A 72,089-nucleotide genomic window follows, 5' to 3' on the forward strand; every position below is an offset into this window, starting at 1 on the left:
GGGCAGGGTTTTTGCGGATTGCAGCCAGCATCTTTTCTGTCCTGTCCTATCTAGTTAGTTGGGCCCCATTGTTTGCTCAGCCTGTCTTTCTGTCTGTGTTTGTGCTTTCATCTGTTTTTCACCGTCGATACATGTTGGGGGCTGTCTATTGCTTTGGGGTCTGCTCTGGGGCAGTTTAGATTTCCCCTTTCTTTCTTTAGGCTTATTTAGCTCTCCGGCTGTGACGAGGGGTCTAGGAACACCGTAGGAACCCCCCACGGCTACTATTAGTTGTGGTGAATAGGATCAGGGGTCTGCAATCCGATAGCTACCAACCTCTCCGGTTTTTCTGGACTTAGCTTGTATTTTTGTTTTCTCCTCCTCCGGTGACTCATTCATAACAAATATCTCCTGCAGTATTGCTAATGCCGATTCCAGTGTCGGTAATGAGATGAGAATTAGCGTTATGGAAGATGAGTCTATGAGGAACGTGTTCTGCTGCCAACTCCGAGGAGGAAACTGCTTGTTGTCTGTGTCCTAAATATATAGGTTTTATTAGTAGATGTCAGGGAAGAAAACTAAACCCTGTAAGATAATAAATCTCCTCATATGTTTCCCTTATTATCCCCAGTAATTGTATTATTACACAGGATTCTTATGATGTTACATCGGCTCATCATCTTCTCATTCAGGTCTCTACAATATCGGATCCTCTCAGTGAAGATCTTCTACAAAAGAGAAATTTCCTGTTTTACCCATCAAGGATGGATATGGACAGAGACAAGATGGCGGAGAGGATGTTACACCTCACCCTAGAGATCCTCTTCCGTCTCACTGGAAAGGTGAGAGATTCTGATGATGTCACATTACATCATTCTTATCTATGGGAATAACAGATGGACAGAACTGGAGAGGTGAGGACTCTGGAAATGTCTGTAGTGAGATTTATTAATGTGTCTCTCCATAACCAGGATTACACAGTGGTGAAGAAGACCTCTAGTGATCGCTGTCAGGACCCTGTGTCTGAGGGATGGGGAAGACCCCTGAGCCCAATCACGGGGCCTCCACCTCACCCCCTGATCCATGAGGACATCAATGAGCAGAAGATCCTAGAACTCATCTACAAGATGATTGAGCTGCTGACTGGAGAGGTGACACTGCTGGGAATGCTGGGACATTATACAGTAACACTATGAAGGGATCTGGGGATGACGGTATGATTGTATGTGTCAGGTTCCTATAAGGTGTCAGGATGTCGCTGTCTATTTCTCCATGGAGGAGTGGGAGTATTTAGAAGGACAAAGAGATCTATACAAGAACGTCATAATGGAGGTTCCCCAGCCCCTCACATCTCCAGGTAATAGACAGGACTAAATACACACGGCCTATAATTATCTGTATGTAGAGAATGAATTCAATCCCTGTATGTGTTTCCTCCAGATCTATCCAGTAAGAGGACAACACCAGAGAGATGTCCCCGTCCTCTTCTTCCACAGGACTGTAACCAAGAAGATCCCAGTGCTCCTCAGGATCATCAGGTAGATGGAGAGAAGGTGTCAGGAGATCTCCCCTATGATGTGTAGACGGCTGTGAAGGTTTTGTGCTCAGTCTTGTTTTATCCACCAGTATTATATGTTTTATACTTGTGTAATGAGAACAGTGGAGATGGCAGGATTAGAGCTGATCATAGATGGGACTTCTCCATCTGTCTGTGACTTTTACAATATTTGTTTCAGGGTGAAGATCTGACCCATATTAATACTACAGAGACATATGTGAGGGATGATGAGTGGTGTAAAGAGGAGATTCCTACATATGACTACCCAGGTGAGTAGTAACCACTGAATGCAGAGAAGTCACAGATTCCTCTCAGTCACCGGCTGTGGCTGCTTTATCGGTGGTGTAGTCCGGCCGTATTACCATGATCACCATTTTGCCTCTAGACCACAACATTCTCCTCCACCCAAAACTGTTCAAATGACTTTGGGCATTGAAAGCCCTTTTCTATAGAACTTACAACCTGGTAGATCCACCTACTCCCTGGGATTAGGAGACGCTGACCGTTACCTGCCCAGATCTGTAAACTATAAAGCCAAATGACAGCGTACGTAGAATGTGCTGGCTAGTTAGAAAATCACTTGTTGAAAAATATTATACTGGGCCTGTAAGAGAAAGCGGAGTGTAATGATGCTGTTGGCTTCCTAGAATCCTGAGATCTAATTTCAGGGCTGAAATCTCATATCCTGAGATCTTGATACCGAGATCTCCATCTGCGTATGCGCCGCCCCCAGCAGCCATGTTCACTGAGTCCACCGCACAGGAGGAAACCACGGACATGCGAGGGGCTCTGGCCTATCACGAAAAGTTGGCAGAGTCCCCCCCGCAGCAGCGGACACTTCAGGCAGCAGCAGCGGTGGACACCCCGAGCTGCGGCAGCAGCAGCAGAGGCGGCCACCTTGGGCAGCAGCGGACACCCCGGGCAGCAGTGCCAGGCACCCTAGCAGCTCCAAACACTCGCAGCGGTGCACTGCACATCGGACACCCCCTCATCCCACCCTGCGGTCTGCAGCATCACCCCACTCCTGCCTCCTCCAGCAGCGACCCTGGGAACCCGCTTCACCACAGCAATAAGACGCATGGATTATAAGAAGCACCACCGTGTTGTTAAAAAAAAATTCCTATTTTTCTCCTCAAAATTTGGGGTGCGTCTTATAATCCTGAGCGTCTTATTATCCAAAAAATACGGTAACATGTTTTTTTATTCTAGTTCTTTTTGTACAGGTTCATTTTGTATGGTAGTCTGATGATGGTGGGATCGGCCTGCCTCACTTATGTGAGTCTGCAACTACCTGGTAGCCTTTAAAATAAGGTCTCCATTACCTCTGCCAAATGCCTGAGATCTAAATTTAAGACACATCAGCTCTGCACTATTATAAAAAGTTCTCTATGAATATCTAATATTTCTTCTTGAAACTCATTTGACAGAAAATATTGGCCCTTACAATAGTTTAGATTGCCAAGAACCACCGAGCCCCATACTCTAATTACCCAGAGAGTTTTCACCAGAATCATAGGAAACAAATGGACCTTACAAATTATTTCCCAATGTCTCTTGAGTCCAACAATCCCCTATATATGGTTGTACACTACTGTCTGGGCACATGGTAGAGTTAAGAAAGGAAGGAGCGCCATTTAGCTATTCATACACAGATCTTGATGGAATAGTTTGCAGACACGATGTACTGGGAGCACTGTTAGTGGTCACCTGGCAGATCAAAAGATGGCCACCACTATTTTCCAGATCCCAGTGATTGCCTTGCTCATCATCCTTTAACCCCTCTACATGGATCTGGACTTACACAGAGACCCCAAGGCTTGGGCCATGGTGTTACCCGCTATTCTGTGGAGTGAGATGGCAAGAAGAATAGTCAGGTAGTTGGTCATAACCAGGAGGGCAGAGAAAGTACAAAATCAGAAGACACAAGTGTAGTCAGTAAGCGGGCTGGGATTACACCAGGAAACAAATACACCAGCTGAGCACAGAGGACTGAACCAGAGGAGAACAAGGCTGTATCTAGCAGATTCCGGGAATAGGCTTCAAGCTTTAGGAGGGTTTGGTGCTTTCTAATTGGCTTAAGCAGGTAGCAGATTGCTACCAGATTGCTGGACAGCACATAAACCCATACTGCCAGGCTGGATGAAACTACTGGTCTCAGGCACCCTAATCTTAGTGGTTGGACAGAGCCAGCACCACCCAGAGCTTCTGGTTTCGACATCTCTTCTATTACCAGCAACGCCTGCACAATAAATAAGGCGCTGCTTGGTGATGGAATCAAACATCACAGGAGCAGATTCCAGTGGAGAGGGGACACACCATCTGCTGATGCCCTAATATAACAAAATTACAGGAAACTAAAGCAGTAGAAATCCCCATAAAGTGACTCCATTATGGAAATTATAACCCTCAGTGAATTATTCTATGGGAGTATTGACACTTTACGGAAATTTGCTCACATTGGATGTTGCAACATGAAAATTGCACATTTGGCATTTTATTACCCAACACATAATGCCCGGATTGTGCTCCAGGAAACACACACCGTAAATTAAGTGGGTTCTTCTCACTATAGTAATCCCAAATATATGGATGCTAAATATGGTTTGGGCGCACTACAAGGCTCAGAAGAGAGTGGCTATTTGACTTTGGGAGAGCGGATATTGCTGGATTGGTTTATGGAAGCCATGTTGCTTTTCAAGAGCTTTTGAGCCACAAATATTGTAGAAACCTTTTGGTTTTCCTCTAACAGATGATGGACCTTAGTGGTGTCTTGTGTTTCCGTGAGATGAGTAGAAGTTTTATTGGTATAATTTTCGCCTATATAACATTGTTTGGTGGCTTTTTATTCCATGTTTGGGAAGCAGAATGAACAAACCATTGAACACCATGATGCACTGGTTCATGCTATGAGGCTTTCGATTAGACTGTGAACTGTCATTGTCTTGGTGAATAATTTAATATTTTTAAAAAGCTTGTATTTTCTATGGACAACTTAAGTAGAAATGTCCAAAAGTATAAAATTTGAGGATATTTTATTCAAAAGAAGCTTCAAGAGAAGCCTTTTTCCTGTTCAGAATGTGGGAAATGTTTTAGCAATAAATCAGATTGTGTTAAGCACCAAAGAACTCACACAGGGGAGAAACGTTTTTCATGTTCAGAATGTGGGAAATGTTTTAACCAGAAATGTCATCTTGTTAATCACCAGAGAACTCACACAGGGGAGAAGCCTTTTCCCTGTTCAGAATGTGGGAAATGTTTTAATCAGAAATCAGATTTGGTTACTCACCATAGAACTCATACAGAGGAGAAGCCTTTGCCTGTTCAGAATGTGGGAAATGTTTTAATCAGAAATCAGGTTTAGTTCATCACCATAGAACTCACACAGGGGAGAAGCCTTTTTCCTGCTCAGAATGTGGGAAATGTTTTAACTGTAAATCATATTTGTTTAAGCACCAAAGAACTCACACAGGGGAGAAGCCTTTTTCCTGTTCAGAATGTGGGAAATGTTTTGTGAAGAAATCATCTCTTCTTAGTCACCAGAAAACTCACACAGGGGAGAAACCTGTATCATATTCTTAATGTGGGAAATGTTTTCTACCGAAATCAACTCCTAAAAAATATCAGGGAAGTCATACGGGGAGAAGCTTTTTTCATGTTCAAAATGTTGGAAATATTTTAACTCAAAATTGTATCTTCTTAAAGGTTTTGACCACTACTAGGACAACCCCTTGTCATTCCTCATGTTTGGCCATGTTACAATAAAAACACTCATTGTGCGAGAATGATCAGTAGTAAATATATTGAACAGCCATGTCGGGCTGAGCTGCCATCTTGGAAAAACATTCGCTAACTAACTTTGCAGCTAATAAGATGACCTTATGGGAGCTCTAGCCAGAATGGAGACATAAAATGACATCAGAGCCATTAGCAGGTATGGTTGGCATACACAAGGGTTAATAGGAGTAGCTGCAGGGCATTGTGAGAGTAAATAATGGTGTCATATGGTAGTAAGTAGTGTCTGTGATGAGGACAATACAGTAGTCAATATGTGAAGAGTTATGTGAGTAAGGACATTAGATAAAAGGGACATGGGGATTTGTTGATTGTAACGGAGTTTGGTGAAATACTCCAAAATATTGTCATTTTGTATTATCACTTTCTTTAGTATTCTAGAATACATGTCTTCCCTGCAGTATGAGGTTATCATGTATACACCTTTTACCACTATATGTAGCTCGTTTGTCTAACCATATATATATAAAAAGCCCAAATGAGGTCCTCCATATATTCAGAAGTAGAAATCAACAACATAGCCTACAAGCGTTACTCCCATAAACAGAATGTCAGTATGAAATAAATATTTATTTCAACAAAACACATAAAAAAATGTAAAAAGAAGAGATTATGCAGAGAGAAATCATCAGGTATGTATATAAAACGTATCTAATCTGTCCCAAAGTATAGTTTAGATAAATCCTTTACATATATATAATTGTAAGTGGAAAGACCATATGGAAGAAGTATAACAATTACAGTGTCTCGCGAAAGTATTCAGCTCCCTGGAACTTTTCAACCTTTTCCCACATATCATGCTTCAAACATAAAGATACCAAATGTAAATTTTTGGTGGAGAATCAACAACAAGTGGGACACAATTGTGAAGTTGACCGAAATTTATTGGTTATTTTAAATTTTTGTGGAAATTCAAAAACTGTAAAGTGGGACGTGCAATATTATTTGGCCCCTTTACTTTCAGTGCAGCAAACTCACTTCAGAAGTTCATTGTGGATCTCTGAATGATCCAATGTTGTCCTAAAAGACTAATGATGATAAATATAATCCACCTGTGTGTAATCAAGTCTCCGTATAAATGCACCTGCTCTGTGATAGTCTCACGATTCTGTTTGAAGCACAGAGAGCATCATGAAGACCATGGAACACAACAGGCAGGTCTGTGATACTGTTGTGGAGAAGTTCACAGCTGGATTTGGATACAAAATGATTTCCAAAACTTTAAACATCCCAAGGAGCACATATTGAAATGGAAGGAGTATCATACCACTGCAAATCTACCAAGACCCAGCGGTCCCTCTAAACTTTCATCTCAAACAAGGAGAAGACTGATCACAGATGCAGCCAAGAGGCCCATGATCACTCTGGATGAACTGCAGAGACCTACAGCTGAGGTGGGACAGTCTGTCCATAGGACAACAATCAGTCGTACACTGCACAAATCTGGCCTTTATGGAAGAGTGGCAAGAAGAAAGCCATTTCTCAAAGATATCCATAAAAAGTGTCATTTAAAGTTTGCAACAAGCCACCTGGGAGACACACCAAACATGTGGAAGAAGGTGCTCTGGTCAGATGAAACCAAAATCGAACTTTTTGGCAACAATGCCAAACGATATGTTTGGTGTAAAGGCAACACAGCTCATCACCCTGAACACACCATCCCCACTGTCAAACATGGTGGTGGCAGCATCATGGTTTTGGCCTGCTTTTCTTTAGCAGGGACAGGGAAGCTGGTTAAAATTGATGGGAACATGGATGGAGCCTAACTACAGGACCATTCTTGAAGAAAACCTGTTGGAGTCTCCAAAAGATCTGAGACTGGGACGGAGATTTGTCTTCCAACAAGACAATGATTGCAAACATAAAGCAAAATATACAATGGAATGGTTCACAAATAAACATATCCAGACAGGTGTTAGAATGGTCAAGTCAAAGTCCAGACGTGAATCCAATCGAGAATCTGTGGAAAGAGCTGAAAACTGCTTGCTGTTCACAAACGATCTCCATCCAACCTCATTGAGCTCGAGCTGTTTGCCAAGGAAGAATGGGCAAGAATTTCAGTCTCTCGATGTACAAAACTGATAGAGACATACCCCAAGCGACTTGCAGCTGTAATCACAGCAAAAGGTGGCGCAGCAAAGTATTAAGTTATAGGGGCCGAATAATATTGCATGCCCCACTTTTCAGTTTTTGTATTTCCACAAACATTTAAAATAACCAATAAATTTCATTCACAACAAAATGGGGTTTCTGAGGAAGCATTACAAGCGAAACGTGCTTAAAAGAGCGCCTCTGGGTAATGTAATCATCTTTATAGACCTGTCTTGACTGTGTATGCCTCTTTGGTATGTGGACATTGTGGGGTTTGCCACGTTCTCCTGCTTCTTGATTTATGCACTAGCAATGAAGACTCTATGTGAAGCAGTGACCGGGTCACAATACTATTTTGTCTTCACACACTCACTCCCTGTGATTGTGTGGATGTGTCTGGCCTAAGAGAGACAATCAGCAAGTGAGTTATAAATTAGTTATAAATATAATATATATGATCAAATATATTTTAGTTCCCCCTTCTTTCTCTCCAATAAGAAGATTCTTGCCAGTAGAATCAGTACGGATGAGCACCTACTGTGCTCTCTCCCTGGCCACAATTCCCCATCTTCCATACTCACCCTTTCCCCCTAGCCATCTTTTGCCATCTAGATATATACTGTATATCTACCATCCGACTATAGTGATAAACTATCTGCAGATTAATGATATACTGTGACGGACTCAGTTTCTGCTGAGCCCATTTTTTGAGTGGACCCTCTGGGTCATGGTACCCACCCACCGAGGGCGAGCTTACCTTATGAGAATCCACCATACAGGGAGTGTCAGGGGCAAGACCAAGGGGGTGAGCCACCACGACTGCTGGGACCAGACGGACGGCTCAGGGGGACACTATGGGAGTGTCTGACGACCAGGGACAAGCAGGAAACAAGACAAGACAAGAGGTAAGTGCAAGGTATCTTCATTAAGATCTTCAGGATCACATTCAGTGCAAATGTGAAAACAAGCAAAACGTGCAAGGTGCGCGCGTGGGCACGCCAAGGTCTATAGCATAGTACGTGCCAGGTGGCACGCCTAGGTACAGGTAAAGGCACAATGGCATTGGACTCCGGACCGCTGGCAACGATCGACATGATCAAGGCATCAGGCTGCGGACAACTGCTCCGGTCATCAGGCCGCAGTCATCCAGCTTATGATCTCTGGCAGCCATCGGCAGTTTCCGGGCATCCGGCAGGCAAACCAGGGTTCAGGCAAGGAGGCACGACAGATATTCAGGCATGGTGCATGTTAGGGAACACGCCAAGGTCCAAGGCAAGGTGCATGTGTAGGGGACACACCAGGGTTCAAGGCAAGGTGCGTGTGTAGGGGACACGCCAGGGTTCAAAGTGAGGTGCAAAGCAAGGTGCGTGTGTAGGGGACACGCCAGGGTTCACAAAACGAGACAGGGTGCGTGTGTAGAGACACGCCAAAGCACAAGGTACAAGACAGTGCATGTGTAGAGACACGCCAAAGCACAAGGTACAAGACAGAGTGCGTGTGTAGAGTCACGCCAAGGTCATGGTTCAAGGCAGAGTCCTGCGCGTTCAGAGGGCACGCCAGGGTTAGGGTTCAAGGCAGGGTGCGTGCTAGGAGCCACGCCAGAGTTCAGGGCAGGACACGTGCAAGGAGCCACGCAGGAGGCACGCCTCACTGGCCAGTGCACATGGCTGTACTCAAACACGAGGCACTTAGCACGGCACAGGAGACAGCCAAGGGGAACCCACGCCGGGGTTCAAAACAAGGACAAGGCAAGAAACAAGGCAAGACAAGGTACGGAACACGGAGCGGAACATAGGCACAGACAGAGCCAGGACAGAGCGAGCGGAGCGTAGGCCGAAGCCCAAGAGAGCACCATAGGACAGAGTACGGAAAACCAGGCAGAAAGAAGAAACATGAGAAGTACTACAAGGCTCAGAATAGCAAAGGCCAGACATAGCGAAACAGGCAAGGCAGAGAACAGAGGAAGGACTACAAGTCAAAGAATAGCTAAGGCGAGACATAGCAAAACAGACTAAGACAGAGAACAGCGGAAGTACTACAAAGCAAAGCAAGGCAAGGACAAACATGGCACGAGAGACAACACAAGACATGGCACGAGACAAGAGGCAGAGTACGAGCACGGAGCGTGTGCAGAGACGCACGACAGGGCAGAGTGCACGGGCACAGAATAGAGGGAGCGACCCAGCAGACCAAGCAGCCATGCAGGGAAGCAACACAATACTCAGGCCCTGAGCATAGGAAGGAGCGGTCTGATATAGGGCATAGCACCTCCACTTCCGGGTCAGGACCAGGGAAGTACTTCCAGTTCAGGTCCTCCAGGATCACAGGGAGCAGTCACATGATCAGGATTCCAGACAAGCAGGAATGATTGCAGAACCAGCGCTGAAACCTAGGCAGGTCACATGATCAGAATTCCAGACATGCAGAGATGATTGCAGATCCAGCCTCTGCTGGAACATAGGAAGGACACATGATCAGGGGTTCTAGACATGACGAGACGATCACATAAGGCAGAGCAGAAATGCAGGCATCCCGCAGCTCAACAGACATGAGGTGAGTGTGCACACTGCTCTAGAGAACATATAGGATAGCAGACATGAGATGCGCGTGCACACCGCTCCAGGGGTCATGAGGCAAAACAGACATGACGGACATGACAGACATGGCGGACATGACATATACTATATTGGTCTGTTGTTCCTGGAGGATAGCTTCTGCTCCACTAGATACCATTGATAAGATACATGGTGCTTCACGTCCAGTATTTATGGTGAATAGCATATATTATTATCGGCAGTTGTTCCTTGAGATCAGTAGATTTAACATATGTCAAACTAAAAAGCGGGTCTGTAATATCCCGAAATTTCCCAGGTTCTGGTTACAATCGATATATTTCTACCTAATTAAAACCAAGTCAGATATATATTGAGCTCCTCACGCAGGGAAGTTTGAGCTTAGAATTATTTTCATTTAAACAATTAGAATAAAATATACATAAAATTAACATGGTTAAAAATATTCATACATTTAAATAGCTACAAAAATACACATCAGTACATAAGAAATTATTCAAACATTTATTCTGGACCTCATAATTTTGAGCCTGGTATCTTACCTCTCTGGTTATCTGTCCATGACCCTGGTCTATCCCAAGGAATCCATATGAAGAAATAAATGCATGTATGCGTCCCCATGAGCCAATGAGGACCCCTAAGCCCCATGAGCCAATCTACATCACCTGTCCCGCCATGGAATAAACCATACAAAAAACCAAGACCCCACGTGTATAATGTAAGCCAACAAGGGCCTGTGAACCATAGACAGGAACAATAGCTGATGACAATATAGAAAAGGCATCGCCAATGATATCCCTTCATCAATACCAAAAAGTGCAGAAGCTGTCCCCATATGAGTTCCACCAGGGATTTTTTCACTAATCTGGTTGATGGTACAAGACACAAGCTTAAATCATACATCAACTGTCAAACTGCTTGTGTGATATACGTCTTAATTTGCCCCTGTCAACATCTTTATGTTGGCCAGACATCTCAAGAGTTGCGATGTAGGGTGCAAAAACATTTTTCAACTATCAATCTGGCTTCTAAGAAAAATATTCAGAATTGAGAGTCCTCAGTGGTTGATACCTTTTAATGGCTAAGATATACATCTTTCCTGTATCAATCTGGCTTCTAGTGATTTGAGCAAAGGCCACTTTTTGGCCCACCCTTCTGGCCAAAATAATAACATACAAGTTATTGGACTGGAGAGAGTTTTCAGATCCAATAGAGGTGTGATATGATTGGGTCACCGAGGAGGAGAGCAGGCCCAAGCTAAGCTACAGAAAACCAGAGAGGTTGGTAACTAAGCAGATTGTAGACCCCTGATCCCATCTACACAACTAGCAGTAGCCGTGCAGCGTACCTACGATGATCCTAGATGCCTCGGCACAGCCGGAGAGATAACTAAGCCTAACGCAAGAAAGGTGAAATCTAAGCTGCCCCAGAGCTGACCCCAAAGGAATAGATAGCCCCCAAACATATATTGTCAGTGAGACAAGATGAAAACACAAGCGCAGGCAGGAAAATAGACTGAGCAAATGATGGGGCACACAATGACTAGACAGGACAGGAAAAGAAAGACGCTGTCTGCAATCACGCAAAAAACCCTACAAAAAGTCCAACACGTCTGATGCAAAAACACTGAAGTCACACGACTTTGCCGACTATATCAGCACTCTGGTATATTCTCAAAGCAGAGCAAAAAGAGGCCAATTTAATAAGGGACAAAAACAAACTGGCACAAGCAGTAACATTTGGACGGTGATTCAGCACAGCCCCAGCCGGAGCTGACTGACCCACACAAAACTGAGATAGACAAAACCAGATCAAATGCAAACAGAATAGCAAATGAACACTTAGCTTACTTTTTCTGCTCAGACCCAGTTTCTCATTTGTTTCATTGTGCATTCTGTGCATATAAGGGTGTGACCGCCCTGTTTCTGAGTTGGAAAATCCATCCTGTCTGGCCTATACTATTACTGGTGGTTCAGTCCCTCTGTCCTTGTTCACATTTACGTCACTTGACAAGTAGAAAGGTTTTAAATACAAGAGTTAGGACTGTCCCACAAGGGTTGCTGTGACGTGGCGGGATGGCTTCTACATTATTTTGATCAAAATTATGTTAACTAAATACCCTTATTATTACTATTATTACTACCTTCATGCAATTTTTGCAATATATTTTTTTACTTTTTTATTCCAGGATATTTGTTTTGTGTTTTGCTTTTGGTTTTCTCTGTGTAAAGGTCATGTGTTCATATGCAATTACATTTTGCATGCACATTAATTTACTTTTTCTGCTCAGACCCAGTTTCTCATTTGTTTCATTGTGCATTCTGTGCATATAAGGGTGTGACCGCCCTGTTTCTGAGTTGGAAAATCCATCCTGTCTGGCCTATACTATTACTGGTGGTTCAGTCCCTCTGTCCTTGTTCACATTTACGTCACTTGACAAGTGGTGTTAAGGGGAAAATATATGGCATATGAATATATACAAGAATCAAAACTGTACCACTATATGGACGCTTTGCTGATCATGTTGCTTTAAGATATTTCTGATTTTCTGTTAATTGTTTCTGTATGATATCACCCACCTAAGCTTCATTTAATATTTAATGAACTGGGTGGATTAGGGTGGATCGGGCTAGAAAACAATACTTATGTACATAAGTATTGTGTAGCGATATGAGAACAGTATGAGAACAGTAAATATTAACGTGGAAACGTACATAATGATTGTGTAGCGGTATGGGAACGACAAATAGTAACCTGGAAACGTACCCATGATGTAATAACACAAACTCTGTATAAAAGCTGTTCATTTTTGGATTAAAGACAGAGAAGAATCATACTGACATGATACATCTTGTCTTGTGTATTCTTTTCTACGTGCACGTACAATCTCTACCAAAGATCCAATTTGGCCACAGACAATTAAGACGGGCCACACCCTAGTGCGGCAGAATCAACAGTTGGCGCTCAAACAGTGGGGCTCAGGACGATACCAGATGATCACAGCCGCAACAAAATCTCCCCCCAGGATGGACGTCTTTCCAGCGGGACGAGACTGCAGCTCGAGACCTGGTGAGAAAATATATCATCTTACCTAACCTTCTGTATTCACGTCCGGCTGGGAGGATAGAGTTGGCTGTCTTCTCTGAACCCTTAAACTGACCACGTTTGAAAGTCCTGAGCCTACGGACCCGGTCAGGTATATAATTCCTTAATTGTCTGTGTGTATTGTCTGGTCTAACCAATTCAGAGGGTGTGTCTAGAATCTGTCAAGTATCTGATAAAAACTATTTCATACTGCACTAGCGCTACTAGAAACAAAACAGAGCAGAGTACAAAGGGGGTGTTCACACTGGGTTATCACCCTGGTTCCGACCTTAGAAGGTCGAAGAAGTTAAGGAAAGAGGTGATTACTAAATTTTCCCCCCTCTGCTGAAATATCAACCACCTATCTAGAGGTGATTACCACTATTTACTATACCTAAAGTGACAAAAAGCCCAGCCCTAGTTGCCTTGGTAACAAAAGAACAGTGAAAGGGATAAGGAATACATTCATAATAGTTTTTTTTTATGTTTGAAGTATTGATGCATTGTTGTGACACGCCTGTCCGCAGCTCTCATATTGAATATACTGCCATACTGGTTAGACTGCTATTTCAGCTGCATTTCCTGAATCCAAAGTGTTTAACAATCCCGCTACATTATCTGTATTCGGTCCGGAGGATATAAAATATAGAGTGTAATAAGTTGTTTTATAGTATACACACAGTAACCCTTCAAGCATATTTATAATTACGGTAATCTAAAAGTTTAATTGTCTGCCTTATCTGCTTTGCCTCTCTGCTTTGCTGTTTTGGTTGTTTGCATACGTGATTGTTACCTCAGCCAGCCTGAAAAGGAAAAAAAAAAAAAATATATAGATAGGGAGACGTACTGAGCAAATTCACTGTCACTCTGGTCCGGTCCTGCTCTCGGCTTGACCGATGATCGCAGAAGTCTGAACTGTGTCTCTCCCAGTGGGCAAGTGGGAGTAGGGGCTTGATTACTCTCAGTGATTTTCCAACCTCTAAGTGGTTGGTGACTTCTTGCGGGTTTCCCACCGGACATCATCTGGCTAAGATGATGGTGTTTTAGCTGCAGCATAGGTTCATAAGTTATATGGGTGGAAGGGTAATTTCAATTACCGTGTTGATGTGACAGTGATTGCTCTCTCCCTGAAAAGTATGGTTTGCCCAGGTGTAGATTTTTCACCTCTACAAATCAGGCTGGCATATGGATAGGTAAATTGCGAATTGTTTTGGTGTCAAGGATTCGCAGTATTTGATGTCAGTACCAGTTTTAAATTCATTGTCTTTTATCTTTTGTAGTGTGTATAATTTGCAGGAGGCGTACTAGCATGTGGTTAAAATTTTTGAATGCATTCTATGTGTGTATACATATATATGTTGTGAAATTAGAGAATTGGATAAACTGGTTTTGTTCTGCATACTATAATTATAAGGTTAGTTGTTAAAAAAATTTGTTCAGGTAGAAAGAGAATTACTTGAATGGTAATTGCTTGATTTGTACAGATATCTCTGTGAGATCCGAGGTCTATTGTTACTTTTTAGTTATTGTTTTACTAATGTCACTACATTTCTCTGTGAGATGTTTTCTTTGCAATGTTTTACAGCGAAAGTTTTGAGGAAACAGAAATTTTAACAATTTATCAGGTATTTTTATACTACGCAGTTTCTGGATACACGAGATTTGTGAAATACTCTGGTGTTAGTTGTTGGTTAATTCCCTATATTACTGTGTTCAAGATAGCTAGACATCACTATGTTCACTGAAGACCCCTTTACTCGGACATAAGGAGTACATGCAGCTTTTACAGTCACATATCCAACTGTTCATAACCCCGTGAGAATTTGTTTCAAGACGCCCACATACACATGTTTTTCAGATATACTCAGAATTCAGATGATAGAATGGGTGGGAGCAGTCAGTCGATATCTATAAGACAGATATGACCCATAGTGGAGTGAGGAAGAAAATGTACGTTAAGAAACCCTCCGATCACGAGGGGAGGAGCATTAGATAAGAAGGGATAGAAGAATGTGTTAATGAGTGGAGAGCAGCGTCCCAGCCTCAGGTACTATGAGGTGTAACAGGACCCGGAAGCATTTTATAAGATGGCAGAGGAAGTTAGGGAAAAAAAAGGGATGAGGAGAGGAATATAACAAGATTGCTGAATTTTGTGCAAAACAAATATTTACACAGGAAGATGTCAGTTGCAATATCTGCATTACATTCATTTATACTTCTATATACATTCCCGATGACTGGACGTGTGCCAGCTGTCAAACGCAGAATGCAGAATATCGTGAGACTTGTTCTGACTGTCAGATGACCAACCCGAAGAGCCGTACCTTCTTTCCAACTATTTATATAGACGGCACGTCTTATGCTACATCCTGTCCAGCATCCATTATAGTTTTATTAATTAATGTAATTTATGAAAAGAATAATGAAGAAAAAGATGAATATGACATGGAGGTATATAATTAAACAGAACAGGAGGAGACAGGAAATAAATAGCTCAGACTGATAATCTACAGTATTTATCGTTATATGGTGAGGGGACATAATTATCATCATCATCTTTTAAGCCTCAAAGCTCATACTTTTATACACAATCTACTACATGCAAGGACTCCTGGAAATGCCAGGAGACAGATACCCTAGTAAGCAGCTTGCCAGACCCCCATTCTCCAGGATGTCATGCAGGGAAAAGGAGAACCTGTGGATAGTTTCTTCCACCGATGTAACAAAAAGTTTCTGGATCTCAGATTTGAAATGCAAATTAGTTCCAAGTTGGAAGAAGCTTGACACCCACCAACATCGAGCTCCAGATTTTAATAGGGTATTGGCATACTGATTCCACAACCCATGAAAGTACGTATACTCTTGCAGCCCCCCCCCACAAAAATACAGTAGAGAAACAACATCTCTCACCCAGACAGAGGTTGAGGATACTCCGCTCAAATTCCTGTTGGGTCCCGATGCAATCAGAAGAGTAATCAGGGATATTGATCTACTTGCTGAAGAAGTATGTAGTCTTTTCTTTTTTACAAAACACATCTGTAGATCATGTGGGCGTTGAACTAATGGCACTGATCCCAGACTCAATATTGGCAGGCTGAAAATCCAGTTTGTAAAGGTGGGGCCGAAGCCAGTAGCCCTGCTGCCAAGGAAATTGCAATATTCATCCTATTTCACCCTCCATTTCATAATTTGCAATTATTTCTATGAAGTTATGGATAATACATGACTTATGTGCTGTCAATGAAGTTATAGTACTGAACACATCTATGGTATCAAACCCACACACTATGTTTTGTTTTTAGCAATTCTATTTATTTTTCTATGGTTCACGGTGATTGACCTGGCCAATGCTTTCTTCAGTTTATTTCTACATGCTGCAAGCCAGTACCTGCTTGTTTTCACACGAGGGCCAGCAATATATTTGGACTATGATGCCTCAAGGGGCACAGTATAGCCTCTCTATGTTCACCCGAGCCATGACCACGGTCCTGGAGCCCTGGAAGAGGATACATCCCACAGCCACTTTTTTTTTTACAATACATATGGATGACCTCCGACCCTGACTGAAGACAGCCAAGACAATACTGCTCTTCTACACATGCAACCTTTTTTATAACTATTTTAAGGTTAACCAAAGAAGGTATCGGTGTGTTTTATATGCTAAATTGCAATCACATTTTCACAGCTCTAGGACTGCCACGCTATACTGAACTGTTTTGTCTGTTTGTCATGAAGAAGCCTGACCATGTAAATGGAGTCCTAACACAGCTTCACGGAGGAAGACAATGCCCTCCTGGCTTCTACTCTCCAAAACCTGACCAAGTGACTCGTGAAGTCCAAACCTGCATGAGAACCGTGTTTGCAACCCACCTGTGCTGGATAAAGCTTCTGATATTTCTGTCTGCAATGCCCTACTCTGCTCCCGGACAACGTCACCATCTCCAGATGTGCTGTCCATAATCCAGCTACTCTTCTACCTCTGCCAAAGGGGGGAGGAAGATGGAGGATGAAAACCACATCTCTGACACATTAGTGGAAGAGGTAGTCGACTCTGAAATGGCTGAACGCGATTGTCTTGCTGTCATGAGGCAAGAGAACACCTGGAAGATCCTGACCTGATGCTCTTTGTGGCTAGACCAAGGTATGCAGACCAAGAAGGCCGTTCGCACACTGGTATAGCAGTAGCCACAGAAGTAACTTGCTGCCAGCAAAACCACTGCCTACATCCAAAGGCAGGACTGCGGGCCTTGACAGAAGCATACGAGAGGTCCACTCAACATGAAGCTGTCAAGATCAATCTGGAGGGAAAGAGGCTTCATCACGGCTAACGGAACGCCAGTCTGACACCACAAAGCCATACAAGAATTAATGGAGTCCTTGTTGATGGGAAGAGTTGCGGTGGTAAAAGTAAAAGCACACACACTGGAGACACTTCAAGGGAAGCAGTGGGCAACAGACTAGCTGAAGTAACAGCAAAAGAAGCAGCAGTAATACCGGTTGACACGGAAACAGAGGAAAAGGAATAACACTCCAGAAACAAGTATCCAAGGAAGAAAAGAAGAAATGGACCTAAGATGAAGTTATACAGGATGAAATACGCCTAAGGATGAACAAGGAAAATTTAAGGCCTCGAACAAAACTCTACATACTTGATGCTATACAGGAAACAGGGGTCATAGCATAAGAGTTTAGTCTTTCCCTTGGGTCACATACACGCACAAGTATAATTGCCTATATGTAGACTAAGTTTAAAAACATGTGACTAAAATGCATTTTCGAGTCTTTTCATCCATCCCAGATCCTGAGGACATAGGAGCCCACCAGATCCTGCCCGGTGACTGAGTCCTCATCACCAAGAGGTTCAACAGACGTACCCTTGAACCTAGAGATGACAGCCTGTTCCAAGTCCTGTCAACTATCGCAGCAGTCCATGGGTCCTCGCTTCCCACTGCAAGGAGATGCCGGATCCAGAGTCCAGTAGCGGCTGCCACTCTTCATCCATCTGGCACTTATCCTTTTTCCTAGCTCAAGGGGTAGTCAGTCACCAAGGGGTAGTCACTCATGAGAAGGGCATACTGACTTTCTGGTATAATGTCTCCACCCCAAGAGTAACATATCAATTTGACTACTGTCTCACAATAAGAATGTCCAGGCCCCATGGCACAGTTTCATATCAGGTTTAATACACAATTCATCTGTGTCACTACTGCTGAAATAGGGGAAGGTTCAAACTGGGAGGATTAGTCTCTTGTTGGGTGGTACACTGGTGAAAGTGACTGTAGACATCAACCAGCCCAGGCCCTACAGCGAAGGGACAAATGGGGAATAAGCCTATTAAGTCGCATGACCCTGTCCAAAGCCCATTTTAAGGGTCAGAGTGGCCTTCCAGATTTAATACTCCCTGTCACTGCCACTCACTGCCCCAAGGAGGGATGCATAGTTCTGTACCTTACTATTGACAACCCTTCAGAGTATGAGCAAGGGTTATATGTACTAGGCTCAAGTACTAAACTTGGGAGGGAAAATGGTGACACAAAAGGTAAATTTTGGCTAAGAAGCATAGATACCAGTGGGGGCACACAGGGAGCACCTGACAAATTCAAAGTCGAGAACGAGACAATAGTTGTGTTTAAACCCACCATCCCCGCAAATAAGAATGCAAAGCGGATAAACTATTTATACAATAATCAACAACGGTTTATAAAATACACTGGGGATGTCATAAAGGCAATTATTGACCCATTAAGTTTGCAAAAGTTATTTTATGTCCTTTGATCATATTTTCTTTAATTCTATGCTGCATAGTGCCATGCCTTAAGAAAATGATGATGAAAACTATGGAAACCACAGTGATGACCATGCATGCCGATTTTGAAGATCCCCTGTATGAAAGATGTCCCAATGAAAATATGCAAGCACCACCTCCGGAATATGCCTGCTTGAAGCAAGCCAATGAGGGAAAGTCCAGGATCTGACTTCCTCCTGTGCAAAGTCCGTTAGGAGGGGGTCCATCTACTAGAGATGGGTCGTCTCGTATATACGGTGAAGATTAGTTAGTTAGGTTCCAGCATTGTTGAGATAGGTAGGCCGGGAGGACAGATCGATAGGTTCGACGAGATTAGGATTTTGATTTTGCATATCTCCAAAGAAGGGACTGTTAAGGGAAGAATATATGGCACATGAATATATACAAGAATCAAAACTGTACCACTATATGGACGCTTTGCTGGATATTGGGATCATGTTGCTTTAAGATACTTCTGATTTTCTTATATTTTCTTAGAGTTGTTTCTGTATGGTATCACTCACCTAAGCTTCATCAAATATTGAATAAACTGGGTGGACCAGGGTAAGCCAAGCTAGAAAACAATACTTGTGTATATAAGTATTGTTTAGCAATATGGGAGCAGTAAACGGTAACCCAGAAATGTACATAATGATTGTGTAGCAACCTGGGAAAAGCAAATAGTAACTGGAAACATGTCCATGATGTAACTGATGATGTAGCTCAAATTCTGTTATAAAAGCTGTACACGTTTGATTAAAGACAGAGAAGAATCATACTGACACGATACCCTCTTGTCTTGTGTATTCTTTTCTCGAGTATACGTATACCTTGTGCCAAAGCTACAATTCGGCCACAGACAATTAAGACGGGTCGCACCTTAGTGTGACAGAATCATCAATACAAGCCGTGGCCGGGATGAAAAAACATGCCGACAAGAGGTGGAGGGATCTCCCACCATACCATCCAGGAGACAAGGTCAGGCTGTCGTCCAAGCACATCCGCTTGAAAATCCCTTCATATAAATTGGGCCTCCGGTACATGGGTCCCTTCGAGGTTCTTGGACGCATCAACAATACGGCCTACAGATTGAGGCTGCCTGCTTCACTCCGGGTCCATAACGTCTTCCATATCTCGCTCCTGAAACCGGTCATCCTCAATCAGTTCTGTCCTGCGCCTCCCGTTGTTCCTCAGCCAGTAGGGGACGATGATGTCTTCGAAGTGAGGGATATTTTGGCCATGAAAAAGGTTAGGGGAAAGACCTTTTTTCTCATCGATTGGAGAGGGTTCGGGCCTGAGGAGAGGTCTTGGGAATCGCGAGAGAATGTTGATGCTCCTCACATCATGGACAGATTCTTGGCCAATCTCAGAAGGAGGAGACGTAAAGGGGGGTACTGTCATGACTGCGCCGCCGTTGCCTATGACTGCTCTGTGCACACAGGACCTGTGATGAGGTTACAGGAGGGGAGGAGTCAGGGGTCACATGATCAGGGGCCTCAGAGTGTTCAGGACTCAGTGTGCTGGAGCGCTCCCGATAAACAGCTGAGTGTGTAGCGCTGTGTGATAGTCACAGCACCTGCATGGAGGGCGACACATGCAGCTGATTATCGGGAGCTCTCCAGGGATCCGGGGTCCCGATGCAGCTATTCGCTAAGCGATATTAGCCAATAACAACTTCTCTGACGATATTCGCTCATCTCTAGTTATAACAGCTCAAAGAAATTCACCGAACTTTTCATTAAGTTTAACAGCAAGGCCCTATTAAATATTGAGCACCAGCGGGACGAACCTCTAAGATGACACATGTCCTTTGTATTTTAGGCAAAAATAATAATAAATATATATATATATATATATAGACTATATAGACTTTTTTACAATTTCATAATTGCAAAAAGGAAAGAGGGACACCTTAATTAGCTTGTTAGGGTTATGGTGAGATCACATGGTGACCAGGAGCTACAGTCTGAGGAAAGGGCTAAAAAGTCTTCACTAGACCCCTGTACAGCTGTATAATGAGGCCCAGGCTTTATAGTGAAGGGACAGGAGTGAGGGCCTGTACCCAGGAGCTACAGTCTGAGGAAAGGGCTAAAAAGCCTTCACTAGACCCCTGTACAGCTGTATAATGAGGCCCAGGCTTTATAGTGAGGGGACAGGAGTGAGGGCCTGATCCCAGGAGCTACAGTCTGAGGAAAGGGCTAAAAAGCCTTCACTAGACCCCTGTACAGCTGTATAATGAGGCCAGGCTTTATAGTGAAGGGACAGGAGTGAGGGCATGTTCCCAGGAGCTACAGTCTGAGGAAAGGGCTAAAAAGCCTTCACTAAACCCCTGTACAGCTGTATAATGAGGCCCAGGCTTTATAGTGAAGGGACAGGAGTGAGGGCCTGTTCCCAGGAGCTACAGTCTGAGGAAAGGGCTAAAAAGCCTTCACTAGACCCCTGTACAACTGTATAATGAGGCCCAGGCTTTATAGTGAAGGGACAGGAGTGGGGGCCTGATCCCAGGAGCTACAGTCTGAGGAAAGGGCTAAAAAGCATTCACTAGACCCCTGTACAGCTGTATAATGAGGCCAAGGCTTTATAGCGAAGGGACAGGAGTGAGAGCTTGTTCCCAGGAGCTACAATCTGAGGAAAGGGCTAAAAAGCCTTCACTAGACCCCTGTACAGCTGTATAGTGAGGCCCAGGCTTTATAGTGAAGGGACAGGAGTGAGGGGCTGTTCCCAGGAGCTACAGACTGAGGAAAGGGCTAAAAAGCCTTCACTAGACCCCTGTACAGCTGTATAATGAGGCCAGGCTTTATAGTGAAGGGACAGGAGTGAGGGCCTGTTCCCAGGAGCTACAGTCTGAGGAAAGGGCTAAAAAGCCTTTACTAGACCCCTGTACAGCTGTATAATGAGGCCCAGGCTTTATAGTGAAGGGACAGGAGTGAGGGCCTGTTCCCAGGAGCTACAGTCTGAGGAAAGGGCTAAAAAGCCTTCACTAGACCCCTGTACAGCTGTATAATGAGGCCCAGGCTTTATAGTGAAGGGACAGGAGTGAGGGCCTGTTCCCAGGAGCTACAGTCTGAGGAAAGGGCTAAAAAGCCTTCACTAGACCCCTGTACAGCTGTATAATGAGGCCCAGGCTTTATAGTGAAGGGACAGGAGTGAGGGCCTGATCCCAGGAGCTACAGTCTGAGGAAAGGGCTAAAAAGCCTTCACTAGACCCCTGTACAGCTGTATAATGAGGCCCAGGCTTTATAGTGAAGGGACAGGAGTGAGGGCCTGTTCCCAGGAGCTACAGACTGAGGAAAGGGCTAAAAAGCCTTCACTAGGCCCCTGTACAGCTGTATAATGAGGCCAGGCTTTATAGTGAAGGGACAGGAGTGAGGGCCTGTTCCCAGGAGCTACAGACTGAGGAAAGGGCTAAAAAGCCTTCACTAGACCCCTGTACAGCTGTATAATGAGGCCCAGGCTTTATAGTGAAGGGACAGGAGTGAGGGCCTGTGCCCAGGAGCTACAGACTGAGGAAAGGGCTAAAAAGCCTTCACTAGACCCCTGTACAGCTGTATAATGAGGCCCAGGCTTTATAGTGAAGGGACAGGAGGGAGAAAAGTGGGGAAAGGAGCCAGAAGAGCCGGACTGCCCATCACTAACCTGCAGAGCCGCACTCCACATATATGGCTGCTCTGTGCACAGGACCTGTGATGAGGTCACAGGAGGGGAGGAGTCAGGGGTCACATGATCTCCGGAGTGCAGACCTCCATGGAGCCTTCTCCTCAGTCAGTGACATTCCCGCCATTATTCGCCCCTCACTACTGGCACAATTACCCCGCGCCGCCTTCTCTACACAGTGTTATGTGTGGAATGTAACGTGTGATTTCTCTGGAGGGAAATAGACCCCACACATGAGGGAATTATCACCGGTTACCGGCCGTCTACTATATGGCGGCATATGATTGTGCTATCGACTCCACACCAGGAGCTAAAATGCCCAAATCTCTAATGTAACCGCTATAAGAGAAGATATAACAAATTTCCCCTAAACTCACACAGCGGAGGAGGCCTCACTTGGAGCAATGTGACTCGCGCACAGAAAATCTATTCCCGGTTCTGTGATTAAGTTATCGGCCGACAGGAAGAAGAAAGGTCTGAATTACAGCCCAGACTGGAGGAGAAACTGCAGAAGTCAGAATTGGCCAATCAGCGCTCTTCACCCCTATACTTATCTACACAAATACAAGATATGAAATGACAATTAGACGCCATTCTCACCACCAGAACGGAGAGGCGCTAACTTGGAGTAAAGCCGCGTTTTATCACCATGCCAATAAGCCTAATAAGATGCCGCTCGTAAGCTCAGAATGAGAGAGTCACTGCATATAATCTCCTCTATAAAAGACCCTAAGGGTCAGACCTCAGCCCACCCCGATGTCATGTATAGCACTTATAATGAATACCCCCAGAGTTTGTATTCGCCCCACAATCACCCCCCCCTCACTACTGGAGTCATTCCTTCACACACTACATCTACCTAACCTGACTGAGTCCGCGGCACAACAACTCCATTTACACATCTCTGAGGAGGAAATAGTTTCATCACTCAAAAAACTAAAAAGAGGAAAGGCCCCGGGACCGGATGGTCTTACAGCAATATATTATAAAATGCAGCGATGTGCTGACACCACATATAAAAACCTCTGTAATTCACTACTAAATGGCGCACAGCTGCCCCCTGAGTTCTACGTGGCGCATGTAACCGTAATCCCTAATCCTAAGAAAGATCATCTCTAGTGTTGTGCGATACCGTCCGATACTTAAAAGTATCGGATCGGATGGTATCGGCCGATCTAAAAAAAATATCGGGTATCTCCGATTCCGATACCAGAAGTCCCATTCAAGTCTATGGGACTTCCGGTATCGGAATAAGAAAAACCCTATTTTTGCCTTGTACAGCCTCTCTGGGGTCTGAACGGGCCTTTCGGGGGGCTGTGCCAGCCTGCCGGGGGGGTCTGTGCAGGCTCCGGGGGGCTGTGCCGGCCTGCCGGGGGCTGTGCCAGCCTGCCGGGGGGTCTGTGCAGGCTCCGGTGGTCTGTGCAGGCTCCGGTGGTCTGTGCCGGCCTGCCGGGGGGCTGTGCCGGCCTGCCGGTGGTCTGTGCAGGCTCCGGGGGACTGTGCCGGCCTGCTGGTGGTCTGTGCAGGCTCCGGGGGGCTGTGCCGGCCTGCCGGGGGGCTGTGCCGGCCTGCCGGTGGTCTGTGCAGGCTCCGGTAGTCTGTGCAGGCATCGTCCGATGGGACTACAAGTCCCATCGGGCGATGCCTGCTACCATGACAGTGATTGACACATTAGCCAATGATGGGACAGTAGTAGTCCCATCATCCGGCTAATGTGTTGAATGTAAAAAAAAAAAAAAATTACATGCTACATACATACAACATGCATACTACATATATACTACATGTAACATACATACTACATACATGCTACATACTACATGCATGCTACATACTACATACATGCTACATACATACTACATACATACAACATATATACTACATGCATGTAACATGCATACTATATATATACTATATATACTACATGTAACATACATACTACATATATACTACATGCATACTACATACACGCTACATACATACTACATACATACACTACATGCATGCAACATACATAATACATATATACACATGCATGCAACATGCATACTACATATATACTACATGCATGCAACATACATATATACTACATACAATACATACATATAGACATACAGTACATATAACATAGAGTACATACTCACCGTCACTTGTCACTTTGATCCCCGAAGCCATTGTCGCCTGAGGAATAAATATCAAAATACCACTTTAAAAAAAAAAAAAGTCCCTAGTCTCACTTTATGCCATTGCTGCGTGGGAAATTCCCACGCAGCAATGGCATAAAGTGAGACTAGAGACTTTTTTTTTACAGTGGTGGAGGAATACAGTGCGGAAGGATACCTACCTTCCGTCATTGTATTCCTGGAGCTGGTAGAGAACGGTAGCATCAGCTGATGCTGCTGTTCTCCACGCAAGATGGACGTGGGACCCTCGTGGACTTCTGCGGATCGGGGTAAGTATATTGGTGTTTTTTTATTTTGATATTTATTCCTCAGGCGACAATGGCTTCGGGGATCAAAGTGACAAGTGACGGTGAGTATGTACTCTATGTTATATGTACTGTATGTCTATATGTATGTATTGTATGTAGTATATATGTATGTTGCATGCATGTGGTATATATGTAGTATGTATGTTGCATGCATGTAGTGTATGTATGTAGTATGTATGTAGCATGTATGTAGTATGTATGTAGTATACATGTAGTATGTATGTAGCATGTATGTAGTATGTATGTAGTATGCATGTAGTATATATGTAGTATGTATGTTACATGTAGTATATATAGTATATATGTAGTATGCATGTTGCATGCATGTAGTATATATGTTGTATGTATGTTGCATGTAGTATATATGTATTATGTATGTAGTATGTATGTAGCATGTATGTAGTATGTATGTTACATGTAGTATATATGTAGTATGCATGTTGTATGTATGTAGCATGTATGTAGCATGTATGTAGCATGTAAATTTTTTTTTTTTTTTTACATTCAACAAATTAGCCGGATGATGGGACTACTACTGTCCCATCATTGGCCAATGTGTCAATCACTGTCATGGTAGCAGGCATCGCCCGATGGAACTTGTAGTCCCATCGGACGATGCCTGCACAGACCCCCGGAGCCTGCACAGACCACCGGCAGGCCGGCACAGCCCCCCCGGCAGGCCTGCACAGACCACCGGCAGGCCGGCACAGCCCCCCCGGCAGGCCGGCACAGCCCCCCCGGCAGGCCGGCACAGACCACCGGAGCCTGCACAGACCACCGGCAGGCCGGCACAGCCCCCTGGCAGGCCGGCACAGCCCCCCGGCAGGCCGGCACAGACCACCGGAGCCTGCACAGACCACCGGCAGGCCGGTACAGACCCCCGGACAGTCGGCACAGCCCCCCCGAAGGCCCGAACTGACGGCGCATCATGATGCGCACAGACAGCGCATCATGATGACGTCATTTCGGCAGCCAATCAGAGCCACAAAAGTGGCTCATTGCATTTTGGACTTCCGATTCCGGTATCCGATACGAAAAAAGTATCGGTACTCGGTATCGGAATTCCGATACGGCAAATATCGGCCGATACCCGATACTTGCGGTATCGGAAAGCTCAACACTAATCATCTCACAACAAATTATAGACCTATATCCCTCTTATACATTGACTTCAAAATCTTTACCTCCATTGTGACTAACAGGATCAATAAAATCCTCCCTCACCTCATCCATCGGGGTCAGGTTGGTTTTATACCAGCGTGACAGGCCCCAGATAATATTAGGAGAGCGTTAAATATTATTCATACAACTAACCTACAGCGAAAGCGACTTCTCCTGCTTGCATTAGATATGGAGAGGGCTTTCGATTCGGTGTCCTGGACGTATCTCTTTACGGTTCTATCGGAAGTCGGATTCTCCCCTAAACTTATAAAGTGCCTCCAATTGTTATATGACAGCCCTATCGCTTATGTAAAACTCCCGTCACCACATCCCCCTCCAATTAATATTCAGAGGGTACCAGGCAGGGCTGTCCTCTATCTCTGGATCTTTTTGCACTTACAATGGAACCCATTGTGGAAGCAATAAGGAGAGACCAGAATATCCTGGGCCCTGAGAATATGGGAGACCAATATAAAGTCAGCCTCTTTGCGGATGATCTCCTGCTAACATTAATAAGTCCCCACACTACACTCCCTCACGTGTTTTCCCTCCTTCACGAATTTGAGAAGATCTCAGGGTTAAAGATTAAAATTGATAAATCCGAAGCATTATTTGTACATTTTCCTAAGAGCAAACTAATATAGCCTCCCATTTTGGGTTTATAGACAAAGAACATTATCTAACATATCTGTGTATCAACTTAACAGCCAACAGGTCACCTCTGTTTAGGTGGAATTACACTCCACTGATCCAAAACTTCCAGAGGGACCTGGATAGATGGGCTTCCTCAAAGTTATCCTGGCTCGGCAGAATACATGCATTAAAAATGGTGTCACTGCCTCGCTTCTTATATCTATTTAGGTCCCTCCCAATTATGGTACCAGCCAGAACGTTCACTCATTTACACTCTATGATGTCTACGTTTCTTTGGCTAGTAAAACAACCAGAATTGTGCAAAAACTTATGTTCCGTCACAGAAAAGAAGGGGGTTTATCCCTCCCTAATTTTACACTTTATTACAAGTCGGCACAGATTGCTCCATTAATAAGTGCGTGTTCATATCCCAATAGTTCGAGATGGGTTATTCTGGAATCATTTCTATCCAAACCATTCTCTTTATCAGGCCTAATGTGGACCACAGACCGACTTCCACGGGGGTTAATGAATGTGGCTCCTTTTACAGTCCACTCGTTGCTTCTTTGGAGGAAAGTCCGGTTTAAATATAACTTACAATCAAGCCCTTCTCCCCTGACAGCTATATTACAAAACCCCATGTTCCCGCCAGGCCTTGAGCCTCAAATGTTTTCTTGGTGGATAATGAAAGGTATTCATATACTTCAACATTTGTGTTCCCCATTTAATATCTTACTTGACAGACAGGAATTTGTTCAACCATTTGACCCTCCAGTTAGGGAGGTAATGCGACTGAACCAGATCTTCCACTTTGCAAAGCAGATCCTCCCGAGCGGTACTACTCTCAGGGCAACCAGTTTTGAAAATAAATGTCTAAATGACCCTTTGGGCAGGGGAACGATCGCTCATTGACAGTAGTGTAGCTACCGGGGGGGGCAGAGGGGGTGGTGGTCCCGGGCCCCGCGCTCTGATGGGGCCCACCCGAGCTATGCTATGTAACTATATCGGCGTGCAGATCGTGCCGATACAATTCCATGCTGCAGCAGGGAGTGAGTCATGTGACCGCTCTTCTGCAGAGGAGAGGGGGAGGGGAGGTCACTCACCCAATCCTGGCTGAGCGCGCTCTCCTTGAAAGCTCCCTGCTGCAGAGAAGTCATCAGCTCCAGCAGCAGCCTGGACGCGGGGGGCTCTGCCTCTGCCTGTGAGCTGAGTTCACTGTCTGCTCTGCACTTGATTGCTTCTGACTGAGAGGAGCCTGACAGCTGAGGAGCCGCTGCTCCAGGACCAGTGGACACTGCACACAGCATGGGGATTGATGAGTATCTACAGTGCCTACAAGTAGTATTCAACCCCCTGCAGATTTAGCAGGTTTACACATTCGGAATTAACTTGGCATTGTGACATTTGGACTGTAGATCAGCCTGGAAGTGTGAAATGCACTGCAGCAAAAAATAATGTTATTTCTTTGTTTAATTTTTTTTTAAATTGTGAAAAGTTTATTCAGAGGGTCATTTATTATTCAACCCCTCAAACCACCAGAATTCTGTTTGGTTCCCCTAAAGTATTAAGAAGTATTTCAGGCACAAAGAACAATGAGCTTCACATGTTTGGATTAATTATCTTTTTCCAGCCTTTTCTGACTATTTAAGACCCTCCCCAAACTTGTGAACAGCACTCATACATGGTCAACATGGGAAAGACAAAGGAGCATTCCAAGGCCATCAGAGACAAGATCGTGGAGGGTCACAAGGCTGGCAAGGGGTACAAAACCCTTTCCAAGGAGTTGGGCCTACCTGTCTCCACTGTTGGGAGCATCATCCGGAAGTGGAAGGCTTATGGAACTACTGTTAGCCTTCCACGGCCTGGACAGCCTTTGAAAGTTTCCTCCCGTGCCGAGGCCAGGCTTGTCCGAAGAGTCAAGGCTAACCCAAGGACAACAAGGAAAGAGCTCCGGGAAGATCTCATGGCAGTGGGGACATTGGTTTCAGTCAATACCATAAGTAACGTACTCCACCGCAATGGTCTCCGTTCCAGACGAGCCCGTAAGGTACCTTTACTTTCAAAGTGTCATGTCAAGGCTCGTCTACAGTTTGCTCATGATCACTTGGAGGACTCTGAGACAGACTGGTTCAAGGTTCTCTGGTCTGATTAGACCAAGATCGAGATCTTTGATGCCAACCACACACGTGACGTTTGGAGACTGGATGGCACTGCATACGACCCCAAGAATACCATCCCTACAGTCAAGCATGGTGGTGGCAGCATCATGCTGTGGGGCTGTTTCTCAGCCAAGGGGCCTGGCCATCTGGTCCGCATCCATGGGAAGATGGATAGCACGACCTACCTGGAGATTTTGGCCAAGAACCTCCGCTCCTCCATCAAGGATCTTAAGATGGGTCGTCATTTCATCTTCCAACAAGACAACGACCCAAAGCACACAGCCAAGAAAACCAAGGCCTGGTTCAAGAGGGAAAAAATCAAGGTGTTGGAGTGGCCTAGTCAGTCTCCTGACCTTAACCCAATTGAAAACTTGTGGAAGGAGCTCAAGATTAAAGTCCACATGAGACACCCAAAGAACCTAGATAACTTGGAGAAGATCTGCATGGAGGAGTGGGCCAAGATAACTCCAGAGACCTGTGCCGGCCTGATCAGGTCTTATAAAAGACGATTATTAGCTGTAATTGCAAACAAGGGTTATTCCACAAAATATTAAACCTAGGGGGTGAATAATAATTGACCCACACTTTTATGTTTAAAATTTATTAAAATTTAACTGAGCAACATAACTTTTTGGTTTGTAAGATTTATGCATCTGTTAATAAATCCTGCTCTTGTGTGAAGTTTGAAGGCTCTAACTTATTTGCATCTTATCAAACCTGCTAAATCTGCAGGGGGTTGAATACTACTTGTAGGCACTGTATGTTAATTACTATTTGAAGTGTCTAATCTGTTGCTTTGGATATATACATACAACTTACTGCTATTGGGGTGTAATGTTCATTACATGATGCTCTCCTTACGTGTTACATAGTTTTCAGGCACTTTGCAGCGGTCACTGATGCGCTATATGGCGATGCTTTGTCTTGGCCTGGGAATTTACTGCACTTTGGGACTGAGAGAAAACCAGGAAAAGTGCAAACTAGAGATCGCACTGCTGGCTGCAGTCATTGAGCTGTGCAGAGAGAGCGGCGCATCCTCCCTGGCAGAGGGAGGGTTAAACCAGTGTATCACCTTATCTCGCTGTTTGTGCTGGCGTGTAATTATTAACCTACCCGTTACCAGGCTGACAGCGAGTCCTAGAGGATTAGGGGATGTGCACATGTTGTGGATTACTCTGCGGATTTTTCCGCGCGGATTTGGCCAAATCCACAGGTAAATCCACAGGTTAAATGACCGGCGTTCTACCTGCGGATTTAGTGCAGATTTTGTGCGGATTTCCCCTGCGTTTTTACACCTGCGGATTCCTATAATGGAGCAGGTGTCAAAACGCTGCGGATTCCGCACAAAGAATTGACATGCTGCAGATTTAAATCCGCAGGAAATCCTCAGCGTGTGCACTGTGTTCTTCATTTCTCATAGACTGTACTGTACAACGCAGCAGGAACTGCTGATCCACAGGACCAAATCCACTGCAGATCCGCAGCAGAATCCGCAACGTCTGCACACACCCTAACTAGTGTTTGCTGCTCCTACTGGGAAGTGAAGTCTGGCACTTGTAGTGCCACAGCAGCAGTTAGTGCTTGGTGACAAATAGCTGTGGAATAGTGTGTTTCTATACAGCGATTGTTAGCGGCATGGACGTGTTACTAGTGTGATACAGTTGTGGCCAAAAGTATTGACACCCCTGCAATTCTGTCAGATAATACTCAGTTTCTTCCTGAAAATGATTGCAATCACAAATTCTTTGGTATCATCTTCCTTTAATTTGTCTTAAATGAAAAAAACACAAAAGAGAATGAAGCAAAAAGTAAAACATTGATCATTTCACACAAAACTCCAAAAATGGGCCACACAAAAGTATTGGCACCCTCAGCCTAATACTTGGTTGCACAACCTTTAGCCAAAATAACTGCTACCAACCATGAATGAGTTTCTTACAATGCTCTACTGGAATTTTAGACCATTCTTCTTTAGCAAACTGCTCCAGGTCCCTGATATTAGAAGGGTGCCTTCTCCAAACTGCCATTTTTAGATCTCTCCACAGGTGTTCTATGGGATTCAGGTCTGGACTCATTGCTGCCCACCTTAGAAGTCTCCAGTGCTTTCTCTCAAACCATTTTCTAGTGCTTTTTGAAGTGTGTTTTGGGTCATTGTCCTGCTGGAAGACCCATGACCTCTGAGGGAGACCCAGCTTTCTCACACTGGGCCCTACATTATGCTGCAAAATTTGTTGGTAGTCTTCAGACTTCATAATGCCATGCACACGGTCAAGCAGTCCAGTGCCAGAGGCAGCAAAGCAACCCCAAAACATCAGGGAACCTCCGCCATGTTTGACTGTAGGGACCGTGTTTTTTTCTTTGAATGCCTCTTCTTTTCTCCTGTAAACTCTATGTTGATGCCTTTGCCCTAAAAGCTCTACTTTTGTCTCATCTGACCAGAGAACATTCTTCCAAAACGTTTTAGGCTTTTTCAGATAAGTTTTGGCAAACTCCAGCCTGGCTTTTTTATGTCTCGGGGTAAGAAGTGGGGTCTTCCTGGGTATCCTACCATACAGTCCCTTTTCATTCAAACGCTGACGGATAGTACGGGTTGACACTGTTGTACCCCCGGACTGCAGGGCAGCTTGAACTTGTTTGGATGTTAGTCGAGGTTCTTTATCCAACATCCGCACAATCTTGCGTTGAAATCTCTTGTCAATTTTTCTTTTCCGTCCACATCTAGGGAGGTTAGCCACAGGGCCATGGGCTTTACACTTCTTGATGACACTGTGCACGGTAGACACAGGAACATTCAGGTCTTTGGAGATGGACTTGTAGCCTTGAGATTGCTCATGCTTCCTCACAATTTGGTTTCTTAAGTCCTCAGACAGTCCTTTGGACTTCTTTCTTTTCTCCATGCTCAATGTGGTACACACAAGGTCACAGGACAGAGGTTGAGTCAACTTTAATCCATGTCAGCTGGCTGCAAGTGTGATTTAGTTATTGCCAACACCTGTTAGGTGCCACAGGTAAGTTACAGGTGCTGTTAATTACACAAATTAGAGAAGCATCACATGATTTTTCCAACAGTGCCAATACTTTTGTCCACCCTCTTTTTTATGTTTGGTGTGGAATTATATCCAATTTGGCTTTAGGACAATTCTTTTTGTGTTTTTTCATTTAAAACAAATTAAATGAAGATAATAATAACAGTGAATTTGTGTTTGCAATCATTTTCAGGAAGAAACTGAGTATTATCTGACAGAATTGCAGGGGTGTCAATACTTTTGGCCACAACTGTATATTAGTATCAGTAATGCAGGTAACTTATTGTTGGAGTGAATCCTACAATGTGGTGAGCTACAGGGGGGAGGGAGGTCACCCCGGGACCAGCACTCTGAGGGGACCCACCCACAGCACGCCGATAGTGTTGCATTCTGCGGCAGATCAGGCAGAATCGATCTCCCTGCTCTGCCACCTGGCCACTATGAGGCCCCTGAGCAGGCGCTAGGGCCCTGAGCAGGCGCAGTGGGTCCCCACCTGTCATTGCAAAATCAACTGTGTTGGCTGGAGGCCATTTCAGCTGACTACATTGATGAGAGAAGGAGCATTACGCTTCCTCTCCCATCATCCCCCTCTCATCAGCTTCTGATGTCACTAACGCCAACACTGACAGGGGGTCGCAATGACGTCACTACTCGGAGCCTACAGTCCGGAGATGTGCGGGAGCTCGCAGTAGGGAAGAAACCAGGAGGAAAGGTGAGTTTTGGATTTATTTTTTATGAGGCTGGCTATGGGGTGCATTATATAAAGGGCTGCATTATTCTATAGGGTCTGCCTATGGGGAGTGCATTATACTATACTGAGGACTATAGTGAACTTGTCTGGCACATTATACTATATGGAGGCTATCTAGCGGGCCATCATACAGTGTGGAGATTACAGTGCTGGAGCTATCAAACAATTTGGGGAATACTAAGCGGTCAGTGTATATACAGTGAGGGGGGATTAGACTGTGTATAAGAGAGCATCATACTGTGTATAGGGGAGCATCATACAGTGTATAGGGGAGCATCATACAGTGTATAGGGGAGCATCATACTGTGTATAGGGGAGCATCATACAGTGTATAGGGGAGCATCATACTGTGTATAGGGGAGCATCATACTGTGTATAGGGGAGCATCATACTGTGTATAGGGGAGCATCATACAGTGTATAGGGGAGCATCATACTGTGTATAGGGGAGCATCATGCAGTGTATAGGGGAGCATCATACAGTGTATAGGGGAGCATCATACAGTGTATAGGGGAGCATCATACTGTGTATAGGGGAGCATCATGCAGTGTATAGGGGAGCATCATACAGTGTATAGGGGCCATCATACAGTGTATAGGGGAGCATCATACTGTGTATAGGGGAGCATCATACTGTGTATAGGGAAGCATCATACTGTGTATAGGGGAGCATCATACTGTGTATAGGGGAGCATCATGCAGTGTATAGGGGAGCATCATACAGTGTATAGGGGAGCATCATGCAGTGTATAGGGGAGCATCATACAGTGTATAGGGGAGTATCATACTGTGTATAGGGGAGCATCATACAGTGTATAGGGGAGCATCATACAGTGTATAGGGGAGCATCATACTGTGTATAGGGGAGCATCATGCAGTGTATAGGGGAGCATCATACAGTGTATAGGGGAGCAACATACAGTGTATAGGGGAGCATCATACTGTGTATAGGGGAGCATCATGCAGTGTATAGGGGAGCATCATACAGTGTATAGGGGAGCATCATACAGTGTATAGGGGAGCATCATACAGTGTATAGGGGAGCATCATACAGTGTATAGGGGAGCATCATACAGTGTATAGGGGAGCATCATACTGTGTATAGGGGAGCATCATGCAGTGTATAGGGGAGCATCATACAGTGTATAGGGGAGCATCATACTGTGTATAGGGGAGCATCATACAGTGTATAGGGGAGCAACATACAGTGTATAGGGGAGCATCATACAGTGTATAGGGGAGCATCATACAGTGTATAGGGGAGCATCATACTGTGTATAGGGGAGCATCATGCAGTGTATAGGGGAGCATCATACAGTGTATAGGGGATCATCATGCAGTGTATAGGGGAGCATCATACAGTGTATAGGGGAGCATCATACTGTGTATAGGGGAGCATCATACAGTGTATAGGGGAGCATCATACAGTATATAGGGGAGCATCATGCGGTGTATAGGGGAGCATCATACTGTGTATAGGGGAACATCATACAGTGTATAGGGGAGCATCATGCAGTGTATAGGGGAGCATCATACTGTGTATAGGGGAGCATCATACTGTGTATAGGGGAGCATCATACAGTGTATAGGGGAGCATCATACAGTGTATAGGGGAGCATCATACAGTGTGTAGGGGAGCATCATACAGTGTATAGGGGAGCATCATACTGTGTATAGGGGAGCATCATACAGTGTATAGGGGAGCATCATACAGTTTATTGGGGAGCATCATACAGTGTATAGGGGGCCATCATACAGTGTATAGGAGAGCATCATACTGTGCATAGGGGAGCATCATACAGTGTATAGGGGAGCATCATACAGTGTATAGGGGAGCATCATACTGTGTAAAAGGAAAGCATCATACTGTGTATAGGGGAGCATCATACTGTGTATAGGGGAGCATCATACAGTGTATAGGGAGCATCATACTGTGTATAGGAGAGCATCATACAGTGTATAGGGGAGCATCATACAGTGTATAGGGGAGCATCATACTGTGTATAGGGGAGCATCATACTGTGTATAGGGGAGCATCATACAGTGTATAGGGGAGCATCATACAGTGTATAGGGGAGCATCATACTGTGTATAGGGGAGCATCATGCAATGTATAGGGGAGCATCATGCAGTGTATAGGGGAGCATCATACAGTGTATAGGGGAGCATCATGCTGTGTATAGGAGAGCATCATACAGTGTATAGGGGAGCATCATACAGTGTATAGGGGAGCATCATACAGTGTATAGGAGAGCATCATACAGTGTATAGGGGAGCATCATACTGTGTATAGGGGAGCATCATACAGTATATAGAGGAGCATCATACTGTGTATAGGGGAGCATCATACTGTGTATAGGGGAGCATCATACAGTGTATAGGGGAGCATCATACAGTGTATAGGGGAGCATCATACAGTGTATAGGGGAGCATCATACTGTGTATAGGGGAGCATCATACAGTGTATAGGGGAGAATCATACTGTGTATAGGGGAGCATCATACAGTGTATAGGGGAGCATCATACTGTGTATAGGGGAGCATCATACTGTGTATAGGGGAGCATCATACAGTGTATAGGGGAGCATCATATTGTGTATATGGGAGCATCATACAGTGTATAGGGGAGCATCATACAGTGTATAGGGGAGCATCATATTGTGTATATGGGAGCATCATACAGTGTATAGGGGAGCATCATACTGTGTATAGGGGAGCATCATACAGTGTATAGGGGAGCATCATACTGTGTATAGGGGAGCATCATACAGTGTATAGGGGAGCATCATACAGTGTATAGGGGAGCATCATACTGTGTATAGGGGAGCATCATACAGTATATAGGGGAGCATCATACAGTGTATAGGGGAGCATCATACAGTGTATAGGGGAGAATCATACTGTGTATAGGGGAGCATCATACTGTGTATAGGGGAGCATCATACAGTGTATAGGGGAGCATCATACAGTGTATAGGGGAGCATCATACTGTGTATAGGGGAGCATCATGCAATGTATAGGGGAGCATCATGCAGTGTATAGGGGAGCATCATACAGTGTATAGGGGAGCATCATGCTGTGTATAGGAGAGCATCATACAGTGTATAGGGTAGCATCATACAGTGTATAGGGGAGCATCATACAGTGTATAGGAGAGCATCATACAGTGTATAGGGGAGCATCATACAGTATATAGAGGAGCATCATACAGTATATAGAGGAGCATCATACTGTGTATAGGGGAGCATCATACTGTGTATAGGGGAGCATCATACAGTGTATAGGGGAGCATCATACAGTGTATAGGGGAGCATCATACAGTGTATAGGGGAGCATCATACAGTGAATAGGGGAGCATCATACTGTGTATAGGGGAGCATCATACAGTGTATAGGGGAGCATCATACAGTGTATAGGGGAGCATCATACTGTGTATAGGGGAGCATCATGCAATGTATAGGGGAGCATCATGCAGTGTATAGGGGAGCATCATACAGTGTATAGGGGAGCATCATGCTGTGTATAGGAGAGCATCATACAGTGTATAGGGGAGCATCATACAGTGTATAGGGGAGCATCATACAGTGTATAGGAGAGCATCATACAGTGTATAGGGGAGCATCATACTGTGTATAGGGGAGCATCATACAGTATATAGAGGAGCATCATACTGTGTATAGGGGAGCATCATACTGTGTATAGGGGAGCATCATACAGTGTATAGGGGAGCATCATACAGTGTATAGGGGAGCATCATACAGTGTATAGGGGAGCATCATACTGTGTATAGGGGAGCATCATACAGTGTATAGGGGAGAATCATACTGTGTATAGGGGAGCATCATACAGTGTATAGGGGAGCATCATACTGTGTATAGGGGAGCATCATACTGTGTATAGGGGAGCATCATACAGTGTATAGGGGAGCATCATATTGTGTATATGGGAGCATCATACAGTGTATAGGGGAGCATCATACAGTGTATAGGGGAGCATCATATTGTGTATATGGGAGCATCATACAGTGTATAGGGGAGCATCATACTGTGTATAGGGGAGCATCATACAGTGTATAGGGGAGCATCATACTGTGTATAGGGGAGCATCATACAGTGTATAGGGGAGCATCATACAGTGTATAGGGGAGCATCATACTGTGTATAGGGGAGCATCATACAGTATATAGGGGAGCATCATACAGTGTATAGGGGAGCATCATACAGTGTATAGGGGAGAATCATACTGTGTATAGGGGAGCATCATACAGTGTATAGGGGAGCATCATACTGTGTATAGGGGAGCATCATACTGTGTATAGGGGAGCATCATACAGTGTATAGGGGAGCATCATATTGTGTATATGGGAGCATCATACAGTGTATAGGGGAGCATCATACAGTGTATAGGGGAGCATCATATTGTGTATATGGGAGCATCATACAGTGTATAGGGGAGCATCATACTGTGTATAGGGGAGCATCATACAGTGTATAGGGGAGCATCATACTGTGTATAGGGGAGCATCATACAGTGTATAGGGGAGCATCATACAGTGTATAGGGGAGCATCATACTGTGTATAGGGGAGCATCATACTGTGTATAGGGGAGCATCATGCAGTGTATGGGGGAGCATCATGCAGTGTATAGGGGAGCATCATACTGTGTATAGGGAGCATCATACTGTGTATAGGAGAGCATCATACAGTGTATAGGGGAGCATCATACAGTGTATAGGGGAGCATCATACTGTGTATAGGGGAGCATCATACTGTGTATAGGGGAGCATCATACAGTGTATAGGGGAGCATCATACAGTGTATAGGGGAGCATCATACTGTGTATAGGGGAGCATCATGCAATGTATAGGGGAGCATCATGCAGTGTATAGGGGAGCATCATACAGTGTATAGGGGAGCATCATACAGTGTATAGGGGAGCATCATGCTGTGTATAGGAGAGCATCATACAGTGTATAGGGGAGCATCATACAGTGTATAGGGGAGCATCATACAGTGTATAGGGGAGCATCATACTGTGTATAGGGGAGCATCATACAGTGTATAGGGGAGCATCATACAGTGTATAGGGGAGCATCATACTGTGTATAGGAGAGCATCATACAGTATATAGGGGAGCATCATACAGTGTATAGGGGAGCATCATACAGTGTATAGGGGAGAATCATACTGTGTATAGGGGAGCATCATACAGTGTATAGGGGAGCATCATACTGTGTATAGGGGAGCATCATACAGTGTATAGGGGAGCATCATATTGTGTATATGGGAGCATCATACAGTGTATAGGGGAGCATCATATTGTGTATATGGGAGCATCATACAGTGTATAGGGGAGCATCATACTGTGTATAGGGGAGCATCATACAGTGTATAGGGGAGCATCATACAGTGTATAGGGGAGCATCATACTGTGTATAGGGGAGCATCATACAGTGTATAGGGGAGCATCATACAGTGTATAGGGGAGCATCATACTGTGTATAGGGGAGCATCATACTGTGTATAGGGGAGCATCATGCAGTGTATGGGGGAGCATCATGCAGTGTATAGGGGAGCATCATACTGTGTATAGGGGAGCATCATACAGTGTATAGGGGAGCATCATACAGTGTATAGGGGAGCATCATACTGTGTATAGGGGAGCATCATACAGTGTATAGGGGAGCATCATACTGTGTATAGGGGAGCATCATACAGTGTATAGGGGAGCATCATACTGTGTATAGGGGAGCATCATACTGTGTATAGGGGAGCATCATACAGTGTATAGGGGAGCATCATACTGTGTATAGGGGAGCATCATACTGTGTATAGGGGAGCATCATACAGTGTATAGGGGAGCATCATACAGTGTATAGGGGAGCATCATACAGTGTATAGGGGAGCATCATACTGTGTATAGGGGAGCATCATACAGCGTATAGGGGAGCATCATACTGTGTATAGGAGAGCATCATACAGTGTATAGGGGAGCATCATACTGTGTATAGGGGAGCATCATACAGTGTGTAGGGGAGCATCATACTGTGTATAGGGGAGCATCATACAGTGTATAGGGGAGCATCATACAGTGTATAGGGGAGCATCATACTGTGTATAGGGGAGCATCATACTGTGTATAGGGGAGCATCATACAGTATATAGGGGAGCATCATACAGTGTATAGGGGAGCATCATACAGTGTGTAGGGGAGCATCATACTGTGTATAGGGGAGCATCATACAGTGTATAGAGGAGCATCATACAGTGTATAGGGGAGCATCATACAGTGTGTAGGGGAGCATCATACTGTGTATAGGGGAGCATCATACAGTGTATAGGGGAGCATCATACTGTGTATAGGGGAGCATCATACTGTGTATAGGGGAGCATCATACAGTGTATAGGGGAGCATCATACTGTGTATAGGGGAGCATCATACTGTGTATAGGGGAGCATCATACTGTGTATAGGGGAGCATCATACAGTGTATAGGGGAGCATCATACAGTGTATAGGGGAGCATCATACTGTGTATAGGGGAGCATCATACAGCGTATAGGGGAGCATCATACTGTGTATAGGAGAGCATCATACAGTGTATAGGGGAGCATCATACTGTGTATAGGGGAGCATCATACAGTGTATAGGGGAGCATCATACTGTGTATAGGGGAGCATCATACAGTGTATAGGGGAGCATCATACAGTGTATAGGGGAGCATCATACTGTGTATAGGGGAGCATCATACAGTGTATAGGGGAGCATCATACAGTGTATAGGGGAGCATCATACTGTGTATAAGGGAGCATCATACAGTGTATAGGGGAGCATCATACAGTGTATAGGGGAGCATCATACTGTGTATAAGGGAGCATCATACTGTGTATAGGGGAGCATCATACAGTGTATAGGGGAGCTGTACAGGGGGGAGACTCATGACATTATTAAATGTAAAGTGGGCACTTATTGTTATAGGGAACTCAGGTAACTCTGACTGTCAAAGGGGCACAAATGGCGCTATTACTTTCTAGGGGACAAAATATGGGCACTGTTTCCGAGAGTTGCTTTAGAATTTAGAGAGCACAGAGAACCACACAGCAGGTCCAGTTAAAGGGACACATACAGCAGCAGCGGCTCAGCATTGGGGTATCAGCAGGGTAAGGAGTTTGTGCAGGTAGGGAGTAGTCCCATTGGTGACAGTGCTGAAAATATGAGACATGAAATGTATCTTTGTTGTAATCTCTGCAGACGAGTCCTGGCTGGAAGAAGTTGTCATGTTGGTCTGGGCCAGATGGAAAAGTGAACGATTCCATCAGAAAGAACGTCAGCTGTAAGTCACCATCTGTAACTGTGCTGTGATCTCTTATACGGTATGTTGTGTAGGACAGGTATCTACCACTCACTATATGGCGGTAATATCAATATTGGTCTTTATTTAGAAATTATATTCAGCAACAGCGCGGTCCTCTGCTGAGGTTCTCCTCCACTATTACTGGGCGTCACCGAGTTGTAATCAAGGTTACCTGGTTGGGGGCTCACTCAGAAGTTTTGCCCCCCCGAACCAAAACCCTAGCTACGCCTCTACTCATTGATCTACTATGCTATAAATTCTCCACAAAATGATAAAAAAATTGAAGTATATGTTACAGTGGGAGGAGGATCTGGGGTTTGAACAGTCAATTGATGAATGGTATCGTAGCTATGACACCCTATCATGAGGTAGTCACCAGACTTCCCTTGTGGAGACCTCCTCAAAACTATTGCACAGAGTCTATTATGTACCAGAAAAAATTCACAGCATTTTTCCTAAAATCTCAGGAGACTGTTTTAGGGGCTGTGGAATATCTGGTGACATGAGACATATTTGGTGGTCTTGTACGGTGGTTTCTGGGCTTTGGGAGAAGGTGAAGTGTCTGATAGCACAGATGTATGGTGGACCGGTTGTTCTGGAACCTTCTACCCTTTCACTGGGAACCAGGCCTTCCCGGCTTCCAGAAAGCTTTCAGAAGCTAGTAAACTACTTATGTATGGCCACTAAATCCACATTGCGGCAAAGTGGAAGTCGCCCTCACTGCCAATATCTATGGTGAAAGAGAAGATGAACAACATTAGAATCATAGAATCGTAGAGTTGGAAGGGACCTCCTGGTCCAACCCCCTGCTCAAAGCAGGATTCGCTAAATCATCCCAGTCAGATGTCTGTCCAGCCTCTGTTTGAAGACTACCATTGAAGGAGAACTCACCACTTCTCGTGGCAGCCTGTTCCACTCATTGATCACTCTAACTGTCAAAAAGTTTTTTCTAATATCTAATCAGTGTCTCCTCCCATTCAGTTTCATCCCATTGCTTCTAGTCTTTCCTTGTGCAAATGAGAATAAAGTTGATCCTTCTACAATGTGACAGCCCTTTAGATATTTGTAGACAGCTATTAAGTCTCCTCTCAGTCTTCTCTTTTGCAAACTAAACATTCCCAAATCCTGCAACCTTTCCTCATAAGACAGGGTTTGCAGACCGGTCACCATTCTGGTCGCTCTTTTCTGAACTTGCTCCAGTTTGTTGATGTCTTTTTTAAAATGTGGTGCCCAAAACTGGACACAATATTCCAGATGAGGTCTGACCAAAGAGGAATAGAGGGAAATAATGACTTCACGTGATCTAGACTGTATGCTTCTGTTAATACATCCTAGAATTGCATTTACCTTTTTTGCTGCTGCATCACACTGTTGACTCATATTCAGTCTGTGATCTATTAGTATACCCAAGTCTTTTTCACATGTGCTGTTGCTTAGCCCTATTCCTCCCATTCTGTATATGCTTTTTTCATTTTTATTGCCCAGATGTAGTACTTTGCATTTTTCCCTGTTAAAAATGTTATTCTCATTTGTGGCCCCAGCTTTTCTTGTAGAATAAATCCCTTTCTCACACAGTCCTGTAGCTAGGAGGGATAGCTAATACTAGAGAAGAGAGAGAGAGGATTCAAAAAGATATAAATAAACTGGAGAAGTGGGCAGCAACAAACAGAATGGTTTTTAACAGGGAAAAATGCAAAGTACTACATCTGGGCAATAAAAATGAAAAAAGCATATACAGAATGGGAGGAATAGGGCTAAGCAACAGTACATGTGAAAAAGACTTAGGCATACTAATAGATCACAGACTGAATATGAGTCAACAGTGTTATGCAGCAGCAAAAAAGGCAAATGCAATTCTAGGATGTATTAACAGAAGCATACAGTCTAGATCACGTGAAGTCATTATTTCCCTCTACTCCTCTTTGGTCAGACCTCATCTGGAATATTGTGTCCAGTTTTGGGCACCACATTTTAAAAAAGACATCAACAAACTGGAGCAAGTTCAGAAAAGAGCGACCAGAATGGTGACCGGTCTGCAAACCCTGTCTTATGAGGAAAGGTTGCAGGATTTGGGAATGTTTAGTTTGCAAAAGAGAAGACTGAGAGGAGACTTAATAGCTGTCTACAAATATCTAAAGGGCTGTCACATTGTAGAAGGATCAACTTTATTCTCATTTGCACAAGGAAAGACTAGAAGCAATGGGATGAAACTGAATGGGAGGAGACACAGATTAGATATTAGAAAAAACTTTTTGACAGTTAGAGTGATCAATGAGTGGAACAAGCTGCCACGAGAAGTGGTGAGTTCTCCTTCAATGGAAGTCTTCAAACAGAGGCTGGACAGACATCTGACTGGGATGATTTAGCGAATCCTGCTTTGAGCAGGGGGTTGGACCAGATGGCCCAGGAGGTCCCTTCCAACTCTACAATTCTATGGTTCTATGATTCTATGACTTTGTTCTCACGTTTTGTAGGAGGGTTCGGCTGACTCCATCTTATGTTATCAGTATAAGTGCGAGAGATGAGAGACCGACGACTGCAGTTTTACCGTGTGTGTCCGGCGTCAGTTCTACAGTGTGAGAGATGCAGGGTCTGTGACCGAAGCTGGGGGTATACGGGTGTATACAGCATACACAGAGGGGTCTGTGACCGAAGCTGGGGGTATACGGGTGTATACAGCATACACAGAGGGGTCTGCGACCAAAGCTGGGGGTATACAGGTGTATACAGAGTACACAGGGATCTGTGACCGAAGCTGGGGGTATACGGGTGTATACAGCATACACAGAGGGGTCTATTATTATTATTTATTGTTATAGCACTATTTATTCCATGGAGCTTTACATGTAAGGAGGGGTGTACATAATAAAAACAAGTACAATAATGTTAAACAATACAAGTCATAACTGGTACAGGAGGAGAGAGGACCCTGCCCGTGAAGGCTCACAATCTACAAGGGATGGGTGATAATACAGTAGGCGAGGGTAGAGCTGATCATGGTCTATGACTGAAGCTGGGGGTATACTGGTGTATACAGCGTACACAGGGGGGTCTGTGACCAAAGCTGGGGGAATACAGGTGTATACAGCGTACACAGGGATCTGCGACCGAACCTGGGGGTATACGGGTGTATACAGTGAACACAGGGGGCTGTGACCGAATCTGGGGGTATACGGTGTATGCAGCGTACACAGAGGGGTCTGCGACCGAAGCTGGGGATATACGGGTGTATACAGCATACACAGAAGGGTCTATGACTGAAGCTGGGGGTATACGGGTGTATACAGCATACACAGGGGGGTCTGTGACCAAAGCTGGGGGTATACAGGTGTATATAACGTACACAGGGGTCTGTTACCGAAGCTGGGGATATACGGGTGTATACAGCATACACAGAGGGATCTATGACGGAAGCTGGGGGTATATGGGTGTATACAGCGTACACAGGGGTCTGCGACCGAACCTGGGGGTATACGGGTGTATACAGCATACACAGGGGTCTGCGACCAAAACTGGGGATATATACAGGTGCATACAGTGAACACAGGGGGCTGTGGCCGAATCTGGGGGTGTACGGTGTATACAGCGTACACAGAGGGGTTTGCAACCAAAGCTGGGGGTATACGGGTGTATACAGCATAAACACAGGGCTCTGAGACTGAAGCTGGGGGTATACGGGTGTATACAGTGTACACAGGGGTCTGCAACCAAAGCTGGGAGTATACGGGTGTATATAGTGTACACAGGGGTCTGCAACCGAAGCTGGGGGTATACGGGTGTATACAGCGTACACAGAGGTGTCTGCGACCAAACCTGGGGGTATACAGGTGTATACAGCGTACACAGAGGGGTTTGCAACCAAAGCTGGGGGTATACGGGTGTATACAGCATAAACACAGGGCTCTGAGACTGAAGCTGGGGGTATACGGGTGTATACAGTGTACACAGGGGTCTGCAACCGAAGCTGGGGGTATACGGGTGTATACAGCGTACACAGAGGTGTCTGCGACCAAACCTGGGGGTATACAGGTGTATACAGCGTACACAGAGGGGTTTGCAACCAAAGCTGGGGGTATACGGGTGTATACAGCATAAACACAGGGCTCTGAGACTGAAGCTGGGGGTATACAGGTGTATACACTGAACACAGGGGTCTGCGCCCAAAGATGGGGGAATATGGGTGCATACAGGGCACACTGAAGGGTCTGCGACCGAAGCTGGGGGTATACAGAGAACACAGAGGGGTCCACACAAACATGGCTCCGCTCCGTACACCTTGTACACACACGGCTCCGCTCCGTACACCTCGTACACACACGGCTCCGCTCCGTACAGCTCGTACACACACGGCTCCACTCCGTACACCTCGTACACACACGGCTCCACTCCGTACACCTCGTACACACGCGGCTCCGCTCCGTACACCTCGTACACACACGGCTCCGCTCCGTACACCTCGTACACACACGGCTCCGCTCCGTACACCTCGTACACACGCGGCTCTGCTCCGTACACCTCGTACACACGCGGCTCCGCTCCGTACACCTCGTACACACGCGGCTCCGCTCCGTACACCTCGTACACACACGGCTCCGCTCCGTACACCTCGTACACACACGGCTCCGCTCCGTACACCTCGTACACACACGGCTCCGCTCCGTACACCTCGTACACACACGGCTCCGCTCCGTACACCTCGTACACACGCGGCTCTGCTCCGTACACCTCGTACACACGCGGCTCCGCTCCGTACACCTCGTACACACACGGCTCCGCTCCGTACACCTTGTACACATACGGCTCCGCTCCGTACACCTCGTACACACACGGCTCAGCTCCGTACACCTCGTACACACACGGCTCCGCTCCGTACACCTCGTACACACGGCTCTGCTACATCCACCCTGTAAACCCCTCCTGACCCCACACAGAAACTTCCCCTCATCCAGCACCATGACAACCAGCACAGCAGAGTCCTGCACACACTGAGGCCCCTGATCATGTGACCCCCTGACTCCTCCCCTCCTGTGACCTCATCACAGGTCCTGTGCGCACAGAGCAGCTGTAGAAATCTCCGGCCTCGGGGGTCTCACCAGACTTCGCTCTTTTCTTGCAGGGGCCGCAGTGGATTTCATCCGGGATCCATAGAGCTGAATAGAGGAGCGATGTTCCTTCACTCTGATGGGAATTGATGGTGACGTTTGTCCAACGTCCACGTTACCGAGTAAATCCCCCCAGGACTGCAGCCGGTAAAGACCCCGATATCCACAGGTGTCCCCTCTAATTGGGGGAAAGGGATAGAAAAGCCTCTTATCCCGAGGGGAAACCCTGTACATGGAGACATCGGCCTCAGATCTCTCCTGTCCTGTTCTTCCAGAAAAGCCTCAAACTTCTGTGTGTGACTCAGAGCTGAGATCTAACGGGAGAGAAGATTCCAGTGCGGGGAAGACGGGAAACCTTCATATAGACGGCCGGTGGGGATGGAGGCAGTGACCGACTCTGGCCACATCTGTCTCTAGAACCGCAGTAGAAGATGAAGATGTCGTCCTCATCATGAAGGAGTTATTTCTCATGTCGCGTGTAATGAATATCTCCTGCAGTATCGCTAATGCCGATTCCAGTGTCGGTAATGAGACGAGAATTAGCGTTATGGAAGATGAGTCTATGAGGAACGTGTTCAGCTGCCGACTCCGAGGAGGAAACTGCTTGTTGTCTGTGGCCTAAATATATAGGTTTTATTAGTAGATGTCAGGGGAGAAAACTAAACCCTGTAAGATAATAAATCTCCTCATATGTTTCCCCTATTATCTCCAGTAATTGTATTATTACACAGGATTCTTATGATGTTACATCGGATCATCGTCTTCTCATTCAGGTCTCTACAATATCGGATCCTCTCAGTGAAGATCTTCTACAGAAGAGAATTTTCCTGATTTACCCATCAAGGATGGATATGGACAGAGACAAGATGGCGGAGAGGATGTTACACCTCACCCTAGAGATCCTCTTCCGTCTCACTGGAGAGGTGAGAGATTCTGATGACGTCACATTACATCATTCTTATCTATGGGAATAACAGATGGACAGAACTGGAGAGGTGAGGACTCTGGAAATGTCTGTAGTGAGATTTATTAATGTGTCTCTCCATAACCAGGATTACACAGTGGTGAAGAAGACCTCTAGTGATCGCTGTCAGGACCCTGTGTCTGAGGGATGGGGAAGACCCCTGAGCCCAATCACGGGGCCTCCACCTCACCCCCTGATCCATGAGGACATCAATGAGCAGAAGATCCTAGAACTCATCTACAAGATGATGGAGCTGCTGACTGGAGAGGTGACACTGCTGGGAATGCTGGGACATTATACAGTAACACTATGAAGGGATCGGGGGGATGACGGTATCATTGTATGTGTCAGGTTCCTATAAGGTGTCAGGATGTCGCTGTCTATTTCTCCATGGAGGAGTGGGAGTATTTAGAAAGACACAGAGATCTGTACAAGAACGTCATAATGGAGGTTCCCCAGCCCCTCACATCACCAGGTAATAGACAGGACTAAATACACACGGCCTATAATTATCTGTATGTAGAGAATGAATTCAGTCCCTGTATGTGTTTCCTCCAGATCTATCCAGTAAGAGGACAGCACCAGAGAGATGTCCCCGTCCTCTTCTTCTACAGGACTGTAACCAAGAAGATCCCAGTGCTCCTCAGGATCATCAGGTAGATGGAGAGAAGGTGTCAGGAGATCTCCCCTATGATGTGTAGACGGCTGTGAAGGTCTTGTGCTCAGTCTTGTTTTATCCACCAGTATTATGTGTTTTATACTTGTGTAATGAGAACGGTGGAGATGGCAGGATTAGAGCTGATCATCGATGGGACTTCTCCATCTGTCTGTGACTTTTACAATATTTGTTTCAGGGTGAAGATCTGACCCATATTAATACTACAGAGACATATGTGAGGGGTGATGAGTGGTGTAAAGAGGAGATTCCCACATATGACTACCCAGGTGAGTAGTAACCACTGAATGCAGAGAAGTCACAGATTCCTCTCAGTCACCGGCTGTGGCTGCTTTATCGGTGGTGTAGTCCGGCCGTATTACCATGATCACCATTTTGCCTCTAGACCACAACATTCTCCTCCACCCAAAACTGTTCAAATTTCTTTGGGCATTGAAAGCCCTTTTCTATAGAACTTAGAACCTGGAGGATCCATCCACCTCAAAATGCTGACCGTTACCTGCCCAGATCTGTAACTATAAAGCCAAATAACAGCGTACGTAGAATGTGCTGACAAGATAGAAAATCACTTGAAAAAAAAATTATGATGGGCCTGTAAGAGAAAGCGGAGGGTAATGATGCTGTTGGCTTCCTAGATCCCTGAGATCTTATCGGATGAATCTCCGTTCTCTCCCTTCTGTGCTGCTGAATGTCTCATGGTTCCTAGGGATGAGCGAGTATACTCGTTAGGATTTGGTACTCGCAGTACTCCAATCCTGGCGAGTATTTCACAACTCTCCGCTCTAAGCTGTGCGTGGCTGGTGGCTGTAATATACATTTATTCCCGCCTGCAGGAGATGTGTTGGCTCCAGTCCTGGTGTCATGGAGTCACTCCACGTCATAAATTACATTGTTTTTGATCCTAAGGAATTCAGATTACTGCAAAATCTCTCCTGAAATGGGGAGCAATATTATTTTCTCTAATCTTCTGCTCAGGATCCATAGTAGCTCCAATGGTCCACCATAAATGAGGGCAACTCTGGTTTACTGTTGTGTAATCTGTATTTGTAGTTTTCAATTAATGAGATTCTCGTGATCTGGGGTGGGGCTGTGGGCGGGGCTGTGGGTGGAGCTTTATGAGGTGTGCTGATTACATATTCCTCTGTATTGGCTTATGACAGGTTGCTGATCCCTCACTGACCTGCCCCCCATTATTACATAATGCATATAATAGCATTGATATTATTCGTGATAATGCCTATAATATTGTGGCTATTGTGAGGCTTAGAAAAAAAATTACATCCAGCAAAATGTCACCAGCGGTGCCTGTCCAGTAACCTCTATCTCTTACTTTGCTGGTTGTCACTATCTTCTCTGCTTTCCATATCCCAAGGATTGCCTTGCTCATCGCCCTTTAACACCCTCACATGGAATCTGACCTTACACTGGGACCATGGTGTTACCTGCTATTCTGTGGTGTTAGATGCCAAGAAGAATAGTCAGGTAGCTGGGTCAGAACCAGAAGGACAGAATACAGAATCAGAAGACACAAGAGTAGTCAGTAAGGGTGGTTTCACATTAGCGCTTTTTAAGCGCACGCAAGGCCGGGGGTAGCTCCGCCCCCGAGCCGGCTCTCTGCCCGGCGTGCCCGCCCCTTGCTTGTAGAGCCGCCACCTAGCGCACAGCGGCGCCTGCGATCGGCGCACCCTATCTTTAGCATAGGGTGCGCAGATCGTGCGCAGGCCGTGCGCTAGTTGCGCTTTGACCTGCGCTGCGCACTTTTGACGGTGCGCCGTGCGCGCCAAAATCCGAAAAGTTTGATTTTGGCGCGCACGGCGCACCGTCAAAAGTGCGCAGCGCATGTCAAAGCGCAACTAGCGCACGGCCTGCGCACGATCTGCGCACCCTATGCTAAAGATAGGGTGCGCCGATCGCAGGCGCCGCTGTGCGCTAGGAGGCGGCGCTACAAGCAAGGGGCGGGCACGCCGGGCAGAGAGCCGGCTCGGGGGCGGAGCTACCCCCGGCCGTGCGTGCGCTTAAAAAGCGCTAATGTGAAACCACCCTAAACGGGCCACGGTCACAGCAGGAAACAAATACACAAGCCGCAAGCTGAGCACAGAGGACTGAACCAGAGGGGAACAGCGCTGTATCTGGCAGATTCCGGCCATGTGCTTTGCGCTTTAGTAGGGTGTGGTACTTTCCAATTGGCTGAAGTAGGGAGCAGATTACTCCAGCTGGACAGCAGGAACAGATCCCAGATGAGATTGGACACACCATATGCAGAAGCCCTAATATAACTAAATGACAGAAAAACAGAATAGTAGAAATCCCCATAAAGTGATTCCATGTTATAAACTAATTCACTGATGGTTATAATCTATACACACGTGGTCAAAATTGTTGGTACCCCTCGTTTAATGACAGAAAAACCCACAATGGTCACAGAAATAACTTGAATCTGACAAAAGTAATAATGAATAAAAAATCTATGAAAATGAACAAATGAAAGTCAGACATTGCTTTTCCACCATGCTTCCACAGAATTTAAAAAAAAATGAAACTCATGAAATAGGCCAGGACAGAAACGATGGAACCCCTGAAAATAATGTGACAAAAGGGACATGATAAATCCTGGTGTGTCCACTAATTATCATCACAGGTGTCTACAATCCTGGAATCAGTGAGTGGCCTGTATAGAGGCTACAGATCCTCACTGTGCTGTGTGGTGACATGGTGTGTATCACACTCAACATGGACCAGAGGAAGTGAAGGAAAGAGTTGTCTCAGGAGATTAGAAAGAAAATTATAGACAAACATGTTACAGGTAAAAGTTATAAGACCATCTCCAAGCAGCTTCATGTTCCTGTGACTACAGCTGCACATATTATTCAGAAATTTAAGCTCCATGGGACTGTAGCCAACCTCCCTGGACGTGGCCGCAGGAGGAAAATTCATGGCACATCAAAGAGATGAATAATATGAATGGTAACAAAAGAGCCCAGAAAAACTTCTAAACAAAAGGTGAACTTCAAGCTCAAGGAACATCAGTGTCAGATCCCACCATCACAAAAATTTTCCTTTAGACCTAATTTTTTTTTACTTTCGTAAGGGTAATAGGAGAAAATGGACTATACATTTTGTTTTGCAATTTCTCCTGAGCATGCCTATACCCCATATTTCGGGGAAATCTACTGTTTGGGCACACGGCAGGGCTCGGAAGGGAAGGCACGCCATTTGATTTTTTGAATGTAAAATATGCTGTAATAATTAGCAGTTGCCATGTCGCGTTTGGAGAGCCCCTGATCTGCCTAAACAGTGGAAACCCCCAATAAGTGACACCATTTTGGAGACTAGACAGCTTTAGGGAACTTATCCAGATGTGTATTGAGCACCTTGAATCCACAGGTGCTTCACAGAAGTTTATAACTTAGAGTCGTCGAAATAAAAAAAATAACATTTTTCACAAATAATTCATTTTTTGCCCCATATTTTGCATTTTGATAAGGGTAACAGGAGAAATTGCTCCATACAATTTGTTGTGTAATTTCTCCTGAGATCGCCTATACCCCACTTGTGGGAGAATACTACTGTTTGGGCGCATGGCAATGCTTGGAAGGGAAGAAGCGCCATATTGGAGAGCAGATTTTGCTGGAATTGTTTGTAGGTGACATGTCAAATTGTCAGAGCCCCAGACGTGTTTAAACAGTGAAAACCCCCAACACGTGACTCCATTTTTTAAACTAGACCCCCAAGGAGCTTATCTAGATGTGTGGTGGGCTCTTTGAACCCCCAAGTGCATCACAGAAGTTAATTACGTAGAAACGTGAAAATAAAAAATCATATTTTTAAAAAAAAAAAAAAAGATCTTTTCGCCCTCCATTTTTTATCCAAAGGGTAACAGGAGAAATTGGACCGCAAAAGTTGTTGTGCAATTTGCCCTGAGTATTCTGACACCCCATATGTGGGGGTAAACCACTGTTTGGGCGCATGGCAGAGCTCAGAAGGGAAGGAGTGCCATATTGGAGAGCAGATTTTGCTGGAATTGTTTGTGGGTGACATGTCACATTGTCAGAGCCCCTGAGATGCCAGATAAGCATAAGCCCCCAAAAGTGACTGCATTTTACCAAATACTTCCCTGAATGAATTCTTCTAGTGGTGCAGTGAGCATACTGACACCACAGCTGTTCCATAGGAAATTATACCATTGGGCGGTGAAGAAAAATAATTACATTTTTACCACTAAAATGTTGTTTTAACCCCATATTTTACATTGGAAAATATATAGATAGGTAAATGGTCACTACACCCAGAGATGAATTCACAGAGGGGGGTCGTTTCCAATTCCCAGAAGGGTGTCATTTCCAAAATGGGGTCACTTCAGGGGGGATTCTGCTGTTAATGCACTTTGGAGAGCCGCTAAGTGCCAGAACAACAGAATCCCCCCTGAAGTGACCCCATGTTGGAAATGACACCCCTCTGGGAATTCATCTATGGATATAGTGACCATTTTCACTACATGGATGATTTCCAGAAACTCATAGTAGAAGTTTCACAGCAAAAATGTCATTGTAGTGCCCAATATATTGTGCCCAGCTTGTGTCTCTGGAGACCTCCCCCACCTACCCCCGGAAATTGTTAAGTCAGCTCTACTCAAATGTGTCTGTCACTAAATAAACCAAATGCTTGAATGTCAAAACAGTTCAAAAACGTGGTTCTGTGTGGAAGATTGTAAAGCAGTCATGGAGGCATAAGGCTGGCAGAGATGGGCATTGTGGGTAATAATAGCGGGGATCATGCCTCATTCCTCTCTTGGAACATACACGACATCGTCTCTGGGGGTTCTTTCTTGTTTCAGTTGCTGGGATGAGTGCAATAAAATGTCGCTCAGTGAGTCTTCTCACATCTTCACATTCTAAAGGATTGGCGGGGACAAAATTTTCAAAAACAAGATTTTCAGTGACCTTTTCCTGATAATCAAGGAAAGTATCTGCATTTCCGGCTTTTTTGTATAACGTAAAAGAATTATATGTGGCCACCTGAAACAAATACATGACTAACTTTTTATACCAGATCTATGATTTTCTTGATACCTGGTATGGTTGTAGAACCTGATCTGCAAGGTCCACACCCCCATATATTTGTTGTAGTCAATGAATAAAAACAGGTTTTGGAGTAGTGGATCCCTGTTGGTCTGCAGTGGCCCTTGTGGCATCTGTGTGGATCGAGCTCAGGATAAAAATATTTTATTTATCCTTAATATTAAGGGCAAGCAGCTCTCCATTGTGTAAAGCCCCTGACTGCCCCTTTCGGAACTTTTTGCTGACCAATGATTGTGGAAACCCCTGATGGTTTTTGCGAATGGTCCCACAAGCCCCTATGTTATGTTCAACTAGAGGTATGCTGGTGTAGTAGTTGTCAACATACAGATTGGAGCCTTTTTGTAAAAATTGAGTTATCAGCTCCCAAACCTTTTTTCCAGATGTCCCCAGATAAGTAGGGCATCCTGGTGGGTGTAGTTGGCTATCTTTCCCCTCTTAAATGTGAAAAGCTGATGTGTATCCAGTTGAACTCTCGCACATTTTATAGAGCTTTATTCCGAACCTTGCCCTCTTAGAAGGAATAAATGGCTTGAGGTGCAGACTTCCTTTGAATTTTACAAGGGACTCATCAATGGAAATGTTTTCTGTTGGGGTGTAGAGCTTTAAGAACTTTTCTGTCAAGTCTTCGATGATGGGTCTGATTTTGAATAGTCAGTCATGTTCTGGGGCATTTCTGGGCAGGCATTGACTATTGTCGTTAAAATGCCAAAATCTCATGAGCATTTCATAACGGGTCCTAGGAAGAATGGCAGAAAACATAGGGGTGGCTTGAACAGGGCGGTTGGACCAATAGGACCGAATGCTCGTTTTTTAAAAAGCCCCATAGCGAATGTCAGTCCTAAAAATGTTTTAATTTCTAGGACATTAGTTTGTCCATAAATTTGACCTAGCATAATAGGATCGTGGATTCTGGCTGATGAATTGGGACACATATAAATTTGTAGGACAATATGCTCTAGCTATCTGTCAGAAAGAAATTAAAAAAATAATTGTTCCAAAATTTTCCACCTCCACATTTATACCAGGAATGGCATTAAAATTAGGGATGAATGGAGTAGCCGAATCCGAAGCCTCCCATCTGGGAAATGCTACATCAAGAGGCAAAGCCCCTTGGACATTGGTGTGCGCCAATTCACGAGCACTAGGGACAGCGCTAGTACTGGGCATTGTTCCCTGAGCTGGAGACATTTCTCCAGAAGCGCTATTTGTCCTTCTTGTTGTACTGGTCCTTGTGTGTGAGGATGGACCAGAATCACTGCTCATTTCTGAGCTATCACTGTCGCTGCTACTAAAGCCCTCGAAATCCACATCGCCATCTGACACTGCACTTGCTTCGCTGTCAGAACATAAAAGTGTATAAGCCTCCTCTGCACTATAATACTGACGGGCCATTTTATTTTATTTATTTTTTCCATAAATAGAAAACTATGACGTGACCAAATTATTGGGGAGACAATTGAGAAAAGCCTAATTCTTTAGCCTACCTCTAACTTTAGGATAAACCTTAAAATTAACCCTGACTTTAGCCCCAACACTAACCCTAACTATAGCACTAACCCTAACCTGCCTTATCTGTTTTTTTACTTTATAGCACAATCGCTGACTGACACAGCTGTTGGCAGCAGCTCTTGTAACACTGTTTCTCCTCTAATCTCTCACTGACAGGAGATCTGAGGAGAAACAGTGTTTTTATGAGGCAAATCGCCCGGGAAAGTTCGCTGCTACAACAAACTCTCCTAGTGATTTGTCTCATTGGCTAGTGTGAGGCTGACGTCATCAGGACCTGAACCAATCAGGTCTCGATGCGCACGGGGTCACAGCAAGCGTTGTGTGGTGGAATCCCCTCGTTATATGGTATGTGGGGGTCCCGATGAGCATAAAACCGCTGACCGTAGACAAACATTGGCATTGCACAAAGCCCTGCTAGCGCCGATGTCTATCTACCGTTGGAGGTCATGAAGCGGGTACGTTAAGGGTACCATAGTTTCTGTCCAGGCCTATTTCATTAGTTTTATTTTTTTTTTGAAATTCTGTGGAATCATGGTTGGAAAGCAATGTCTGACTTTCATTTGTTCATTTTCATAGATTTTTGATTTATTATTACTTTTGTCAGATTCAAGTTATTCCTGTGACCATTGTGTGTTTTTCTGTCAGTAAATGAGGGGTACCAGCAATTTTGACCACATGTGTAGGAGGAGTGAATATTTTGACTCCACAGCAACTTTCCGTAAATTAACACGCAGTGGATGTTGGAGAGTGAAAATTACACATTTGCCATTTTCTTACCCAGCACATAGTGCCCAGATTGTGCTCCAGGAGACACCGCAAATTAAGTGGGTTCTTCTCACTATAATATTGCTAAATACAGGGATCCTAAATGTTGTTTGCACACACTGCAAGACTCCGAAGTGAGAGCGGATTTTGCTGGATTGGTTTATAGAAACCTTGTTGCTTTTCAACAGCCTTTGAGCCACTAATAGTGTGGGAACCTCTGTTTTTCCATTGACAGATGATGGACCTGAGTGGGGACTTGTTTTTGTGAGATGAGAATTGGTATTATTTTCACCTACATAACATTGATTGGTTTCTTTTTATTCGATATTTGGGAGGCAGAATGAACCAACAGTTGAACACCGCACACTACTGGTTCATCCAACAAGGTTTTCTATTAGACGGTGAACTGTCATTGTCTTGGTAAATAATTAAAGTTTTTTACATAGCTTGCCATTTTTATGGACAGTTTAAGTAGAAATATTCAAAAATATAAAACTCAAGGATATTTTATAAAAAAATTTTTTTCTTATCTTAGCAGATGACTGTACCAGGAGATCAGAGGGACAGCTGACATCTTCAATTTTTAAATCTGATGATCTTGAAATCCTACAACGAACAACTGAAGTGATTGCTATTACTCCAGATATATCATCATCCATTCACAGAAAAGATCTGTCATCTGATCCTATGAAACAGGTCCCATCTTCTGATTCATTACTGACTACTAAGGAAAATCAAAGTCACAAAAGAGGCATTAAAAAACAAACTGCTCCTAAAGCAAAGAAGTCATTTTCATGTTCAGAATGTGGGAAATGTTTTAACAAGAAATCACATTTTGTTACACACCAAAGAACTCACACAGGGGCGAAGCCTTTTTCATGTTCTGAATGTGGAAAATGTTTTAACTGGAAATCACAATTGGTTAATCACCATAGAACTCACACAGGGGAGAAGCCTTTTTACTGTTCAGAATGTGGGAAATGTTTTAACTCAAAATCACAATTGGTTAATCACCATAGAACTCACACAGGGGAGAAGCCTTTTTCATGTTCAGAATGTGGGAAATCTTTTAACACCAAATCACATTTTGTTACACACCAATTAACTCACACAGGAGAAAAGCCTTTTTGCTGTTCAGAATGTGGAAAATGTTTTAACCATAAAGGGAATCTTGTTACCCACCAGAGAATTCACACAGGAGAGAAGCTTTTTTCATGTTCAGAATGTGGGAAATCTTTTAACAACAAATCACATTTTGTTACACACCAATTAACTCACACAGGGGAGAAGCCTTTTTCCTGTTCAGAATGTGGAAAATGTTTTAACCATAACGGGAATCTTGTTAAACACCAAAAAACTCACACAGGGGAGAAGCCTTTTTTATGTTCAGAATGTGGAAAATGTTTTAACCATAACGGGAATCTTGTTAAACACCAAAAAACTCACAAAGGAGAGAAGCCTTTTTCATGCTCAGAATGTGGGAAATGTTTTAACCAGAAAGGGAATCTTGATTAACACCAAAGAACTCACACAGGAGAGAAGTCTTTTTGATGTTCAGAATGTGAGAAATGTTTTACTCAGAGTTCAAATCTTGTTACATGTGAGAGAATTCATACAGCAGAGAAGCCATATTCTTGCTCAGAATGTGGGAAATGTTTTAAATGGAAAAATAAATCTTGATTCAAAGAACCCACATAGGGGAGAAGACTTTTTCCTGTTCAGAATGTGGGAAATGTTTTAACCGGAGATCACTTCTTCTTTGACATCAAGTCACACAGGGGAGAAGCTTTTTTCATTTTCTTAATGTGGATAATATTTTACTTGGAAATCAACTGTTAATAAACATCAGAGGCATCACATAGGGGAGAAGGTTTTTTTATAATGTTGGAATAGTTTTAATCAAAATTGAATCTTCTTAAATAGGTTGTCTCTTGTCATTCCTCATGTTTGTTGACAAAAGGAAAAAAATAAACTTTATTACTTCCAAAAGTAAAACTATATTCCTAATTCACCCCCTGAAGGTTAGTCAATAGGTGACTAATAGAAAAAACATATATCCCACATCTCAGTATATAGGGTGAGGAGATGTATACACACTCACTCTCCAAGCCTCTCATTTCTACGACTCATCAGGAGACTATTTAATATTGACCTATATCCACGCCAGACTAGACAAAATAAAAACTAAAATCATGCATCATGTTATCTGAAACAGTCAGAAAACTAGCCACATATCGGCAGATCCCAGACCTCAAACTATATACTGTGTAAGTTTATAAGCCACTCCAGTGTCAGGAATAGATAGTATGTGAAAATACAGTATAATTCTTGTGTTTTTCTCCTATAGGGACTGCCCTAGTTTGGGATTGTAACAGCTGTTAATTAGTAGTGCAGACAAATTGTCCTAGACCAGTGATGGCGAACCTATGGCATGCAGAGCCCTCTCTGCTGGCACGTGGTATCACCTCATCTACAAGTGTCCTCGCTCCAGAGCTGCAGCTTCCTGCCTCACATGGCAGTCAGCGACGCGGCTGGATAACATCATCATTCAGCTCTGCAGCCGCTGTGCTAGTGAGGAAGCTTCCGGCGAGTGCGCGGAGAGGTGTGTGTGTGTAATGATGGGGGAGAGGGCAATGATGGGAGTGATGGAGAAGGCAATGATGGGGAGAAGGCAATGATGGGAGTGATGGAGAAGGCAATGATGGGGAGAGGGCAATGATGGCAGTGATGAAGAAGGCAATGATGGGTGTGATGGCAATGATGGGAGTGATGGAGAAGGCAATGATGGGGAGAGGGCAATGATGGGAGTGATGGAGAAGGCAATGATGGGAGTGATGGAGAAGGCAATGATGCGGGTGATGGGGAGAGTGCAATGATGGCAGTGATGAAGAAGGCAATGATGGGGGTGATGGCAATGATGGGAGTGATGGAGAAGGCAATGATGGGAGTGATGGAGAAGGTAATGATGGGGAGAAGGCAATGATGGGAGTGAAGGAAAAGGCAATGATGCGGGTGATGGGGAGAGGGCAAAAATGGGTGTGATGGAGAGGGCAATGATGGGGTGGTGAGGAGGAAATGATGGAGGTGGTTGAATGAGCAATTTCTACAATAAGGGGATCAGGATGGGGCACATTTCTACATGAAGGGGATCATACAAAAAGCAAAAAACACAAATATCCTGAACTAAAAAGTAAAAAATACTGCAAATAATGCATAAAGGTAATAATAATAATAATAATAATAATAATAATAAGGGTATTTAGTAAACATAATTTTGATCAAAATAATGTACAAGCCATCCTGCCACGTCACGGCAACCCTTGTGGGACAGTCCCTACTCTAGTATTTAAAACCTTTTCACTTGCCAAGTGGCGTGAATGTGAATAAGGGTCGAGCTGCTGAACCACTAGTAACAGCTTAGGCCAGACTGGATGGCTTTCCCAGCTCAGAAAGAGGGCGGTCACACCCATATATGCACTGAATGCACAATGAAATGAATAAAAAACAAATCTGAACTGAGAAAAGTAAGTTAATGTGTATGCACAATGTAAGTGCATATTAACACATGACCATTAACCAGAGAAAACCAGAGAGGTTTTAAATACTAGAGTAGGGACTGTCCCACAAGGGTTGCTGTGACGTGGCGGGATGGCTTGTACATTATTTTGATCAAAATTATGTTTACTAAATACCCTTATTATTATTACCTTTATGCATTATTTGCAGTATTATTAAAAGAATGGGGCATATTACTACAAGAAGTGGACAATGATGGGGCATATTACTACAAGAAGGGGACAATGATGGGGCATATTACTACAAGAAGGGGACAATGATGGGGCATATTACTACAAGAAGGGGACAATGATGGGGCATATTACTACAAGAAGTGGACAATGATGGGGCATATTACTACAAGAAGGGGACAATGATGGGGCATATTACTACAAGAAGGGGACAATGATGGGGCATATTACTACAAGAAGTGGACAATGATGGGGCATATTACTACAAGAAGTGGACAATGATGGGGCATATTACTACAAGAAGGGGACAATGATGGGGCATATTACTACAAGAAGGGGACAATGATGGGGCATATTTCAGGGTAGAATCTGCTTGCATTCCATGCTAAAATCTATCTAATCTGCATTTTTTCCCTAAAGATCAACCCAACTGCTGTGTCTGGAAAGGGCAGTGTGAGTGGCTCAGTGTCAGTGTGTGATAAGCAATCATGAGCTTGAAGCCCCCCTGCTGAACAAAAGAGAAGACTGCAAAGGTAAATTTCAAATCAATGAATAGTTTACATAATAGAATTGATCATCAAGGTTTAGGGACGGCAAGCGCTGTACAGGCAAGAGAGTTGGCAACTGCGGACTCTCCTCCTGTGCAGCGCTTATGATGGTCACTGCTGAGTAGTTCTCATTCATTTTCAGTGCTGCAGGACCTTGAGACGCCACTACACATTTTTCATCACACAAAATTGCCCTGTGGCACTTTGTCATAAATAATTGGATTTTAGGTTGCAGTTTGGGCACTCGGTCTCAGAAAGGTTCGCCATCAATGTCCTAGACTAAACTCAGTCTTCAGACGGCCCAATATGTACCACTCAGGGAGAACTTACCTGCTCCAAAGATCATTAGCAGCTTCTACCTAATGGCCATGCTGCGGTCTGTCAGGGAATGAGTGCAATATTGTTATAAAGACTAGGGATATGTGCAGTCATAATGTCTGGGAGATCTGTGGCATTATTTAGTATGAATATGGAAATTATCTCTGAAAGGTAAGTGTTCCCTGAGCGGTATATACAGGATTGTCACATACTATCTATTCCTGACACTGGAGGGGCTTATAAACTGGGATCTGCCAATATGTGGCTAGTTCTCTGACTGTTTCGGATAACATGATACATGATTTTAGGTTTATTTGTCTAGTCTCGCTTGAATATAGGTCAATATTAAATAGTCTCCTGATGAGTCACCTTTGGTGAGGACGATGAAGCCCGCAGAAATGAGAGGCTTGGAGAGTGAGTGTGTATACGTCACCTCACCCTATATACTGAACTGTGGGGCACATGTTTTTTCTATTAGTCACCTTCTGACTAACCCTCAGGGGGTGAATTATGGGTATAGCTTTACATTTGGAATTAATAAAGTTTATTTTTATCCTTTTATCAGCAAACATGAGGAATGACAAGAGACAACCAATTTAAAAAGATTCAGTTTTGGTTAAAACTACTCCAACACTATGAACATAAAAAAGGCTTCTCCCCTATGTGACATCGCTGATGTTTATTAACAGTTGATTTCCAAGTAAAATATTCCCACATTAAGAAAATGAAAAAGGCTTCTCTATGTGACTGCTCTGGTGTCTAACAAGAAGCGCTTTCCGGTTAAAACATTTCCCACATTCTGAACATGAAAAAGACTTCTCTGCTGTGTGAGTTCTATGGTGCCTAACCAAATCTGATTTCCGGTTAAAACATTTCCCACATTCTGAACATGAAACTGGCTTCTCCCCTGTGTGAGTTCTTTGGTGAGTAACAAAATTCCCTTTATGGTTAAAACATTTCCCACATTCTGAACAGGAAAAATGCTTCTTCCCTGTGTGAGTTCTCTGGTGTGTTACAAAATGTGATTTCTTGTTAAAACATTTCCCACATTCTGAACATGAAAATGATTTCTTTGCTTTAGGAGCAGTTTGTTTTTTATTGCCTCTTTTGTGACTTTGATTTTCCTTAGTAGTCAGTAATGAATCAGAAGATGGGACCTGTTTCATAGGATCAGATGACAGATCTTTGCTGTGAATGGATGATGATATATCTGGAGTAATAGCAATCACTTCAGTTGTATCTTGTAGGATCTCAAGATCATCAAATTTATAAATTGTCCCTCTGATCTCCTGGTACAGTCATCTGCTAAGATAACTAAGATAAAAAACAATTATTACTTATTAATAAAATATCCTTGAGTTTTATATTTTTGAACATTTCTACTTAGCTTGCCATTTTTATGGACAGTTTATGTAAAAAACTTTATTTACCAAAACAATGACAGTTCACAGTCTAATAGAAAACCTTGTTGGATGAACCAGTAGTGTGCGGTGTTCAACTGTTTGTTCATTCTGCCTCCCAAATATCGAATAAAAAGAAACCAATCAATGTTATGTAGGGGAAAATAATACCAATTCTCATCTCACAAAAAACAAGTCCGCACTCAGGTCCATCATCTGTCAACGGAAAAACAGATAAGGCAGGTTACAGTTAATGCTATAGTTAGAGTTAGTGTTTGGGCTAAAGTTAGGGTTACTGTTAGGCTAAAGAATTAGGCTTTTCTCAATTGTCTCCCCAATAATTGGGTCACGTCAGAGTTTTCTTTTTCCAAAAAAAAACAAAAACGAATAAAATGGCCGGTCAGTATTATAGTGCAGAGGAGGTGTGATGTACAATGTCTGTGAGGTATGGGGTTTTGTCCACAAAATATGATGTTTTCTGTTGTAAGTTTCCAGAAAGATCCGGCAGATATGACAATCCAGGCTGCTAGCTCTGCAGCTTCATCCCTCCTCCCTTCACACACACACACAGAGCAGTGCCACCCCCCTCCTCTACAGCCTGTGTTCGCACTAGTAATAGGAGACCCCCCTGCTGTTACAACCATTTGTTTCCTTCTCTCCTCTTCAGAGCGGGAAAAACTTCTTTGTTTGAAACGAATAAAACTATGAGAGACTATACCATAAGAACCAAATACCCTAGAGATATGAAAATCACATTTTTGTAATCCGGGCGGTCACAGCGTCGCTGCCGTGGTTCTGGCGAAGCGTAATCCTTTCAGAACCTGAGATATGTGTTCCAGCTAAACGGTGTATCAGAACTACTGCATATTTGGTCTTGAATTATTGTACTCAACAAATCACAACCAATGATGCCCTATATGTGTCTGTGCGGGCTGCCCCCACGGAGTTATGATTAGTATAAGTTTTCTAGTGTAATTCTAAATCCAAAAGGGAGAGGTGGGATTAACCCAGCATGCATCTCTCCGTGATGTCACATAGCAAGTCTATAAAGCACTTCCTGGACAAAACCAGGGCAGAACAGCTCAAGTCGTCGTGCTAGAAAGACCCAGATGAGCGGAGAAGTGCAGCTCCGCCTCCACCCACCTTAGCCGCATGGTCTGCCTAAGGAACAATATGGAACTGTGAGTGTACTCTCTTTGTTTTCTCCACTTTTATTTTATACCTGTACTGTACATATTTTATGTCTCAATTTTATAGCAACTTTTATCTGTAATCACTGTCCTCTTTCGGAAAATAAATGAAATAATTATTTAGATCTGTCTCTATGCTCTAAGACTCGAACTATACGCCTTTGATAGATAATCGCTACTAATTCAAGGGGTTTGCCACGGACCCTCTTAATTTACCACTGTGAATAAAGTAACCGTGACTGGTGGCAGCGCGTTGTGCACGGCTATTGCGGCTTGCTGGCAGTCTAGAAGGGTCTTATATAGCTGAATAAGGGTCTGCGGCACCAGCATTCATAATTCCCTTACTGCAGAAGCCTAATTGCTGGTTCACAACAGGCAGCCCGTCCGGCGACCAATTATCCTAGGTGCAGTTCCCTGACTGACCTGAGGGTAAGGGGGGCGCCGGAGAGCTGCAAGTTCCAAAGTGGAACTGAGAAAGTGGGATATACATAAATCCCCGCAGTACTTGGAAGATTGATAGCAGTGGTGGGGCATCCAAATTAAACTCCCCCTGCGGCAAATTGTAGAGCGAGATTAGCTTGCTGGATATTTTTGTCACATGGTGCCAGTGGTGGGATAACTAGGATAAGCCCCACTGCGCCTGTGATAGCCGTGTGCCGGCATTGTGTCTCGTCCCTCCGTCCGCTGATACACCCGTGTCAGTGGTGGGACTGTGACATAGTGGTGACACAGGGTCCGCTGTCCATCGCGTTTTGGTGGCAGCGGGACCCCCGTTAGTCGCCTCCGTAAGTGGACGAACGGCCGTGGGCTGTTCGTCACAGGAGGCTTATGCACTTTTATGTTCTGACAGTGAAGAAAGTGCAGTGTCAGATGGCAATGTGGATTTCGAGGGCTTTAGTAGCAGTGATAGTGATAGCTCAGAAATGAGCAGTGATTCCGGTCCATCCTCACACACAAGGACCAGTACAACAAGAAGGACAAATAGCGCTTCTGGAGAAATGTCTCCAACTCAGGGAACAATGCCCAGTACTAGTGCTGTCCCTAGTGCTCGTGAATTGGCGCACACCAATGTCCAAGGGGCTTTGCCTCTTGATGTAGCATTTCCCAGATGGGAGGCTTCGGATTCGGCTACTCCATTCATCCCTAATTTTAATGCCATTCCTGTTATAAATATGGAGGTGGAAAATTTTGCACCAATTATTTTTTTTTAATTTGTTTATGACAGATAGCTTGCTAGAGCATATTATCCTACAAATGTATATGCGTCCCAATTCATAAGCCAGAATCCACGATCCTATTATGCTCGGTCAAATTTATGGAACCAACTAATGTCCTAGAAATGAAAACATTTTTAGGACTTACATTCACTATGAGGCTTGTTAAAAAAAAATGAGCATTCGGTCTTATTGGTCCAACCGCCTTGTTCAAGCCACCCCTATGTTTCCTGCCACTCTTCCTAGCACCTGTTATGAGATGCTCATGAGATTTTGGCATTTTAGCGACAATAGTCAATATCTGCCCGGAAATGCCCCAGAACATGACAGACTATTCAATATCAGACCCATCATCGAAGACTTGACAGAAAAGTTCTTAAAGCTCTACACCCCAACAGAAAACATTTCCATTGATGAGTCCCTTGTAAAATTCAAAGGAAGACTGCACCTCAAGCAATTTATTCCTTCTAAGAGGGCAAGGTTCGGAATAAAGCTCTATAAAATGTGTGAGAGTTCAACCGGATACACATCAGCTTTACACATTTATGAGGGGAAAGACACCCAAGTAAACCCACCAGGATGCCCTACTTATCTGGGGACATCTGGAAAAATCGTTTGGGAGCTGATAACTCCATTTTTACAAAAAGGCTACAATCTGTATGTTGACAACTACTACACCAGCATACCCCTATTTAAAAGTCTGTTTGAACATAACATAGGGGCTTCTGGGACCATTTGAAAAAACCATCAGGGGTTTCCACAATCATTGGTCAGCAAAAAGTTCTGAAAGGGGCAGTCAGGGGCTTTACACAATGGAGAGCTGCTTGTCCTTAAGTATAAGGATAAAGATATTTTTATCCTGAGCTCGATCCACACAGATGCCACAAGGGCCACTGCAGACCAACAGGGATCCACTACTCCAAAACCTGTGTCTGTCATTGACTACAGCAAATATATGGGGTGTGGACCTTGCAGATCAGGTTCTACAGCCATACCAGGTATCAAGAAAATCATAGATCTGGTATAAAAAGTAAGTCATGTATTTGCTTCAGGTGGCCACATATAATTCTTTTGTGTTATACAAAAAAGCCGGAAATGCAGATACTTTCCTTGATTATCAGGAAAAGGTCACTGAAAATCTTGTTTTTCAAAATTTTGTCCCCGCCAATCCTTTATAATGTGAAGATGTCAGAAGACTCACTGAGCGACATTTTATTGCACTCATCCCAGCAACTGAAACAAGAAAGAACCCCAGAGAAGATGTCGTGTATGTTCCTAGAGAGGAATGAGGCATGATCCCCGCTATTATTACCCACAATGCCCATCACTGCCAGCCTTATGTCTCCATGACTGCTTTACAATCTTCCACACAGAACCACGTTTTTCAACTGTTTTGAGATTCAAGCATTTGGGTTATTTAGTGACAGACACATTTGAGTAGAGCTGACTTAACAATTTCCGGGGGTAGGTGGGGGGAGGTCTCCAGAGACACAAGCTGGGCACAATATATTGGGCACTACAATGACATTTTTGCAATTTTTGCTCTAAAACTTCCACTACGTGTTTCTGGAAATCATCCTTGTAGTGAAAATGGTCACTATATCCATAGATGAATTCCCAGAGGGGTGTCATTTCCAACATGGGGTCACTTCAGGGGGATTCTGTTGTTCTGGCACTTAGCGGCTCTCCAAAGTGTCATAACAGCAGAATCCCCCCTGAAGTGACCCCATTTTGGAAATGACCCCCCTCTGTGAATTCATCTCTGGGTGTAGTGACCATTTACCTATCTATATATTTTCCACTGTAAAATCTGGGGTTAAAACAACATTTAAGTGGTAAAAATGTAATTATTTTGTCTTCACTGCCCAATGGTATAATTTTCTATGGAACAGCTGTGGGGTCAGTATGCTCACTGCGCCACTAGAAGAATTCATTCAGGGAAGTATTTGGTAAAATGCAGTCACTTTTGGGGGCTTATGCAGTTCTGGCACCTCAGGGGCTCTGACAATGTGACATGTCACCCACAAACAATTCCAGCTAAATCTGCTCTCCAATATGGCCCTCACTCCCTTCCAAGCTCTGCCATGCTCACAAAGAGTGGATTACCCCCACATATGGGGTGTCAGAATACTCAGGACAAATTGCAAAACAACTTTTGGGGTCCAATTTCTCCTGTTACCCGTTGGAAAAAAACAATTGAGGGCGAAAAGTTCATTTTTTTGTGGAAAAAATATTTTTTTTATTTTCACGGCTCTATGTAATTAACTTCTGTGAAGCACTTGGGAGTTCAAAGTGCCCACCTCATGTCTAGATAAGTTCCTTGGGGAGGCGTTTAGTTTCCAAAATGGGGTCACTTGTTGGGGATTTCCACTGTTTAGACACGTTAGTGTCTCTGACAATGTGACATGTGAGCCACAAACAATTCCAGCAAAATCTGCTCTCCAATATGGCGCTCCTTCCCTTCCAAGCTCTGCCATGTGCCCAAACAGTAGTATTCTCCCACATATGGGGTATCTACGTGTTCAGTAGGAGTCTGCAAGGAGTTTGTATGTTCTCCCCGTGTTTGCGTGGGTTTCCTCCGGGCACTCCGGTTTCCTCCCACACTCCAAAGACATACTGATAGGGAATTTAGATTGTGAGCCCCATCGGGGACAGTGATGAAAATGTGTGCAAACTGTAAAGCGCTGCGGAATATGTTAGCGCTATATAAAAATAAAGATTATTATTATTATTATTATTCAGGAGAAATTGTATGGAGCAATTTCTCCTGTTACCCTTATGAAAATGCAAAATATGGAGCTAAAAAGATTTGTGAAAAATTGTATTTTTTTTATTTCCACGGCTCTACATTATAAACTTCTGCGAAGCACCTGTGGGTTCAAGGTGCTCAATACACATCTGGATAAGTTCCCTAAGTGGTCTAGTTTCCAAAATGGTGACACTTGTTGGTGGTTTACACTGTTTAGGCACATCAGGGGCTCTCGAAACATGACATGGCAACCGGCTAATTATTCCAGCATATTTTACATTCAAAAAGTCAAATGGCGCTCCTTCCCTTCCGAGCCCTGCCGTGCGCCCAAACAGTAGATTTCCCCCACATATGGGGTATCAGCATGCTCAGGAGAAATTGCAAAACAAAATGTATAGTCCATTTTCACCTATTACCCTTGAGAAAGTAAAAAAAAAATTAGGTCTAAAGGAAAATTTTTGTGATGGTGGGATCTGACACTGATGTTCCTTTAGCTTGAAGTTCACCTTTAATCTGTTTAGAAGTTTTTCTGGGCTCTCTTGTTACCATTCATATTATCCATCTCTTTGATTTGCCATGAATTTGACTCCTGTGGCCACGTCCAGGGAGGTTGGCTACAGTCACATGGAGCTTACATTTCTGAATAATATGTGCAGCTGTAGTCACAGGAACATCAAGCTGCTTGGAGATGTCTTATAACTTTTACCTGTAACATGTTTGTCTATAACTTTCTTTCTAATCTCCTGAGACAACTCTTTCCTTCGCTTCCTCTGGTCCATGTTGAGTGTGATACACACCATGTCACCACACAGCACAGTGAGGATCTGTAGCCTCTATACAGGCCACTCACTGATTCCAAGATTGTAGACTCCTGTGATGCTAATTAGTGGACACATCGCGATTTAACATGTCCCTTCTGTTACATTATTTTCAGGGAACCATCATTTCTGTCCAGGCCTATTTCATGAGTTTAATTTTTTTTTTTAATTCTGTGGAAGCATGGTTGAAAAGCAATGTCTGACTTTCATTTGTTCATTTTCATAGATTTTTATTTATTATTACTTTTGTCAGATTCAAGTTATTTCTGTGACCATTGTGGGTTTTTCTGTCATTAAACGAGGGGTACCAACAATTTTGACCCCGTGTGTATAGATTATAACCATCAGTGAATTAATTAATAACATGGAATCACTTTATGGGGATTTCTACTGTTTTGGTTTTCTGTCATTTAGTTATATTAGGGCTTCTGCATATGGTGTCCAATCTCATCTGGGATCTGTTCCTGCTGTCCAGCTGGAGTAATCTGCTCCCTACTTCAGCCAATTGGAAAGTACCACACCCTACTAAAGCGCAAAGCACATGGCCGGAATCTGCCAGATACAGCGCTGTTCTCCTCTGGTTCAGTCCTCTGTGCTCAGCTTGTGGCTTGTGTATTTGTTTCCTGCTGTGACCGTGGCCCGTTTACTGACTACTCTTGTGTCTTCTGATTCTGTATTCTGTCCTTCTGGTTCTGACCCAGCTACCTGACTATTCTTCTTGCCATCTAACACCACAGAATAGCAGGTAACACCATGGTCCAAGCCTAGTGGTCCCAGTGTAGGTCCAGATCCATCTGAGGGTGTTAAAGGGCGATGAGCAAGGCAATCCTTGGGATATGGAAAGCAGAGAAGATAGTGACAACCAGCAAAATGTCACCGGTGATAGCGGTGCCTGCACAGTAGCATCTATAAGTAAGAGACAGAGGCTACTGCGCAGGCGCCGCTGGTGTCATTTTGCTGGATGTAATTTTTTTTTCTAAGCCTCACAATAGCCACAATATTATAGGCATTATCACCAATAATATCAATGCTATTATATGCATTATGTAATAATGGGGGCAGGTCAGTGAGGGATCAGCGACCTGTCATAAGCCAATACAGATGAATATGTAATTAGAGCTCCACATAAAGCCCCGCCCACAGCCCCGCCCCAGAGCACGAGAATCTCATTAACTGAAAACTACAAATACAGATTAAACAACAGTAAACCAGAGTTGCCCTCATTTATGGTGGACCATTGGAGCTACTATGGATCCTGAGCAGAAGATTAGAGATAATATTGCTCCCCATTTCAGGAGAGATTGTGCAGTAATCTGAATTCCTTAGGATCAAAAACAATGTAATTTATGACGTGGAGTGAATCCATGACACCAGGGCTGGAGCCAACACATCTCCTGCAGGCGGGAATAAATGTATATTACAGCCCTCAGCCACGCACAGCTTAGAGAGGTGAGTTGTGAAATACTCGCCAGGATTTGAGTACTGTGAGTACCGCATTACTCGCCGAGTACCAAATCCTAACGAGTATACTTGCTCATCCCTAGTGACCATGAGACATTCAGCAGCACAGAAGGGAGAGAAGATTCATCCGATAAGATCTCAGGGATCTAGGAAGCCAACAGCACCATTACCCTCCGCTTTCTCTTACAGGCCCAGCATAAGATTTTTATTCAAGTGATTTCCTATCTTGTCAGCACATTCTACGTACGCTGTCATTTGGCTTTATAGTTTACAGATCTGGGCAGGTAACGGTCAGCGTCTCCTAATGTGAAGGAGAGAATGGCTGATTCCTGTCTCTTTGTCTTGAGAATAAACTTCAGGATCTCTAAGCAGCCGAAGCTCCAGTCCCGAGTAGCGGCGGAAGCGACGGGTGTTGATGCGAGAGACTCGTGCAAGTTTCTTGCATCACACACAGTATTGTGATCCCGGCCTAACTCTGTGTTCAGTGTGACTCTTTAAGCGCGCACTCGGCCTATATTGGGTCAGGTGCAAGCAATCATACTGAAAGATCTTGCTTTAAGGGATCACCCTCACACTAATCCCAGGGGGTAGGTGGATCCTCCAGGTTGTAAGTTCTATAGAAAAGGGCTTTCAATGCCCAAAGTCATTTGAACAGTTTTGGGTGGAGGAGAATGTTGTGGTCTAGAGGCAAAATGGTGATCATGGTAATACGGCCGGACTACACCACCGATAAAGCAGCCACAGCCGGTGACTGAGAGGAATCTGTGACTTATAATAATAATAGATTTTATTTTTATAGCGCCAACATATTCCGCAGCACTTTACATTTCAGAGGGGATTTGTACAGACAATAGACATTACAGCATAACAATAATCACATACAGTAGATTATAAGAAATACCAAGAGGAGTGAGGGCCCTGCTCGCAAGCTTCTCTGCATTCAGTGGTTACTACTCACCTGGGTAGTCATATGTGGGAATCTTCTCTTTACACCACTCATCACCCCTCACATATGTCTCTGTAGTATTAATATGGGTCAGATCTTCACCCTGAAACAAATATTGTAAAAGTCACCGACAGATGGAGAAGTCCCATCTATGATCAGCTCTAATCCTGAAATCTCCACCGTTCTCATTACACAAGTATAAAACATATAATACTGGTGGCTAAAACAAGACTGAGCACAAGACCTTCACAGCTGTCTACACATCATAGGGGAGATCTCCTGACACCTTCTCTCCATCTACCTGATGATCCTGAGGAGCACTGGGATCTTCTTGGTTACAGTCCTGTGGAAGAAGAGGACGGGGACATCTCTCTGGTGTTGTCCTCTTACTGGATAGATCTGGAGGAAACACATACAGGGACTGAATTCATTCTCTACGTACAGATACATAGTAACATAGTAACATAGTTTTGAAGGCTGAAGGAAGACCTTATGTCCATCTAGCTCAGCCTATTTTTAGTGCAGCTGTTCTGCATTGTTGATCCTGGGGAAGGCAAAAAACCCACAGAGTAGAAGCCGATTTTTTCCATAGGGAAAAAAATTCCTTCCCCTAAGCTGGGTCAACCATCTTTCTTACATTCATTCAGTGAGTTGGCCATCACCACTTCCTCAGGAAGAGAATTCCAGAGCCTCACTGCTCTTACCGTGAAGAACCCTCTTCTACGCTGGTGCAGAAATTGTCTTTCCTCCAAACGAAGAGAATGCCCCCTTGTTCTTGTCACAGTGCTTGGTAGAAACAGTTCATTGGAGAGATCTCTGTATTGCCCTCTGATATACTTGTACATATATATTATGTCTCCCCTAAGTCTTCTCTTTTATAGAGTAAATAGACATAATTTTGATAACCTTTCTGGGTATTGTAGTGAACCAACTCCCATTTATCATTTTAGATAATTATAGGCCGTGTGTATTTAGTCCTGTCTATTACCTGGTGATGTGAGGGGCTGGGGAACCTCCATTATGACGTCCTTGTACAGATCTCTGTGTCCTTCTAAATACTCCCACTCCTCCATGGAGAAATAGACAGCGACATCCTGACACCTTAAAGAAACCTGACACATACAATGATACCGTCATCCCCCGATCCCTTCATAGTGTTACTGTATAATGTCCCAGCATTCCCAGCAGTGTCACCTCTCCAGTCAGCAGCTCAATCATCTTGTAGATGAGTTCTAGGATCTTCTGGTCATTGATGTCCTCATGGATCAGGGGGTGAGGTGGAGGCCCCGTGATTGGGCTCAGGAGTCCTCCCCATCCCTCAGACACAGGGTCCTGACAGCGATCACTAGAGGTCTTCTTCACCACTGTGTAATCCTGGTTATGGAGAGACACATGAATAAATCTCACTCCAGACATTTCCAGAGTCCTCACCTCTCCAGTTCTGTCCATCTGTTATTCCCATAGATAAGAATGATGTAATGTGACGTCATCAGAATCTCTCACCTGTCCAGTGAGACGGAAGAGGATCTCTAGGGTGAGGTGTAACATCCTCTCCGCCATCTTGTCTCTGTCCATATCCATCCTTGATGGGTAAATCAGGAAAATTCTCTTCAGTAGAAGATCTTCACTGAGAGGATCCGATATTGTAGAGACCTGAATGAGAAGAAGATGATCCGATGTAACACCATAAGAATCCTGTGTAATAATACAATTACTGGAGATAATAAGGGAAACATATGAGGAGATTTATTATCTTACAGGGTTTAGTTTTCTTCCCTGACATCTACTAATAAAACCTATATATTTAGGCCACAGACAACAAGCAGTTTCCTCCTCGGAGTCGGCAGCTGAACACGTTCCTCATAGACTCATCTTCCATAACGCTAATTCTCGTCTCATTACCGACACTGGAATCGGCATTAGCAATACTGCAGGAGATATTCATTACATGCGACATGAGAAATAACTCCTTCATGATGAGGACGACATCTTCATCTTCTACTGCGGCTCTAGAGACAGATGTGGCCAGAGTCGGTCACTGCCTCCATCCCCACCGGCCGTCTATATGAAGGTTTCCTGTCTTCCCCGCACTGGAATCTTCTCTCACGTTAGATCTCAGCTCTGAGTCACACACAGAAGTTTGAGGCTTTTCTGGAAGAACAGGACAGGAGAGATCTGAGGCCGATGTCTCCATGTACAGGGTTTCCCCTCGGGATAAGAGGCTTTTCTATCCCTTTCCCCCAATTAGAGGGGACACCTGTGGATATCGGGGTCTTTACCGGCTGCAGTCCTGGGGGGATTTACTCGGTAACGTGGACGTTGGACAAACGTCACCATCAATTACCATCACAGTGAAGGAACATCGCTCCTCTATTCAGCTCTATGGATCCAGGATGAAATCCACTGCGGCCCCTGCAAGAAAAGAGCGAAGTCTGGTGAGACCCCCGAGGCCGGAGATTTCTACAGCTGCTCTGTTGGCACAGGACCTGTGATGAGGTCACAGGAGGGGAGGAGTCAGGGGTCACATTATCAGGGGCCTCAGTGTGTGCAGGACTCTGCTGTGCTGGTTGTCATGGTGCTGGATGAGGGGAAGTTTCTGTGTGGGGTCAGGAGGGGTTTACAGGGTGGATGTAGCAGAGCCGCGTGTGTGCGAGGTGTACGGAGCGGAGCCGTGTGTGTGCGAGGTGTACGGAGCGGAGCCGCGTGTGTGCGAGGTGTACGGAGCGGAGCCGTGTGTGTTCGAGGTGTACGGAGCGGAGCCGCGTGTGTGCGAGGTGTACGGAGCGGAGCCGTGTGTGTATGAGGTGTACAGAGCGGAGCCGCGTGTGTGCGAGGTGTACGGAGCGGAGCCGCGTGTGTGCGAGGTGTACGGAGTGGAGCTGCGTGTGTGCGAGGTGTACGGAGCGGAGCCGCTTGTGTGCGAGGTGTACGGAGCAGAGCCGCGTGTGTACGAGGTGTACGGAGCGGAGCCGAATGTGGGAAATGTTTTGCAGATGAATCAAATTTTGTTACCCACCAGAGAACTCACACAGGGGAGAAGCCTTTTTCCTGTTCAGAATGTGGGAAATGTTTTAACCAGAAAGTGCTTCTTGTTAGACATCAGAGCAGTCACACAGAGGAGAAGCCTTTTTCATTTTCTTAATGTGGCAAATATTTTACTTGGAAATCAACTGTTAATAAACATCAGAGACGTCACATAGAGGAGAAGACTTTTTTATGTTGATGTTTGAATAATTTTAACCAAAATTGAATCTTCTTAAATGGGTTGTCTCTTGTCATTCCTTATGTTTGCTGACAAAAGGATAAAACTAAACCTTATTAATTCCAGATATAAAGCTATACCCATAATACACCCCCTGAAGGTTAGTCAGAAGATGACTAATAGAAAAAACATGTACCCCACGTCTCAGTATATAGGGTGAGGTGACGTATACACACTCACTCTCCAAGCCTCTTATTTCTACGGGTTTCATCGTCCTCACCAAAGACGACTCATCAAGAGAATATTTAATATTGA

General features: G+C 44.4%; 1 protein-coding gene and 1 long non-coding RNA gene across 2 annotated transcripts; one reads left to right on the plus strand and one right to left on the minus strand.

Moving 5' to 3' along the window:
• Positions 1-5,807: 5,807 nt before the first annotated feature.
• Positions 5,808-46,467, plus strand: LOC141082415 (oocyte zinc finger protein XlCOF29-like). The gene is made up of 3 exons (XM_073566355.1): positions 5,808-5,879; positions 45,922-46,113; positions 46,243-46,467. The coding sequence occupies exons 1-3, from the start codon at positions 5,808-5,810 to the stop codon at positions 46,465-46,467; spliced, it is 489 nt and encodes a 162-aa protein (XP_073422456.1).
• A 21,928-nt stretch (positions 46,468-68,395) lies between these two features.
• Positions 68,396-69,154, minus strand: LOC141082215 (uncharacterized). Its single transcript, XR_012230462.1, has 2 exons — positions 68,874-69,154; positions 68,396-68,675 (listed from the first exon to the last, which is right to left on the minus strand). It is a non-coding gene; the product is annotated as an uncharacterized lncRNA (long non-coding RNA).
• Positions 69,155-72,089: the final 2,935 nt, after the last annotated feature.

The sequence above is a fragment of the Dendrobates tinctorius genome, unplaced genomic scaffold, assembly GCF_039654945.1.
Source record: "Dendrobates tinctorius isolate UK_male_01 unplaced genomic scaffold, ASM3965494v1 ptg000017l, whole genome shotgun sequence".
NCBI classification, from domain to species: Eukaryota; Metazoa; Chordata; class Amphibia; order Anura; family Dendrobatidae; genus Dendrobates; species Dendrobates tinctorius.

Coding starts and splice junctions, on each gene's coding strand:
- LOC141082415 (XM_073566355.1), top strand. CDS start 5,808: ATGAGGTCCTCCATATATTCAGAAGTAGAAATCAACAACATAGCCTAC. Junction 5,880..45,921: donor GTTACTCCCATAAACAGAAT/GTCAGTATGAAA, acceptor ATTATTACACAG/GATTCTTATGATGTTACATC. Junction 46,114..46,242: donor TCTTCCGTCTCACTGGAGAG/GTGAGAGATTCT, acceptor CTCCATAACCAG/GATTACACAGTGGTGAAGAA.